At 39.0% G+C, this 72,089-nt stretch overlaps 1 long non-coding RNA gene across 1 annotated transcript; it reads right to left on the minus strand.

Annotated features, from left to right (window-relative positions):
* Positions 1-12,200: 12,200 nt before the first annotated feature.
* On the minus strand, positions 12,201-38,376 carry LOC104685468. The gene is made up of 3 exons (XR_751127.4): positions 36,178-38,376; positions 18,211-18,336; positions 12,201-13,400 (listed from the first exon to the last, which is right to left on the minus strand). It is a non-coding gene; the product is annotated as an uncharacterized LOC104685468 (long non-coding RNA).
* Positions 38,377-72,089: the final 33,713 nt, after the last annotated feature.

Here is a 72,089-nt window from a genome sequence, read left to right on the forward strand (position 1 = left end):
AAGAACATTGATCATCAAACTTGCTGATTAAACAAAGATAGGTCATCATGGAAGTAGAAGAAGACAAGGAGTGATGGATAACTCTGCAATAGTAAAAAAGCATAATAAAATATAAGAGACTAATAACAATTTTTGCCACTGGCCCATCAGCTGGATGCAGCAAAGGAAAGGCAGGGTAGTGATATACTGACTGATCACAGAAGTATGAACCATCAGATGATGATGCATCTCCATCATCTGCAATCTAAAGGCAGATTTATATCTAGGCCTGATGTCCACCTTCCCTCCTGTCCCCCACAGGCCCTGCCAGCTGCAAACCCACTGCAGCAGCCCAGTGCAAGAGCATGGGGAGACCGCACAGGTACTGCACCGTGTTACTCGGCACTCTTCAGAGACAGAAAGAGATATGGGATATGAATTCTCTCATCTGAGCTAAAACTGAAACCAAGGCTTCATTCCCTTGGCAAGTCCCACTTCTGTAAGGCTACTGCCCATAGAGGGTGAGGAGGGCAAAGTGTCTGAAAAGCATCTTTATAGGTCTCAGGCATCTGCTCTCAGGCACGAACTATGACCTGTTCGTAGCAGCATGACCTGAAGAGATGATCAGCCCATCCATCCTATGTTTTGTTGCATTTGGCCTTTCACATTATCTTGGGTGCTGCATGACATGAATGTACAGAAGCAGTGTCTGTGCTGAACAGTGCCTGAGGCAGTACACCCTCCCAGCATCTACCTCACTGGGACTGTGATATGGTGTGGTGGTTTGGTCCAAAATACTCATTACTATTTACCCTCTGTGAGATAAGAATTAGGAGAAAGCAAAGCAGGCACAAAACTTGAAAGAACATAAAGAAGTTTATTAACAGACCTAAAAGAAGGGAAAAAAGAAAAAAAAATAAAATCATACTACACCTTCAGAACACTTCTCCTCCCCACACCTTTCCCCCTTCTCCCACTGTAAAAAGACAACCCTTGAGACGTTCAGCCTGTTTACCACTTCCATAGTAACCTTGTTCAGTTCACTTAGGGAGAGGAGTCTCTCTTGCTCATGCTATGGAGACATCTCCACAAGAGGTTCTCTCAGGGCTTCAGTATCACGAGACAGACGCCTGGGCTGGTTCTGTTCGCATGTGAGTCCCTTCCCCTGACTTGCAGCTTTTCCCACAACTGCTTTCGAGAGTCCAATCTTAAGCTACTGGGGTACCATTTTAAGGTTGAGCTGTTCAGAAACAAAGGTTCTCTTTGCCCATCTCTGGGAGCATTTTCATCTCTAAGAATAGAGGCCCTCCCCTTTTCCTGGGAGACAAGGGTCCTCATCATCTTCATCTCTAGGACTATCTCTGGGAGCATCTCTAGGAACAGAGGTCTTCTCGTTCTGATTGGAGCAAGAGTCCTCATCACTTCATCTCTCCCTTTCAAACTTGTCATCAAATTACAGCTGCTTCAGCATTTGCTTATTCCAGCACAGGTACTTTTGCTCACAAGTACAAGTTGAATGCTCCACCGCCCCCATGCTTTCATGAAATTACAATGGGTACTCTGATATATCATAGTCCATCACCACCATAGTTTTACAACAGAATTTCAGCTTTAAGCATCTCCTCTTTCTCTTCCCTCAGGATTTCAGCTCTTCTTTCTTTACTTAATGTCTGCAGCACTTACAGCACTAAATGTCACCTAATGTCACCCAGGTCTTGCAGCTGGAATTTTGCTTATCGCTGTTGGTCACATGATCTTTGCCGGACAGCAGGGCAGCTTCAGCTGAATCTTCGGCCACACTGGAGGCAGGGGGGCTGCGCCGTCTGCACGTAGCAGGGCTGGGGGGAGCCACAGGTGGAACAGGGCCCATTGGCTCCAGGATGGCTGCGTCCCTGCCTGGGCCCGGCAGGCCCCGCTGGGCCCCGCACAGGCCCAGCCCAGTTACCTGTCCCCCGGCCGGAAGCAAGAGACAGAGCAGGGTTTGTCCATTCTTAAATGTGGACCACAGAGGTGGTCAAAATTCTAAGTGGCTTAAAAAGTTGCCAATATTCAAACTAGCCAGTTGGTAGGTTCTGTTAGGTCATAGAGGAAGCTGTCAGAACCTCTTTGCAAGAAAATCACTTCTGGGACTATGCTTGCTAACCCATGACATATGGGCATCCAATTAATCAACAGGAATCATTGAGTCCAGGAAGAACTATCACTTCAAGCTCAATTCTATCAATGGCAGACCTAAGCTGGCAGTATACAGACATATTCAGAGGACTTCCTCTGCCATATTATCCACAATACCTTTAATATCCAATTTATACCAGTCTACAGAATAACTTCCTCATTACCACAGATAACAGAGATTGATGATATTGCTCAAAGGACATCAAAAAGGTTTTGAACTTATTAAGTAGTTGAAAAGAATGAGCATGGCAGAATTTGAGACACCTGATGCTGGGATATTACATGTTTCTATAGTATTGCATAGCTTTCTTTACCAAATGTAGGAGACCTTATTTATTCCTGTTTTACCATGTACCAGAAGAAGAAAATACATCCTTTGGCGAGTATGATGATTTTTATTTCACTGATGAACTGATAGCTGAGTTGTAGTTTTAATACCAAAATAATTTAAAAAATCTATAATTTCTATTTTATCTGAAGTGGGAAATATAGAGCTCATTTTTCATTTGCTAATCTAACTCTGCTGCTGTCACTGTACAGAAACGGCATGTGTTCAAAAAAATAAGTGAGCGTCCATTAAAAGTCTCTGCAAAGGAGATGCAAAAAGTGTAATTCAGATTGCTGTAAACCACCGAGATTGCTTTTCAAGAGGAAACTTCTTGTTCAAGGCTTTGCTTTCAACCACAGTTTTTTTAAAGGGATGGGATTCTTCAGTAGCTAGAGAACCCTGGCCCTTCTATCCAAAAATGTGTGTTCAGGAGTGACAGCCTCCAGAGACAAAGACACATAAAACCCAAACGGTCATACTTCAAGCTGTCTTAGAAAGACACACCAACTACTATTCACAGGGATTCACACCCATGGTTTGGTAATAAAAATAATGGACCTCTATGAAAGTTTGCCAGATCATTTTGCATGCATACTGAGCGAGGAGTGAAAAGAAAGCTCCCACCTAAGTAACTCATTTTGAAGCATTACTCCAGCACATGTAAAACTTACATGGATTTTTTTTTCTCTTTTGTCTTGATGTAGAGTGAAGGGAAAAAAGGAGATTGACAAAACTTGGAACATTTTTCAGAAATCTTTCATTTCAATAAAACAAAATCTTTACCTTAGGATACACTTTATGTTCTTGTGGCCCAGAGCATTCCCTCCTGAATGGTCTGTGGACATTTAAATACCACAAGTTCCACGGAGTCCCACATCCACGTCCCCATGCTATCAGACCATCCCTAACTGAACTCTTTGAACATCTAATATGTAATTGAAAACTAAACAGGACTGACAAGATTTGAATTTCCATGTGTTAAGAACAGAGATACTTCAGAGGCATGTTCCTCTATGGAAATATTACTCTAATTATCTCACAGTGAGGTGGAAAACTAGACCAATTTTTAAATGTGCATTTTATTCCATTTCACCACCAGTGGTACAGGAGATAATTAGAATAGGCTAGATTTTTCACCAGATAAACAGTAGCCATCTTTACTGATGAGATGCCAGTTTTAGGTAGTGGGATTTTTACTCACTTTCGAAATACACTGTTTACTTTGACAGTTTTAGATGTCACTCAAAATCCTAGACTGGGAGTGGCAGTGGAATTTTAATTCATTTTTGAGGTATGTCACAGCTACCTTTATCAGAGAAAATGAAAGTCAGAATCACATGGTTTTGTTTAGAAACAGAGGTCTGCTTAACTTTAGGTTTTAGAAGGCAGAATAAATTTCACTGACACCATTTAGTCTGTTTTTAAACCATAATAGGGTTTCACTGAAACCATTTTACCATCATAACCTTACATTGTAATGGCTTCATAATGGCGCTGTCAAAAAGGTCCTTATAGACTTGCTCTGAAATAGTTTTCCCATAATAACTTCATATCTCTGACTTCATTGTAATGATTTCATCGTGAGGTCATGGACTAGCAATGAATCCCTTTTGCCATTGAAATCTTAGAGTTCCTCATTACAGCCTCAGTCACCACAGCATTGTGATGGGGCTCCACTGGATAACAATGAAACCGTTTCCTTATGATACATTAGGCTCAAATAATATTACCACCCTAATGATATAGTCAGGGGTTAGGAAAGAGTGAGCCACCCCCTTGCTCTTTTCAGTGTTTCAGTTCGGTGTTTGATGCTGGGGGCTGAAGGTGTGTGGTTTGGCTTCTGAACTGCCACCCCTTCTCTCATAATTGTCAATGGTGGCTACACGCCTTGCAAGAATGGCCAATTCTAAAAGAACAAAAACAGTAAAAGAGCCTTTTACTGCTTCTGGGCCCCAATTCAGGAAACGCTTAAGTCCATTCCTCTTTAGCAACAGGTCTAAGTATGTGATTAATTTTAAACCTGGATTCAAATCTCCTTAACTCCAGCGTGATCTAAATACATGGGCAGGTGCTTTCTTGTGTCAAGTCAGACTTGTGAACGTTGTCTGCAGCACTGAGCTCATGTTCTCACATGCTCAACCTAGCTGCTGCAAGAAAAATGCTGAAAAGTGATGCAGGTTCTGAGCTCCTGCTCAGGGTCAGTGGAACTATCAAGCCCTATAGAAGTGGATTTACAGGGAGTGCCCTGCGACAGCCTCAGCTGTCCTATCAAATCCACAGCCCTCCAAACCCACAACTCTACACTTCTACAGAAACTTGTACCTACTCTGTTTATTCAGCTTTCTTTGGTAGAATGAATACTCGTGATAAAACTTCTTTAATCATGCTGACCTAATGAAGCAAACTAGTTCCCCTAGACTCTCACCACAGGCTATCTTCTGCCAGACTCCTAAAATCCTTGCTGTCATTTTCCCTTCCTTGTGGACTTGGAAAAGTATGTTCTCAACAGACTTGCACTTTAGGCTACTGAAACCTTGAGTCACAATTGTTCTGCAATTGTCCCATCACAAGTTCCGCACTGACTGATGTTCCTTGTGCTGTCACTGCTGTTGCTCTAAAATCCTCCTACCTTCACATCACTTGCTGATGCTGACTACCCTTAAAAGATTAGAAAAACCAATTCCCAAGTCAAAACACAAGCTATTGATTTTATTTGCTACCTCACAGAATATGAAAGGAGCCGAGGAGTGCTGCTGCATGTGAAAGCTCCTTAGAGCTAAGAAGGAAAATTGGAACAATATAATTTTCTTAACACCTCAGCTTCTCGAAAACAGGTAACAGGGAAGTCAAGCAAGGAAGGCAAGCATGGCTCAGCCATTCTTGCCATTGCCTCTTTCAGTGTGACACAGATGGTGTTATTAATGGAACCTATAATGGTAAATATAGGCTAGATGTTTTTTCTTTTATTGTTGAAGCTATTTCAAATGTTATTTTTCTAGGTTTATGTGTGGATATGCAAATATGTCCAGAATAACTCTGTAAACCCATGGATGCCTTTACAACTTGCATCCACCAAGAGAGTGAAAGTCTGTAAAACAGCAGGTGAAGAGTGAACTCTTTAGTTAGTTGCAAACTGAAAAATAAAACAGACTCGGATCAACTTCAACTGGGTATTTTTCAATTATTTAACCAAGGCAGGAAGCAAATATTTCATTCAACATGGAATATCCTTTTGAAATCAAAATAAATTGCTTTGTTTTCAGACACCTGCTAAACAACTCCAAAATTTATTGAGGGGCAACCTTTAAAAACCCTGTGTTCATATTCTCTATTTATTTACCCAATGGCTCAGCAGTCACCGAATGAGAAAGACTTGTTTTGGTACCTTCCACCACCTCTAAAGAAAATGTCGTCTACTCAGTTTCACTACATCCAGTCAGGTTTTCCCCATGTCAATGTCAAATCTTTTTCCATTTTTCTTTACTTCAAACCTTTTCCCAACACATTTCTAAAAAAAGATGGAATGGATATCTTACCACAAACTTTTTCCCAACACATTTCTAAAAAAAAGATGGAATGGATATCTTACCAAATATCCTTATTGTCCCTTTCGCAAGCTGCAAACTACCTGGAAAAAACCAATTAATTCATTTACCAAAGACAGTGAGTCACATGTCTCTTCCAGAATAAAAGAAGAAGCAAGAAAACTAATATTTATCTTACAGTTTACTATGATCTACTGGCCCACTTATAAAAAGACTATTTTAAATAAATTGTCTATAAATCCATAAAATAAACAAAGTCTGTTTTCCTGAGCTCCAGTCAATTAATCTGAAAATAATCCCTTAAAGATTTTATTTAGAGCTGAGTACTTTCTTCAGAAAAACATACACAGTGATGCAGACAAATGACTTTCAGTTACAAAGGTGTAGCTGCACATTTTTAATTGACCATAGAGTCTTAATACTGATTCTATAGTCAAAAAACTTTACTCTACCCTCATATTCATTAACAATAGCCAATATTCAATTCTCATCATCACCATGTGAAAATGGCCTTCCTGGGCCAGCCATTTACTTAATAGAAGTTCTTATCAAACCCTGTTACATTTGGCTGCATAGCTTTAACTACATACATTTTAAATCTTTCCCAGTATGATTTAGAGTGCGTGGCACATATATACAAGTCAAGATGGCTAGTACAGAAAATGCTATGAGAAACCCCTAAAAATTTGGATAAATGAAGTCTGAAGTCCAAAATCCTTCTGATCTAAGTGAAATGCACTCTCTCTTCTAACTGTATGATGTTGTATTGACTCAAGTGTTAGCATTCTTCACCTCTGCCATTTTTATGGTTCAAAATATTTTTAAACAACAACAAGAATATAGCCCCAGCTGAAAAAAAGCTTAGAAAACTGTGGGTCAAAATAATGGAAGATGCCCAAAATCTGGAAGAGGTAAAACATATTCAAAAAGGGGAACCACAAATTCTGTAATACTTGCACATGTAGAAAGAATATAAAGTACTCCTAGACAACCACATCACCCCAAGATTATTACACAAATGACCTTATGAATAAAGTATGTGTAGTGAGACTTCATACCTGCCTTTTCTACACACTCCATGGTATTAGGAAAATTGTTGGGGGGAGCAGTGGGACAGAGAGGAGAAAAGACCTGTAGGCCAGAGTATGGGAACAACTAGATAAAGAAGAGTAAGATAAGCAAGACATGTTTAAGCAAGCTGCATTTTTGCTGCAGGTTTAGGAAATTCCAGTGCCTTCCTTGGAGTGTCTGCTGGGAGTATTATGGTGTGTAATTTTGCTTGAGTGTTTGCTATCTCTGAGCAAAGCAGGCAAGACTTATGAACATCTCCAGGTTACTAATTTCTCAACCAGCAGAAGCTGCCACTGGGAAGTGCCCTTTGATACCACCAAGCACAGCTCTGAAAAAGCACATTCCTGAAACAGAAAATATTGGAGATTGTGTCAGTAGCTGACATTATAGTCCTGGAGGAATGATAAACCAAAGCTCTGCTTCAATTTGAGCTAAGCTACGAGTGAATCCAATATAAAGAATCCAATATAAACAGGCATATCAAATATGCTTTAGCAGCCTAGAAGCACAAACTTCTCAGGTTTTCTGGGATGGCATATATCTTAAATCATGTAGTGCTTTAAAAAAATCTTGACTAAATAGACTTACTAGAGGTTTATATTGCAGGTTAGATTTGTTGGGTTTGTTTTGGTTTTTTACTTGCATTTTTTGATGTTTTTTAAACATAGAGCAAAGAAAGAACTGTTTTCTTAAGTATAAAACCAAATATATTTTATGTTCTTCCTCCCTTCTGCCCATGTATGCATACTTCAACACACTAAGTTTAGTCCTATGCTGTAAAATTGAATGAATTGAGTCAAAAGTCATACCATAATGAATTAGAAGGACAAAAAGGCACATACATGCACAGTCACCTGTAATTCTGCACCTTTTACTGAGAAAAGTATCACCGTGAGGAACAGACGCTGCAAACCAAACCCGCCATGTCTCCCTTAAAGCTTAAATTCGAAAAAATTCACATCTAAGCAGCTCCAGTTCTAGTAGCTTCTTCCTTTCCATGATGTTTCCCTTTTCTCACCACTCATTTCAGCACCCACTGGGGTAAGATGTAGTGGACATGAGCAGAAGTTGCAAGGACAAAGTATGCTGTGTATGAGATAATAAAAATATGTTGTCTCTTATCTTTTCCACAGCAACCAATCCGTAAGCTTCCCTTTAAAGACACTCAGTGACTACCTCTGCTCTGCTCAAAAAGATGGCTCAATGCGTTCCTGCTTGGTGGCCAGACATGGTGCTATCTCACACATCTGAGAAGAAGCAATTTAAGGCATACACTCCTCTCTCGTATTTCAGGAAGTAAAAAAAAAGCTGGAGAGAAAAAAGAAGGGAAAAATCTAGTCAGGCTGAAATTGCAGATCAGATCCCTTACCTTTACTATGTACACCACTCAGAATGCAAATTGCTGCTAGTAAAAGAGTGATTGCCAAAAAACCCACCCTGCCATAATATCTCAAGACTAAATATACATATTAGACAGAGTTGCCAAATCTCCAGTGACATGTGGCCTTTGCAATTTCTGTGAATTCCTGGAAGGTAAGTGTTAATTACAGTATGTGGACAAAAACTAATGACTTGTTTTGGAGTTAATGTCCCATTCAAAAAGGATTACTGTTGTTATCAACCACATCAGGCAATTAATGGCATCCATAATGCTTAAAAATTAACAGTGGCAGCATAGCTGAGTGACTGTTTTGAAAAACTGGTCATTCCTTGGAGATTAATGAGCAATTTTCTGTCAGAGAGCAGGATGCACTCTGGTAGAAAACTGACAAAAGAGGCACCATCCTCAGGGGATTATTTTTAACAATCCATTTTGCTGCGCATATTTAAAAGAAAATTTGGTAGATATCGCTGCCATTCCAGAAGTATATTCTCATTTATTTTTCCCCTTAAACATTATAAGCCAATATATGACAAGTTACACTGAACTGGATATCTAGAATCTAAAATGAATAATTACAGGGGAAGAACCAACAAGGTGTAAAATACTGCATAAGGATTTTTTCCCAATTGCTTTCATTTAGGTTTGTTAGACAAATAAATATCAGCATTGTAGGCAATTAGATTTCACTGAAATCAGTCACAATCAATTAATGTGAACTGTTTTACTATTTTTGCTTAAGTGTGTCTAAGCAGGTACTCTGTTTTAAAGTAAAAAGTTTCAGAAGAGTGTGGTTAAATGAATTTAATTAGAATATAATGAGTGTGATTCTTACTAGAAAGTGAAACTGTGGTTTTAAAACATATATCCATATATTCTTTTGGAAAGAATTGCCCTACTTTAAAACTTCCTTTTTTTTTTAAACCCAAAACTTAGCCAAGATTCTAGCTTGTTTCTCCACTTATCAATTTGGTCATTGACTTGTACCCTCACAGATTACAACTGATCAGGTATGTAGTACCCAACATAAACTCAGCCCAAAGTATAGAATGGGCCAGCAGGTCCCATCTATCCAGGCTCACACTATTTCCCATGAAAAAACTGGCTATGACCCACAGTTTGTGGGCTTGCAGTTCAGGTCCAGGCCTGAGTTGCTTTTTTTCCCCTGAGGGTTGCTGATGCTCCTACCTTACTTCTCTCACAGAGCCTCATCGAGTTAATCATTTATAGCTCTCCAGTCCACTTCTAATAAAATTATACATAACCACCAAGGGCATGCTCTCTGGGCCTGGAAGAGACTGGCATATATAATCAGTTTATGGGTAGGAGGGAAAAAAGTTGCAAAGTGAAAATATTGCCGATTGATTTGTTTTGCATGGAAGTCTTCCATGACAAACTAAGCTCTTCTTCCAGAGGCTGCAGAATTGTTACAGCTGTTTATGATGTACCCCTGAGCAGATCTCATCCTGTCAGTGAGCCCAGATGACAGAGAAACAGTAAAACTTGCTTCTAGAGAAAGGGAAGCAAAGGTGGAAAAAGTGAAACAAAGAAATCAGGAGCCATTGATTCCCTCAGAGAAAATTTTGCAATGGTCTAGGCTTTCCTGAGAATCATCAGGCAGGTGAAAAAAAAAGGAAAGCATAAGGGAACTAGGCACGTTTTAACAAAGATATTCAGGGCCACCTGGGTAAATTACTTTCCCTTTCAAGGACCTTTCTGAAAACAAGCAGGTTTTCTGTCTCATTTGGGGTTTGCACAGTGCAGTTCCTAAGAGTAACCCAGTGCAGGGTCCCTGACGGTGTGTTTCTGTACAGTCTCCCTCCACCCCTCATCTTGGCTGCTGTGGCTTTAGCTGCAAGGCTTGGCAGTGGTCCACGGCTTTGTCCCAATGTTCTGGCGGCTGCTCTCCCAGCATATGGTCTATTCAGTTTTTCCCCAGCTGTTACTCAGCCAGGGAGACCACCCCAGCTCTCTCCCAGTTACAGACTTCTGTTCAGAAACAGGGAATCAATTTTCTCCTTATTAAAGGGGCACGAGGAGCAGAGGGGAAGTGAGCAGGTATTCACATGAACCTCGTGCATCCTAAGCTGAGTGCTGACACAGGGGCTTGCTGTCACTGAATAGTCAGCCAAGCCTTCAGAGGGCAATTCAGACTCTTTGGTGTGGAGTAGTGTTTAGGAGTATGTGGCAACCGACCTCCTTACCTCCCTACTATTTTTCCAACTCATTTATCCTTCACATGCTTCCTGGAGGCTCAATGACTCTTCTGGAGTTTTCATTCCTTTTCGATTAAATTACATGGTGCCTATGCCAAAATGTGTGCTCCTGGTAGGACTTAAAGGGACCTTCTGTGTCTTTCAGTAGTGGGCAAGGTCAAATGAACAAAAATAAAGAATTAACTCACCTCTCCTTAAATTGTAGGGGTGTGATTTGACTAACCAGTGAAGGTGTAGTGGTTTGGTCCAAAATACTCATTACTGTTTACCCTCTGCGAGATAAGAAATAGGAGAAATGCAAAGCAGGCACAAAACTTGAAAGAATATAAAGAAGTTTATTAACAGACCTAAAAGGAGAAAGAAAAAAAAAAATCATACCACACCTTCAGAACACTTCTCCTCCCCACACCTTCCTCTCTTCTCCCACTGACAATGTAAAAAGACAACCCTTGAGATGTTCAGTCTGTTTACCACTTCCATAATAACCTTGTTCAGTCCATTTAGGAAGAGGAGTCTCTCTTGCCCATGCTATGAAAACATTATCACAACGAGACAGCTGCCCAGGTTGGTTCCCTGCTCACATGTGAGTCCCTTCCCCGACTTGCAGCTTTTCCCACAACTGCTTTTGAGGGTCCACTCTTGAAGTTTTTTGGGGTACAATTTTAAGGTTGAGCCGTTCAGAAACAAAAGTTCTCTTCACCCATCTCTGGCATTTCATCTCTAAGAACAGAGGCCCTTCTCCTTCCCTGGGAGCAAAGGGTCTTCCTCATCTTCATCTTTAGGACTATCTCTGGGAGCATCTCTAGGAACTGAGGTTTTCTCCTTTCCCATTTGGAGCAAAAGTCCTCATTGCTTCCATCTCTCCCTGTTCAAACTTCTCATGAAATTACAGCTGTGTCAGCATCTGCCTATCTCAGCACAGGTGCTTTTGCTCACAAGTTGAACGCTACACCCCCCATATCTTCATGAAATTACAACGGGTACTCTGATATATCATAGCTTTACAACAGAATTTCAGCTTTAAGCATCCCCTCTTTCTCTTCCCTCAGGTTTTCAGCTCTTCATAGCACTGAAAGGGTTAATCTCACCCAGGCCTTGCAGCTGGAATGTCGCTTATTGCTGTTGCCCACATGATCCTTTGCCGGACAGCGGTGCAGCTTCAGCTGAATCTTGGCTGCAGCAGAGAGGGGGAGCTGAGCTGCTCCAGCTGCCCACAGCCCTGCTGTGGGGGAGGGGGGGGTTCCGTGGGTGGAACAGGGCCCATCGGCTCCAGGATGGCCGTGGCCCGGCCTGGCCCGGCCCGAGCAGGACCTGGGCCGGGCCCGCTGGCCCCCACACGGGGCCTGCAGCCACCTGTCCCAGCACCGGAAACGAGAGAGAGATTGGGGGGGGAGTTTGTCTATTCTTAAGTGTGGATCACAGAGGTGGTCACAACTTTAAGTGGCTTAAAGAATTGTCCATATTCAAACTGGCCAGCTGATAGGTTCTGTTAGGTCATAGAGGAAGCTGTAAACACCCCTTTGCAAGAACATCACTTCTGGGACTATGCTTGCTAACCCATGACAAGGTAAAGCCATGCAGAAATAGTGCTGCAAACTTTGACCTTACTTAAGAGTTGCTTTAAGTACTCTGCAAATAAGGACCTATGAACTAAAACATGTAAGACCATTTGACATGTGGAAAGGCACATTGAAAGACTCTCACTAGCCCACACCTCAGAAAGCCAATGAAATAAAACTACAAGGAAGAAAAGATGGGATGTGAGTTGAAGAAGGAGAAGGTTGGTGCACCAGGGAAATCAGATCAGTTCTGTAGTAAAGTTTATTTTTACAAACTCCCATTAAGAACTCAGTTATCTACATTAAAGAGAGATATTTCGTGGCTTGCTAACTTGGCGGCTTGCCACCAAATGACCAAGACTAGTCACTACTGGAGTTATTGGAACCTTCTTTCAACCAAGAAACTTATTGTTTGCTTTCAGTTTCTTCTAAACAAAATAAACAAAATATTATCAAGCACAAATTGCCAAAAAAAAAAAGGAAAATTTTCACATGAATAGGGTGCTGAACTAAGGAAGAGAAATTGCAGGCAACAGAACTCTCAGCCACATAGCCAGAAAACAGAAGGATCTAAAGTACGAAAAACATCAAGAGACATTTTCATTTATCACAGTGTCCATGATTTTTTAATTGTCTGGGACAGTGTTGTGAACATAACAGCATAAGAGGAATGCAAAGGAAATGGATCACAAGCTTCACAACGAGTTCAGATGTAGCCGGAGTAAACTTGTACTTCCAATCTTAATTTTTTCACATGTGTAAATCTGTCTTGGGTTGTACATGGCAGAGGTTGTGTGGGACTCAAAGGGAAAGCCCCTAGTATCTCCCTGCAATTCCATCTGAGGTGACCCAGCATACAACAGCACAACAGTTTTTTTAGCACTTACTATATTGGTTACTACCTGGGAAATATTCCCACTCTTACTGCTGTTGCTTCAGTAACAGCCACAGTCACAAAGACAGTGGCAGTCATTTATTGGTTTTTGACTTCAACTCTGCTGCTTCTTTCTCCCATAGATTCATCTCCAGTAGGTCCTCAGCATCCTGCTCAGCACAACTTCCAGGTCATCAGGTCATGTTGGGTCTGTTTCTTTTTTCTTCCTCCTTCTGCTGTGGGATTCACCAGCGGTGACCCCAGACCTTCATCTGAAAGAGAGAGCAACCTCAAAGTTTGTGGATGAAGGTTCATGGAACACTAAAGAAAGACTGCACACTCTTGGTGGATGGTCAGTTGCCAGATTTGCCCATTGCTGTGGTTTTCAGAATTTATACCAACCACTGTTTCTTTTGTCCTGAACTAAACTGAAGCCCCTTTAGCATCCACATATATTTGTGTGCTCTCACTAAATGTATGGATTAGCATAACACTTGGCTTTGATTTGAGAGTGCACAGAGATAAAACAAGAATATCAGGATAAGAAAATAGGACACTGAAGTTGAAGTGACAGTGAATGAAACAGTAACTGTAGACTTGAGTGCATGCACTGAAAGGACACTTAGTTCTAGTTTTCATTATTACAAGACAGCAAGACCACAAGAGCAGTGACCAATAGAAAGTCAGTGGGGAGGAAAGAAATCTCCTTGGAGTAGTGGATTAATTTGTACTGCAAGAACCATGCCAAGGTCACGATTCAATAGATAAGGGGTTGCTAATAAAGAGCATGCTGGCCTTTTTGGAGGTGTCTTGTAGCCCATAGCAGAATGAATGCACAGTGACAAATTTTGCCCACATCCCTGCTTTGTGAATTAGGAATCATGGCCTCCTGTACAAGATGGTCTAAAGGACAACTCAAAACATTTTGATATTAAATACTCTGTGGGAGTAAATCACATCAATTACTTTAATCAAAAAGTCTTTTCTTTCCCCCTGTCCTCCTCATCACTCTTTTTTTTTCTTCCCTCCTCTGCCTTATTTGCTGCTTATCTCCTTCTGGATTTTCTGCTTGAGAACTCAGGCTTCCTACCCAGCTTTCTAAATTAGATGGCATAGATAAGATACTTCAAGATGTGCTTATGTGTGCCTAGCACTCAGACCAATTTTGTCTTTCCTTCAGAGGTGGAAATACTCATTCACATCCTCTACCTCTGAATATGACCATGACTGACTTAACAGTGTTCTGGTCAGCAATCACCAACCTCAAACAGATTTTTTTCTTTTTAAATTTCTGGGCTGAGACAGATTCTGCTGGTCAGATATGAGACAGAGCATCTGAAATGAGGATTTAAATGGTAACCATACACAAACACATACGCATGCAGTCTCTGGTGCAGGAGGAAGGAAAAAGGTGAGAAATTCTCAGATATAAAATAGAATTGGGGAAACAAAATGAGTTTCACTCACATGTTCACTGCAAAGTAGATAGGCTAGAACTGTTCTTAAAGCACAGCACAGACTTTATCCTGTAGCTGTGTCTGAGCAAATGTGTCAATTTTCTGTGGACAGGCAGGCAAGGTTTTAAGGGGATGTGAATATCAGGGTGGGATTCTGGGTAAACCTCAGATAAGTATGTGGATTTCACCTACTATGAAGGCATATCCATAGGCACCACTGATATTTCTCCCCTCCTGTACTTTGGTATGGCTCCGTTTCTTTTCAAACGCAATTAAATCTAACCACCTACCTACTAGTGGACCAGGACTGTGGAAGTTTCACTGAAATTAGTCAAGACTCCAGTAATTCCACTAGTCTTAGTGGATCTTTCTGCAGCAGCAGGTGTTTGCTAGCAAGAGAAGGGATTTCATAATCTGAACTCTACTTGCTGAAAATCAATCTGCTGCCAGGATTATTAGAATCCCTGCACTGGGGATACAGCACATCGGACCCTAGAAAACCTACTTCAGTTACAGAAACTACAAATATACAAGTTCACAGGATTTATGTGAACCAACACAGGCGTTCCTTTGGCCGCTTTCCCACCAGACCATTGCATTAGATAGCAGCACAAAACTTTCAAACTTGTGTATCTACAGTTTGGGGGCATATTTCCCAATTTCTCTTCACAATCTATTCACATATCTCTAACTGTCTCATTGTACTACCCAGAAATCCCAAAAGAAAATATAGACAAATCACATGTGATTCTACTCCACATCCAGAGGAATCCACCACATCTGTGAATCCTGCAGTTTTACTGAAGTATTAAATATCTGGTAGGAATGCACGTTCAAGCAACACTGGCTTGTTTTCATTCTCTACTTACAAATGCAGTTTGCCATGGCCAGCCGATTTTCTGAGGCTCGCTGCTAGAGATATTCTAGGTTGGGAATCTTTGACATACACCCTTGTTTTACTGTGCACCATATAATATGCTACTAAATCAGTTCCTTCCCCTAGCCACTCCAGTCCCTTGGGCTTTAACCCCACTCATTGACAGCCACCTTGCTCATGCTCCTCTGGAGAGACTTCACTTAACAGATTGCTTCTTGATTTTATCAGAATGAGTATAAATATGGGCTATCTCAACCCAGCAGCCTAGCTCTTCCTTAAAGTACTGAATTATTTCTGTTGCCCGCTGTATCAGCAGACTGAGATAGCAGCCCTGAGAAAATAAGTCCATCTTGGTATGACTCATTTCCACGAACTCTTGGTTCCTTTTATTTTGAATTAAATTAAAATACAGTGATTGATACTGGCATACTGGAAAAAATCAATATTTGACCCAAATACCTTTAACAGTAACATGTTCAAGTGTTACAGTGGTTTCCTCTGGAGAGCATAGATTAGATTTTATATTCATTCAGTCCAGAAATGACAATATTAATGGAATAGAAATGTTAAGAGTTGAACCCACAAATTACAGGTAGATCAGAAAAAAAGTGTGTCTTTGTTTTGTGTCAGACATTAGAGTCTGAGAGTACGTAACCACAAACCAACAAGCATGGAGTTCAGTACAACTAACAAGCACTAATTGGTTTTCCAAGTCAACCAGGAGAAGATACAGAAGTACTTCTTGGGCTAAACAAGTAAATTATCATAGAGAGAACCCTCTCTAACTGCCACATCATGTTGACAACACAAAAGGAAATCACATCACAAGACAGGGAGGATGGAAGTACAGAGGACCACTAGTGTGAAAAAGAGACAGAAACAAATCCATCCTTCAATAAAGCTCTACAAAATTTCTCCACCCCCTTTGCCTTGGTCTTCACGCTGTGCTGTTCTGTCTTTGTTAGTAGTTGTCTTCTTTCTGGTGTCCTTCTTATTTCTTCTCTCCTTCCCCTTTTTTCTTTTTTTTGTCACTGCCAAAGCACATAGCCTAACAAATTCCACGTGTGTGAATATGGAGTTTGAAATATACATTATTCTTCTATTTTTCTGCATGTTCAGAAAAGGGGTTTGAGTTTGGAACTTGGTGTTTTGAGTGTTGAGCCCAAATGGAAAGTGCTCACATAGCATGTGATATATCCTCTTCAAGGAGACCTGGAACACCTGCCGTGAGTGTAGCTCAGCATTCACATGTGTGCTGCTATTCTGAATGAAAGAGAGCACAGAAGACCCACATGCATGTTTGAAACCTTATGGTAGCAAAAAAAGTGTAAAAATCTCTAAAGTTCTAATGCAATAATATTGCAAGTACAACTTGCATGATTTCCGTGCAATGACAACTTTTTGGATATTCCTATATTGCTCTTATATTTGCAACGACAGACAATATAATTGCCTCTTTAGGAATTTCTCAGCAAAAACATATTAATAGCACCAGTCTGGCTCAAAAGTACAAGGTCATTCAAATTCTTTCCAAATATATCCTTCACTAAGGGCAACCACCACTACTAGAAGCAACCCCTTAGGTTGCTAAAACACTTCATCCCTTATGGTATGTCAGAGCCACAGACATTTGAGGAGGAAAAAAAGCCCAAAAAGACAGCCTTATTATATTTACTTGCACGAAAATCACAAGTCTTTCCTTTATGCTTCTGACAGAAATGTTTCGATTCAATTAAAGGAATTGCATTTAGTATCTGCATATTTATCAGCTGCTGTCTGTTGTCCTAGCATATAAAGGCAGAAGACAGAATATGTTTTTACATCCATATCAAATAACATGAGAGAGCTGGAACACATGCTATGAGTGTAGCTTAGCACAAAAATGAGTTAAGCTAGGCACAGATCTCTTTGAACACCCTAAATGAACACTTGACAAAATGGAAAAGGTACAGTGTTTTCACTGACAAGAAAGGGGTTTTACAAAAAAAAAGATTCAATTTTATAACCTACATTATTAGAGTTAACAAAGGGAAAGACAAGATATTGGAATTCCTCTCAGTTTGTGGACTTGTTTATTTAGGGATTTGTATTGAAAGTATTAAATTCAACAAGACGGGTATGATCTTTTTAGTCTACTGTATTTTATATCTCAAAAATATGAGCACATGAAATAAAGATATGATCAAGCCTGATACATAATCTCTTAGGCAGAGCTTGTGTGGGATGACACCTAGGTTTTCTTTTCAATACCAAGGACAGAGCAGTTAAAGAAAGACAAGGGCAGCCTAAAATAGCCAAGTTAGAAGTTAGAAGCATTCTAAAGTTCTACTATTAACAGCTATCAGTGAAGCCCACTGAAAATCATCTCCTGTCAGCGCCAGACGTGGCAAGAGTCTGTTACTGCCATCTGCATGCTGTTTCCTGACTGTGACACTGCTCATATTGCCTGTTTTGGATAAAACAATTCCACACAAACTGTGCTTTTTTACAGACTTTTGAAGAACCCCACATGATATTACATTGTTTTATTACAAAGAATTATAAAGAATTTCATATTATGAAAAATTTAGCACTTTTCTTCCCGCCAATAGGCACCTCTTCTATCAATTCAGAGGGCTGCGGGGGTGAATCAGATTCCTACTCACATCATTCACAGCAGAACACAAAATCTGTGTAATGAGTGGGAAAATGGGGTTCAAAGAAAGCAAAAGAATTTTGCATGCATTACCTTGAAGAGCTAAGTTTTACCTTTACTTCTGCTACGGAGTTTTTGTGTTACACTGTCAGTGTACAATTACAGAGGCCGCTTAAATCAGACTTCTCCTAGATCATTTCATGCTCTTCATTTTATGGCCTCCACATGGTCCATGAAATCTGTTTTAGAAATAAGTTAAGTACTTAGGGTTACTCCCAATAGCCCAGGGAATCTTTGCTACTAGAACACACAAACTATGAAAACAAACAGTGAAATTATACTATGAATGCAAATTATGAAAAAACACATCCTATCTTGTTTTAAGCAAGCTTGGGAACTGACAATAGTCCTTCTTTACTTTAGTTCTCCCATCAGTTGAACAGGAAAGTGACATCCTTTAACCCAGGAACACACTGAAATTATGTTAATGAGCAGATAAGAAGCACTAGGACACTAGGCAAGACTACCATAGCAAGTATTTCTACCCTGATATGGTCAGTATTTCTACATTCAGAATTAGGTTTGAATCTTAGGGACAAAAGGGAGGGTCATGTCTCAAACAAAGAAGACTAAAGTAAATATCAAATTAATACTCTTTTTGTGGGTACCAACCATTCAGAGCGGTGAATTAGGCAGTGACTGTGACATAAATTATATGAGATCTTGTAATTAAAGACACTTTTGCTTTACATGCAGTGCAAGGGGTTGTATTAAGATTACAAAGACTTCTAGCATTTTCCATTATTTATGGTTTTGATTTTGCATCCTTGAAATTCTCCAAATGAAATCTTCCAAAATGCAAAAAGCTTGTTTTATTCCACCTTTATAATTTATTTCTGAATCCAAGAGAATCAACTTTCTTCCACTGATGGGGATTCCAACCCTTCACAGGAAGTCTTTATGCTCTTCTATCTCAAAGTTAGTTGAGAATACTTTGATATTCTTTATCACATGCTCATCACGTTTTGGTCATGGAACTGAAACACCTTTGAGTCAACAGGTATAAATAAATTCCATCATAACATGAATAATGCCAACCAAATCGGGCTTTTTTAGTCTATTAAACAAGTAACATATACTAATGACAATGGAGGTACACCAGTGTAATTTTGTGGAAAGTGACACCTATAATCTATATTTCCAAAAGCAATCCAGTGCTTCTCATTGAAATAATTTTACAGGGATTTTACACCTGAATAACTTGGAAAAATTGATGGTTTTAAATTTTTGATTTTATTTTGCACTTGATCTTTGAATGAGTAACTCAGACTGTTAGTAAGACCATGTTTGAGAGGTAACATAATATTTTCTGGATCTGTGAGATCAACACGTGGTCAAATACCTTTTCATATCGGTCACCAATTTCCTTTCTGTTTAACATAAAATTTCTGGAAGGCCAGAGGGGAGAGAAAAGCCAATTGTCTTGAAAGTAAATGCAAAATACTTTTAGAGGACAGAGGGAATTAATTGCCTACACCATGTGGCAGTCAGGTTACCTCCGGAAGGACAATATTTCATAGATTGACAAGAAATAAAAATAATATCTGTTGTAAAATTATCTACCCATTACTCTTACTGGTTCTTTGCCAGGCTAACCCTTTCAACAAAAGTGGTCTAATACATTCAGAAATATTTCAAAATTCAAGTTTCTTCTGCACCTCTTTGCTATCTGTTAATGTTTGGTTATTTTAGCCTTGGCTCACATCAGTAGTTGAGGGTCTTCCATCTATTCACAGTGTCCCAAGAGAAAAAAATATTTCCATTTTATAGACCAGACGACAAAATATATTGAGAAGACTAGAAGGGCAAAGGAGTTAGGTGCCCTATCACTCTTGGAAAGTCATAGGCCAAAGTTTGGCATTAGGCTCCTAAACATGCATGGAAAGAGCCTGGGATGCAACACTGGGATTTGTTGGGCCTATGTCCTAGTCAGGAGTCACTTCAAGCTAGCTGATGCTGCAGAGTTTTGGTAGGCCCAAATGAAGGAATGTTATTCTTTCTCTCTCTGACTGCATGTCACGGTTCCTTTACCTCCTCCTGGAGTAAAATCAGCCTTTACTCAAAAATTCACTTGGAGGACAGTTGTACAGCAGCTCCTGCCTCCCTTAATCCAGTGTCAGTGGCTATAGCACTCTGCTCACTGTGAGAACACGGTTTCAGTTCCTTTCTCTAATTGCAAGGAACTTGAAATTCCCAGGTGAATCATTTTGCTATGAGGTTGCATACTGTGGTGATATATGATGTTTTCAGCACTGTCTGTTGAAACTGCAACATTTTGCCAAAATACAGAAGGAAATTATAAGCACGAGCATGGCTGGTTAGGTGCCATGGTGGTTCGGTGGTTGGGAGGAAAAGCTATGAACTATTTTCTGCTCCTCTGAATATTTAATACATAAGACTTAAACATTCATTGAATTCAGATAATATTTACTTAAGCCATTAGTCAATATTTTCCTCATTAAGAATGGCAGGATTTGACCCATTCCACAGTCAATCCAGTAGCACCAGGTAAATAACATAGTTTTTAACTCACATTTTTCATACAGAAGATTTCCTTAAGCAAATGGAATTAAATTTCCAAATGCAGTACACATAATATTTGGATGTAATATTAGCTCCATCAGGAAGAAAAAATCCTGAAAGTTAACAAAAATTGATTGATGCTCCCTGACTGGAAGTGTCTGTAATTTTTTGCATGATAGCAATATGGAATGTGTTAACTCCATGAACACCAGTCTCCTTTAAAACTGCTGTTGCTATTCTAACCACATTATCAGCCTCACACATGTTTACCTCAGGGATATTTAGCTAGCCATAATTGACTTTTGCACAAAAAGAAAGCTGCAGGCAAGGTTTAATCCGTTTGGGCTTGCCTTCTCAGTAAAATAAACAAGTATCTAGGAGAATTGTAACTAGATCAAGTATAGAATCAGAGCATGAGGTGAATCTGTTCAGTCTTTTTCAATTTTATAATTCTTTAAATTTTCACAATTAAGATATCTGGAAAATAACAACATCTTTGCATGTAAGATGTTACAAATAAACAGAGAATTCAGCAACTCCACTTCCAATAACAGCATTTCTCTAATGGTTATTTAACCATGTCAGATTCCTTCATGGAGGTGGAGTTTAAAAAAGCCTGTTGTACTAATATCACACTAAACTTCAGCTGATAAGGTTAATGCCAGGCAGCAGTGATTGCACATAAACTTTAGGTGAGATTAATCTTGCTTAATATGGTAGGTGGTGTCATGGTATAACCCCAGCTGTCGGCTCAGACCCACACAGCCTCTCACTCCCCTCCCAGGAGGATGGGGGAGAGACTCAGAAGGGTAAAAGTGAGAAAAAGCATGAGTTGAGATAAAGAGAGTTCAGTAGGTAAAGAAAAGCTGTGCATATAAGCAAAGAAAAGCAAGAAATTAATTCATAACTTCCCATGGGCTGGCAGGTGTTCAGCCTGGAAAGCAGGGCCCAATCACACATAACACTGACTTGGGAAGACAAATTCCATCACTCTGAGTGTCCTCCCCTTTCTTCTCTTTCCCCCAGCTCTATATGCTGAACATGACACTTGTATGGTGTGGGATATTTCTTGGGTCAGCTGGGGTCGTCTGTCTTATCTGGGTCCACTCCCAACCCCTTGTGCACCCCCAGCCCCCTCTCTGGTGGGGTGGGGTGAGAAGCAGAAAAGCTCCAGAGTCTGTGTACGTGCTGCTCATCAGTAACAAAATCATCCCTGAATTATCAACACTGTTTTAGTCACAAACCCAAAACACAGGCACATACCAGCTACTATGAAGAAAACTCTGACCCAGTCAAAACCAGCACAGGTGACTAAGACTGGTGTTCAGTAGGTCCTTTAACCTGGTGCTACCAGGGAAAGAAAGCAGGCCTGCACTGCTTTTACTTACATGCCCTATTCCCAGTCCTGCACATATTTGTCTCTTGTGCTGATACCAACATTTGTACAAATATATGGTAAATTGTTCAGGGAGCTGATCTGGCTGAAAACCAGCCATTTTCACACAAGCTTAGTTTTAGCTCAGATCCACTCACCACATGGTGCATCTGACACTTTGTGATGAGCACATGAGGAGGGGGGAAGACTCCAATACTGTTTCTTCTGACAGCAGGGCAAGCTTAAACTGATAATTCATTTTTGTCTTCAAATAGATGGAAGGAAGCATATTCTAGAGTTGCATCTTTTCTTTGCTGACAACAAAAGAAGCTCAGAAAACTAGCTTGAGCTTAAATTTCTAATTGCAGACAGCTGAAGTGAGAGAGATCTCATCCATGAACAAAGCAGTCCATACTATGGTAAAAATTCAAAACAAAATATTGTTTTAGGTTCTAACTCTGTACGTCAGGTCAACCATCTCAAGTGTAGGTAAAGGCAATCAGTGCTAGGCTATGCGATAGATGAGAAGGTAGGTCACTCGGGATAAAATTGTTGCTTCATAAAATAAGCAGCAAACTTCTTGTTGATGTAGAGCACATAAGAATTTTATCCTACAGTCCTATGTTTTAATCTGTTTTTATCCATTGCTTAGCTCTTAACAAATAAATTAATACATATCTCCCTTCTCTATCTGTAAAATGGTCATTGATAGGACTGTATTTGTAAAATGCTTTCTAACAATATGTATGAAGGAATTATTTAAGTGTTAAGTACATTTTTATCTACTGACAAGTCATCTGCTCTACTAGCAGAACAATTACAGAAAATGTTCTATATATTTATATGCAGACAAATCTAGATTTAAGTGAAAAGATTGAAGGGGGGGAAATGAGTGATTTCCCGAATTTATTCTTTCATATATGAAATTCTGTATAAAAGTTTTTGTAAACTGTTCTCTGACCTATATCACAATTTATATTCCCCACAGGAAAAAGAAAAAAACCCAGCTGCTTAACTTTTAACTTCCATCACTAGTCAAGTAACTGTGGTCCAACTCAATGTGTATGTGGAATGTGTATGTGGAAATAAGAAGCAGGTTTTAACCAGAGAATGGTACTCTACACTCAGAGTGATAGAAAGAGGTTTGATTTTCTAAATATAGCAATTTGGGGTGTTTCTAGCAGATACAATAACTTTAAGCATGTGTGTGTGTCTAGGGGAGGTGTTGTAATGAGTCAGGCATGATATTATTGTTTTAATCAAAAATCAGCAATCATGGTATGAAAGCCTATAAATATATTATACATATCTATAGATAGATATAGATACCTATCTATAGATATAACTATAGATAGATATAGATAGATAGATAGATAGAGATATTAATAGCCTATAGATACTTCAGCCTTTTCCTATTTTCTTGGTTTTCCCTGAAAATCTATGAAAATATCATTGAGAAAAAGATCTTTGAACTGGGTGCCTGAAAGTATTACTGTAGGTTTGCAGAATGTAGTACAGCTTTGCTTTATTGTTAGTACATTACACTTACAGTGCTAGAGCAACCAAGTAGTATTGGGAGAGGGGGAAAAATGCCAGTCTCATGAAAAGTCCCTGACAGAACTCTGCCTTCCTTCAAGGAATTCAAACATAACTCAAAAGATGACAGGAAAGGGTAACAAACATTTGAACACTTAAGGCTGGAGATGACTAAAACTAAGAGGGAAGCAATAAGGGCAATAACAACTGCACTGTGGTTCAGAAATAGAAACCTTTTCTAAAGGATGTAGTGAAGTATGAGAAATCCAGAAAGTCAAGTTGTAGCAAAAGAAGTCAAAAAACAGTATCATATGAGTATAGAAATCTGTAAGAATGTCAGCTTTAATAAAATGTACACCTTCAATACATAGTTGCAGCTGAAAGTGCAAAAAAGTACAAAGCTGAGTCTGGTTACATGTTAGAAGAAAATCCAAGTTATTCTTACTGATTGTATTCTGTAGTGATGACAATCACAATAACAATATTTGATGAATAAAAATAGGACTATTCTCATGAAATGTATATCCACACACATCTTAATTTCTTTTATCAAAGTAAATAGAGGATCATAAAATGGTTAAGGTTGGAAGGGACCTCTGGGGGTCATGCGGTTCATGAAGGATCACCTAGAGCTGTTTGCCCTTGACCATGTTTAGACAGCTTTTGAGTACCTCTTAGGCTGGAACAGGGAATTTAATACCACAACTCCAGAACTGTCTCTACAGATACTTTTGATTGTCATTCCATAGAAGGATGTGAAAGACTTCCAAAATTTCCTCAAAATCCTCTTATAAACCTTAGAAAAATCTGGGGTTTATTAAACCACTATGTTAGATGGTGTTGGGACAGGTTCTTTCATTAAGGGTGCAGCAACCCCTCCTGCAGACTGTGAGTCTGAGAATAGAATGCTGTAGGACATATTTAAGAAATGTGAATATATCTCAGTTTAAACTCCTGTATAAAAATTAGACTAGGTGTATCGAAACTAGAGAGATTGAAAGCACAGGTTGCACCTGCATTGAAAGAAATCCATCATAGAAAATAAAAAGAGCTAAATATACTGCATTAAAGATAAAGATTGATTATTATTCCTCATCAATTTTTAATACATCAAGATTTTTCTCATATACTTATGTAGTTGCAGACAACTGGAAATAATTTTTGCTCAAACCATTACTTTTGCTCAAACCATTAGATTACTCCTATTTTGGAGTATTATATGCCATCACCAGTCTAAAATCCTAAAAAGGTTGTCACCTCTTTAATATTTTTAAAGCCTCGCAGAGTACTTGCAAAGCTGAAATTTTATTTTCATGTACATGAAAAGATAACAACCTTTTCACTGTATTTTAAATCACACGTGAAGTTGAATTACATTTTAAGAATTGTCACTTATGCATTGGTTGCATGATTTGTCATTCACTGGGCTCCTCTTATTAAGGAATGAAAAGGCAGGAAGCAGCAATTTAACTAAGTAACATGTTATGCCATGGTCTCCGGCAGGTTTAGGGGAAGTTTGTTTGATTTACTCTGGGCAGTGCGCAGGAGAAACGAGAAAATTTGCAGGATGTTCAATAACAAACTTTTACTTGCAAACTTTAGAATATTAAAGTACAATATGGTACTCTGCAAATTTTAAAATGTAGCCATTTTGGTTAGAGATGCAACAATATAAAAGTGTAAAAACAACCCTTAAGAAAATGTATAATGAAAAAGAAAGAGAAAGGATAAGACTAGAAATGTATACAGTCTCCACCCTTGGATCCACAAATAAGACTTGACTGTTGCAATTTTTTGTTGTTGGTCGAAGTGATAGTCACAGTCTTGATCTGTTGGGGTGGTGGAAACCCATGAAATACAAAGCCTGGGGGGTTAGTATTATGCTCAGGCTCAGTGGGATTGCCCAGGTACCTCTCCTAGGGTGAGGCGTTTTATGCTGGATGATGTAATACTGTGGTTCGTGGGACAGTCTGGCAGTCTTCAACACCTTCTAAGACATGACAGCTGCCTCTTACGTGTCAGCGTAGCTTGGTTGTGTCAGTTATGGCCCATCAGAAGGCATGAACTCCTTCAGGCTTATGTCCTGGTACTTGCCCTGAGGGGAATTTTCACAGCTAAGCCACTTGTGTAAGGATATTAACATGATGAAAAGCACTATCATACCCCACAGAAGCTGCCCCTTTGTTTGAGAACAATTCTACAGTGAGTAGGTCAGCAAATTAGGGCCATTTTCAATGTAAATTTCTGAACAACATCAGAAACGCATGCAAGTTGTAGCACACATTGGTGAGATGTAACAGAGTTGGGTACATATTCTACTCATCCTCCAGTGGAGTAATACAGAACAGAACAGAACAGAATCTAGAACATCATCTGGAGCAATCTACAAGCAATCTTCTTCAATACTCTACTAAAGTCAGTCTGCTGCAATGCCTGTCAGTCTATTAATAGCACTGAGACTGAGGACAGCACGGCAGCCAGTTGTTTTTGATTTCTTAAGGAAATATACTTTTTAATGAACAAATATATGAGAAAGTTACACTTTCTTCCCTCTCCAAACCTTCCCACGTCAGTTATAACATTTATATTTTGATCTCACAGAGCCTGTTTTCCAGTAGGTTGTAAAACGTCCATTGGGAACTATTCAATGTATGAATAAATAATTCTCTGTATGCTATAATGTGTCTGTTAATGGCACCACAAATATATTGATCTCAACCATCTACATATCAACATGGTTGTCTATATCAACACGTGTAAAAAACTGCAGTGGACAACAGCTGGCAAACCACTCAGGACAGCAAGGAGAAACTTGCAATGAAAGATTGCACTGGAATTTGTATAATTACAAGTTTCACAAAGAGATAAATCTCCTGTCTCTGCTTCTCTTTTAAATTTCTGCCATATAGCATGATCAAGAGGTTATGCATCTGAATCCCAGTTTTCCTGTATGCTAGCCAGAGGTTATCCATTTGTTTGTGGAGCGGCTTCTGGCTTTCCCATCCTCGTGTCCTTTATTCTACTTCCAGCTGCCCTGAATAGTGATCAATAAGTTACCAGTCTGTGCTGCAATCAGTTTCCTAACTCATTTCTGCTCCCACAAAAAAATATCTTTTTCTTATTCTTTTTAAATTTTTTATTACTCAGATCAATACAATCAGAGTTCTGCATCTGTCTTGCCTGCACTCAGCAGAGCCAGCCAGTGTGGGGACCAGCCAGTTTCTCAGTAATGTTCATGCTAAGAGAGCAATTTTTTCCCCCACACCAAGTTCCTCCTAATGACTTCCTCTGAGATGCCAGGGGTGGCCTTGCTTCCCTTCCCCACAACTCGCTGTCTCTGTCCTGCCATGTCTGCTTTATAAAATGACGCCTTCCAATTTTAGGCCCATTTCTTTCCCCACAAGCAGTGAATGCTCTGTTAATCTTTAGGAATGGACCTCCCAAGAAGGCTGTAACTTCTATTTTAAGGAAGATTACAGTCTGGGTGAATGAATTTTATGACCGCAGTTAGTACTATTTCTAATCTGCCTTTGTTATCTAAGGTTTGGTAGAAGGTCACAGAAGTTTAAATTCTGGACTACCTTGCCAGAAATCATCTGCCTAAACAGCTTTAAACTTCTGATCCTTTTACAGATCTGACCCTGCATTACTCTGCATGTGTTGTGGGTTTACAGAAGACCTCATATCCATAGCCGAATTTTCTGTTAATATTTCAAATACTAGTCAGACTTGATATAGTTCCTTCATCTTCATGTGATTAGAAAAGCTACATTTTTCATAATTCCCATACAAGAGTCTGCCTAACACATGACAACAATTGAGAAACATAATTCCAGAAATTCAAACCAAAAAGTACAATGCTTTTATTAGAGAAATTTCAAAATTATAAAACCAACTAAAAAGAATCCATGGTGCTACTACTCAAAATATTCTGGAACAAAATCCCCTTCTCCTATTCCTCTCTTCCAAAGAATCCTAATATTAAGCTTGCAAAAAACTCTCAAATTCTTCAAGTGTTAAAGGCATGTCCCAACAAACAGTAAATAAATCATCACCGATAAAATAGATTTCATTTGTGTTAAATGAATGTCAAGATTACTTCCACTGAAATGAAAGCCAGATTCAGAAATTAGATCAGGAATAGAGCATTGTTTCCCCTGGAAAAAATGTGCATTTTCAGTCTACACTAAGGAAAGGAAGAAGTAAAGTGAAAATATCTACAAATTAAAAGGAAACTTATTTGAAACAGTGATCTTAGATTTGTAGAATCACCACAGTTTCTTAAAATTGGAGTCCCAGCATCAGTTTATTCAAAGAATTATGATTTCTTTGTTTTATAGTACATTTAAAATCACTTAATCTAACAAATTCATAAAAAGACAATTTTTTAAAAGTTAATATGCCAATAACATATCAAATATATTCTGTAAGTTTTTCTTTGCTATATTCCCAGATTAAATATAAGTCTATAAAAAGTAAATAGCTCATTTAATGTTCAACTTTTCTTGTTTAAACTTGATGAGATTTGAATTATATTGTAAGGAAACTCATTGGAAACCCTGTAATTTCCTAAAAAAAATCAGTTCAATTCAATGTCTAATAAAAAGCAGAGTACTATTTCAAATTTAGGAGATAAAATGTACTGGGCATCTGAATCTAATCCAGGATTTACATGATTAAAATGGATACCCCAAAAAAACCAAGCAAAATTTATGTATATAACTTTAGGTACCAAAGTTTGAAAAATTACCTAAAAATCTATGTAAAAGTATGAAAAAATCTTCAATCAGTATGCATAAACTGTGTCTGCCTCACTTACTGACTGTGATAAAATAAAGGCACCAGGTCGGGAGAATATTTTTGCCCTGAGGTGCTCAGTACCAAACTGAAAGCCCAGGGGATAGTTTGAGGACCAGGAAGACAATTTTTTTCCATGTCAAGTGCAATTATACTGTACAGGTCTTCTCATGTATGTTGATCTAAGATTATGATTTTCAAATGAAAAGGGACAGTTACCTCCAGAGTAGGACAAGATCATTGTTTATTGCGTGTCATGGGAAGCACAGGTAAACACAATTCAAAACATTACTCTTCCAAAATCAACTAGAATCAATCTTCGAAATGATGTCACAGAAAAAAAAATTCTCATGAACAACTAGACAAAATTTCCCTGAGATTTATTTAATGAAAAGCAGCAACTATACCTTGCTTCGCAAAAGTGTATGTCACAATGCAGGTGAAACCCACATCTAATTACTCACCAGAAAATGTCACTCTCTGACATGAAACAGGGAAAATTGTTTCATAAATCAATTTTGCACTAACCTTCTAAACAAATACACACCACATGTTTGAGATGCAATTACTTTGCCTTGTACATCACAGAATAAGGTGACCTGCTATTCAATGGAAGGAGAGGTGAGAGTTGCTCTCTGTTCCCTGCACTGTACATAACAATCTATTATTAGAGAAATTATAAACATTCACAACAAATACATGGTCCTCGACTCTCATGCACAGGCTCGTCTTAAACCTCTCCATGCAGCATTTCTTCACACCAGGGCCAGTGACAAGCTCAGCACCATCCCACAGCAGCAACTGCTGTCTGTGCTGGCTTATCTGCCTCCCACTGAGCATACCACATAAATAATTTAGACCCAGCCCTTTCTGTGTGTATATGGTTAATGGGCACTTGCATCTGCTTTCCAGAAGCTTCTGGAGTAAGAAGTACTTAAGACGGAAGTCCTAATTTTTTACTATTTTAGTATTATTTTTATTACATTATCTTCTTCAAACGAGAAAATAGTTGTAAGGACAAAATAGTGCACGCTTCTAAAGAAAGAATGATGCAAACACTACTACTTATACTGTCTTAATACTGCTGCACTATTTGTCCCACTTCCTAAAACTGAGTTAGGGAGTTTACAATGAGGTACATAACTGAAAATGTCTTGCCTGGATTTCAGGGAGCAGCATGAAAAGACAGACAGAGATGGGAGGTGGTAAGTCAAGCTGGTTTTGGTTGGGAGAGAGTTAATTTTCTTCATAGTAGCCATTAAGAGTCTGTGTTTTCTATTTGTGACCAGAACAGTGTTGATAATAGAGATTTTTTATATATTGCTGAGCAGCGCTCACAGAGAGTCAGGACCTTTCTGCTCCTCACCCGACCACACCAGCAAGGGTGCTGGGGGTGCACAAGGAGTTGGGAGGGAACCTAGTCTGGACAGCTGACCCCAACTGACCCAAGGAGTATTGCACACCATACAGAGTCATGCTCAGCTATAAAGGTGGGGGAAGTAGGAGGAAAGTGAGTGGAATATTTGGATTGATGGTGTTTGTCTACTCAAGTCTCCGTTATGCACGATGGAAACCTGCTTTCCCTGGGTGGTTGAACACCTGCCCATAGGAAATGGTGAATTACTTCCCTTGTTTTGCTTCGGTTGTGAATGTCTTTTGCTTTACCTATTGAACTGTCTTTAGCTCAACCCATGAGTTTTCTCACTTTTGCCTTTATGATTCTCTCCCTCCATCCGATCAGACAAGTGACTGAGTGGCTGTGTGGGCCTGGGGCTAAATCCTGATACGAGCTAAGGGTTTACAGCAATCCCACCCTTCAGATTCAAAGGGGTCTGAAATGCCTACTTCTACACATACAGTTTAGACATATTTGTTTTCTGTGCATGTGCTCTAGTCATCAGAATTGCTTTTGCCCCTTTACTGTACTTGTTTCTTTACATCATATGGAAATCTGCTTGGCTTGCTCACCCCACATGACAGGGATGGTTTGGCTGAGGTTATTGTAAACCTGATTTTCCCTCACAGTACCAAGAGTACACAAGAGCAAATCCTTGAGCCAGCGGTGAACCCAAGCGCAGCAAGTCCAAAGCTGCCTTGGGAAGAGGCTGCTTTTTACCAACATCTTGTAGTCAATAGAAGTTAAATAAGCTGAAAGGAAGTGTTTTCTTGATGAGACAGCTATAAATCAATAAATAAGGGATTAAAGGGATATTCAAAATGAAGGTGTCAACATGGGAACACACAGACAAGTTGGTGTGAATGAAGGGAGATGGTGGGTTTACCAGAGATGATGCTATTTGCATAATACATCAGTTTATACTTTCACAAGGATAAACACAAAGATGAAAATTTATTTGCTTAAATCCAAGCTCATTAAATAGTAAATATCAAATTACTAATAGTTATCTTAGGTAATCTTTGTGGAGGAAGGATTAAATTTACAAAACTGCTTGGCTTTGCCCTGACAAATCTGACACCAACACACTAACCATTTCTTCACTTCATTACTAATTTTGGTTTTAAGTCCTGATGCTATGGTTTCTTTACTTCAGTGTTGGGGTAAATTCACCAGTGATTTAAAATATACAATTCTGCATATGACTATATTATTTACAAGTTATAATATTAATACTTTAATGCTGGTGATAAATTAATAAATACCATTGCTGGCATGAAATACATGAATTACAAGGGTTGAAATATACAGATTGCAGTCACTTCATCATCTGGTATCAAAGCAAAAAGCATTGTGCCTTTCTTCATCACATAATCCTATTCCACTTTTGTCCTTATATATAATATGTCTGCTTTTGTGGCACGTGGTATGCATTCAATTAAGTAATAGCACTCCAGATGTGGTAAGTGCCCTGCTCTGGCTTTACATTGCAGCACAATGTGTCATGTATTGGCAAACTAGACAATGATCTGATTTACAATGTGTATTACTCTAAATGTGAAAACTGCTCATAAATTGCATTTTTCGTATCTATCACTTAGTCTTCTACTGCTCATACCTGACTTAAAAAACTGTAGGAATTACCCAGTGAAAAGAACTTGAAAGTTCACAGCATCCTGCAGGAGATGAGGCATTGTAATGCACATCCTCAATTCTCTGCAGGATTCAGCAGACTGCAAATCTGTCAGAGCAGAGTCTGTGGGGAAACTGTACTTTTCAGCCATCTCTGTTGTATATAATCCACATTATATGATGCAATAAGATACAAAATTGTCAGAATAGTCCAGAGTTGTTCTCTCTTTGCTTAAAATTATATGTGCAAAGACAAGAAGACTGAAGTACAGTTTGTATGTTTTGGAGCTGAAATCATATTGTCAACATGATGCATCATAAATTTTAAACCATCAGCTGTCATGGCTGATCTTGTACAGGTGCTGAACAGTAAGCATTTGTGCTAAAATAACACCACATAATATATCAGTTCTGATAAGTGTTACTCCATGCTTTTATCTAGACATAGTAAACAGAAAAAAAGAAATAAGCATACAGCATTGTGAACACTCAGAAGTAGATACAACTTTAAATAAATGCTTGAAAATAAAACCTTAGATCCTGGACAGATGGTTTTGTCCTACAACATTTCTTCAGAAAGTACACCAGCACATCAACATCTCCAGATTTTGGGAAATGTGCATTGTGACAGAATCATCAGTCCAGCTGTAATTCAGATTTCTCTCCTTTCCCAACTTCTGCCCACAATTCCTGTCTTAAGGGCTTTTTAGGTAGGATCACTCTCACCCTATCTGGAAAACTCTCAACCAGTAAAGCCCACAGAACCGTAAGAGCTACCCTTTGGTACCATGAGAAGAAATGAGCAGCATAGGGTGGGGTGGATAGGAACTGCTTGGTCCAACCTTGCTGCAGCCAGAATGGCTGTATCTCGCCATGTCTTTACTTAAGATGTAAAATAGTTGCACCAGGTGGGGTGGAGTTGCTAGGCTGGTACCAAGTAAAGCTTTGAGACAACAAGAGTTTCAATTAAAACAACCAGCAAACCCATTACTCCATGTTGTGTGTAAATAGCGCCAACTGCCCAGTAAAATGCTGTGAGGAAATGCCCTGGTTCACTCTTCATCTGTATGGGATGTCTGACCCAGCCAAGGCACGTGACTCCTCAGAGTACTTGGTAGCTTAACCAGCACTGTTCTGGTTTGATGCTCCTTCCAGAAGTGCAGGCAACACCACGGTGCAACCTCCAGAAGCTCCCCTCATCCCTGTGCTCCCAGCTGGCCCACAGAGCAGAGACACCCAGCAGGAAACATTTCCAGCTACTGTCAGAAAAAGAACTTAAACTTGAAATAATGGGAACCAGATGACTAAACAGATCATTAGAGGTGACCAGTTTGTTGACAGGTGATACAGCAGGGGGAGATATGTTTAAAACACACACAAACTGTGACAGTGGATTGGTTTTAGTGGAGTAAACATATGTTGCATGTCAAATAATGAGACAGGAAACAATGAAGATTATACTGAAGATTTAATTAAAATAAGAATATGCTCTTTGAAAATGTATTCTTATATAATGGCAACCATGCTCCAGTTCAGAAGCTTTCAGCTTCTTTTTAACATGACTGAATAACAGACCTTCTCTTCTTTGTATTTATAACTTGAAAAAAGGAAAACTTTTAACTTGGACAATTTCACTTTTTTGGTCATTATTTGAGGGTTAGAGGTGCAGAGGCCAAAAGGTGACAACTTCCTTTACAAGGTTATTACTTGCAGCTCATGCAGAGAGGTAGTTCCAGAAATGTAAACTTCAGGGCCACATCTCACACCTGTCTCTAGGACAGCTGCTGCTGCTCCCTCCCACAGAAAGTTGCCTTCCCATTAGTACAGTAAATGATTTATACTACAACAGTAATACAAAATTACAACCCAAGAAAAACTAGCACCAAAAGAAAATCTCTACTTCTAACTCTTTTTAAATGTTTAACAGTGAAGTCAGTGCTTGTCAAAATTGCTGTAATCACAGTCCTTTTATACACAGGTCAGGCAGCCTGCAGGACTGGAGAATACAGGAGTTTCCACACTCACTGTGACCAGGTGTAATGAATGGCCTCAAGAGTGGTTGTTTATCAGGCTGATCAGGACAAGTGTTTATATTTGCTGCACTGAGAACCTTTGCATTGTTGTAGATTAAAGAACTACAAACTTTTTCATCATTTAAGAACTAACTTCTGATTTAAAGAAAAGCACTGATTATTTGGCTGTTCTTATAATGGGACCAAGGTTTAGTCTTAACTGACTGGTGTCCATAACAGGAAAACTGAAGGATGGTGACCAAGGCCAAGTGGGTGATTTCTTACTTTCATTTAGTCCCTAGAAATGTGTTGGTGCTATCACAAGAGTGAAGAACGCAGATTAGTATTTGTAGATCCCCTTCAATCCCATTGCAGATGAAGCTGTGTCAGCTGTACAGGTTGCTGACTCCAGCCCCATCTGCTATCCCCACTGCTGCAGCCCACCAGCTCCTCCAGCCTGCTAGCAGAAAGGTTTGTGTGGCCATGTTTCCACCATCCCTTGCAGAACCAGCCAGGTTAGCCAATACTGATTGTTTCAAATCTCAGGGTTATTTGGCTCATTTTAACTGAGATGGGTTTGGATGCAATTACAGCAGCAAGTCATCAGCAGTGACGTGGCAGAAGCAGCCCTCATGTCAGCAAAGGGAGGGTTACAGGGAGCTGGGGCTGCCTGGAGGCATCACCTCCTCAACTGGCCCCAGAGCACCTGGAAAGGGTGCACAGACACCAGGTGAGTCTCACTGGGGGAGCCCACTTCAAACTAATTACTTCACAGGCAATCAAACAATCATCAGCTGATAACCACTTTTGGATATCATGGATCTGACTGATTCACACAAGAGACCAGAGCTGAAACTCTCTGTAGTCAATAATCAAAGCTCTGAGCCAGCTAATTCCCTTCTGTTAACACTGCCTACGCATGCACAAACACATGCACATGTTTTCTCTCTCTTTTCCCTTTGTCTGCCACCTTGAGCTGTAGCTGCAAATCCGAGGCAGGGCAGGGTGAGCACTCTATATTCTCTGCAATTACCCTGACATGCAGTTAGACCCACCTCCAGGTATTAGGGCCTGGAACATCACTGATAGCACCAAAACAAAAAGGTCGATGCTATATTTTTACAACCCAGGCAAGACAAAAGCGCCTCTACAGTAAAAAAAATCTTTACAGTATATAGCATCAATGAGCATAAGATATATTGGTAGGCTTATTCTTTTAAGATGCAACCACAGGGGCTCTTGTGTATGTTTGCAAAGCAGACTGCTTAGCATAAAAAGATTTTGCTCTGTTTGTGCAAGAAGAAATGGGCCATTCTTTACTTTCCTATGGCATTACAATTTCCAACCCTCATTGTCTATCACTTTCTGGGTGGTAAATTACTGTTTCTTTAGCAAAGGTTCAGATCCACAGGACTTAGCAACTCCCTTTTAAACTTTCAACGGTGTATTTAGAATAAATCTTATAACAAAGTTACATAGTGTAGTACCACACAAGTAACAATGGCATTACTTCCACATGGTCAAAAGTTTTTAGGGAAAGATTTTTTATTAGAAGGATCCAAAATTCAGTCACAAAAGTGAGACGCAGCTAACAGTTCTCATAAGAAAAGAGGGGGCCTGGGGGATGACAATTGAAGTCTCAGTTTTGGACAGAATAGGTAACAAGTACAGAGCTTCAGCAGCTAGGAAAAATGCAGGCACCTCCCCAAAGAATTCAACAAGGTAATTTTGGTAAGCTCCCCAGTGAAATTAAATTGAAATATCTACATATGAGGAATCCAGGTTCAACACCTCAATAGTGGCAAAATCTTGTGTTGATTTTTTCCAGCTTCAGCTGAAGTTAATCAGAAAGCACTCAAACTTACATCCCAAGTCTCTTGTCCTGCAGAAATGAACTGGAATGCCAGAAAAGCCAGGAAGGCAGGACAGTGTCTTTTCAGTCATACTAACAAGGCTAGCCCTACACTGGTTTAAACCCAACGAAAATCAGCTTGTATGATGGTTGGAGTTGTCTGTGGTAGAAAGGAACACAACGATCCATGAGGTCACTCTCAACATCATCTTATCTGTGCTAGCCTAAATTTACTTACTTTGAGTCTCTGACTCATATAAGCATGTTGCTATAGCTTTTTCAGGATGAAGGGCAACAGGTTTGATTCTGCTTAATTAAAAGTAACCAGCAGATTTACATAGACTTGTACAGGAATAAGATAGCCCTAAGTTACTAAATCGAACAGGCATTACAATACTTGCAAAAGAGACGGAAAAAAAAGTTAATTTTTTAAGGAAACAGCTAAAATAGCTATAAAAATAGACAAAAATTTACCAGTAGGCTTTGTTAAATAGAAAGCCTTTCTTTGTTTAAGTATGGATGCATCAATTTCCAGCAACTTTTCCAAAAGCATTTAAGTGACTTGGGAACTTCAGATCATTACATGTTTTTGGAAAACATCATATTCTAAATCATATTGCATAAAAATCTGTGAAAGTTTCAAGGGATGGACAGACAGATGTCCAAATTGGTTTCTTTTTTGTATTCCTTGCTTGTAGCTTCTCCCTCTGTTAGCTGCCTTTTTTAATCTCACTTTTTTGGGAAATAAAAAAAAAAAAAAAAAAAAAGAAAGGAAAAAAGCAGTACTCAGACACGCAGCCTGGTTCAAAGCTCTGGTGGGTAGCAGGGAAATACTTTAGAGATCAGGTGAAATGAATTCAAGATGAGTGAAAATGGTCTTTGGTTCTGCTCTACTACCTTTTACTGAAGATTCACTGCAGAGACGTGAATCATCTCCATCCATGCTGTGCTTTGCTTCTTGCAGGCATTTTTCACAGGTCCCTCCTGCTTCTTTTGTCTCCCAGTGTCAGACACGGTGATTTACCATTGGTCACTGTGGCATTAAGGGCTTACTACCAGTTAGAACAAGTGTGGAGGAAAAGGAACCTGCTGCAAAATAAATAAATAACATGATGGCAGACACCTTGTAATAAGGAATAACAATTAGGTAATGAAGACAGGGAAAAATGGGGAAGCACAGATTCTGTTCACTTGGCTTACAGCAAAAACCAATATTTTTTACTTTAGATCAACTAAAATCTCTGCTTAAAGTAAACTGAGAATACAATTAGATTCAGGCAACTGGGCTCTTTGTCTTTTTAGAAAGAAATCTCCTTCCCAGCCAGAATGAACAATAGAAATGTAGAAATAGGGTAAAAAAATACTTTTAATGAACACATTAATAATCAAACAGATGTAATTGTACAAGACACTAATGGAAACCATTGTTCACAGAAGAAGACAAATATCAACATGATAGAATGCTGGTTTTATAAGGTATATGAAACTTCAGCTCTCTTCTCCAAGTTATCCCCTCAAAAAATAAATAAAGATCATGTATTAAATATAACAGTGATTCTATTTAGAAAATCTAAATCGCTGGTTTTTAGAGCATTCAAAAAACCTAGGAGCAGTACCTGCAGTCTTAAATTTTATGTCTTCCTTCAAGGACTGTAAATAGTTCTGGTGTTTATGATAAAAGAGATAGCAGGAAAAAAAAAGAAGAATATATAGGAGAAATATGCATATTTTACCTGAAAAGGAGTTTTGTCTTCTTCATTTATGTATAATAGTCCAGAGATCCTATATATGTTATTAAAATTTAATGCTAATAGTATGCTAAGAAAAGCACGTACTGCTGTTACTACATACGCTACAGTACAGAAGAGAACAAAATCACATTTTAAAATCTCCCCATTTTTTCCCCAACACTTTTTATTAATGTTTAAACTCTTAGATGTGTCTCTGAGGTCTTTTAAACTCTCAAAAAAGTCTTCAGCCAAATCCAGACTACACAAGGGCCGGAGCACTGAGTAAATTTAAAAAAAAATTCAAAAACTAAACTGAACTAAATATAGAAAATGATTTCTGAGACTTTTTAAAGTTCTGTTGGACAATAAAACTAAAACTACAGATGATACCAGGTTCCATTCCAACAAATACCATATTAATGGACTTTGTGATAGTGTTTAAAACATTTTCTGATTTTTCAGAGAAGCATATAAGAACCAAGGGCCAGTGCTCCTTTATCATTAGTAAGAGGGCTGTTATTTTTGGGGCAACTCATTGTGCCTGGGATAGTTTTGGAGTGTATTTCCCAAAAGATATTCCCCAAACTGTTATTCCAAGTGAAGAAATGTTGGATGTATGAAAGCAGCATTGTTTCCTTAGAGCTTTTATCACTTACGGTTTGGACCCAAGGATTTAGTTTATTCTATCCCTAAATTAGGGCATGTCATGGGTTGACACTGGCCAGCTGCCAGGCACCCATGAAAGCTGCTCACTCACTCCCCTCTGCAGCTAGACAGAGGAGAGAAAATTTAATGAAGGGTTCATAAGTTGAGATAAGGATCAAGAGAGATCACTTATCAAATACCATCACAGGCAAAACAGGCTCAATTTAGAGATATAAAATGAATTTATTACTAACAAAATCAAAGCAGGATAATGAGAAGTAAAATAAGCCCTTAAAAACACCTTCTCCGCATCCCTCCCTCCTTCCAGCTCTACCTCCTACCCCAGTGGTGCTAGGAGACAGGGAATGGGATTATGGTCAGTTCATCACCTGTGGCTTCTCCCAATGCTCCAGGAGAGGAGTCCTTCCCCTGCTGCACCATGGAGTTCCTCCCATGGGAGATAGTTCTCAGTGAACTTCTCCAATGTGAGTCCATCCCATGAGCAACACCACCCCCCAAATGCTGCAGCATGGGTCACTCTTTCATGGGGTGCAGTCCTCCAAGGACAGGCTGCTCCAGCATGGGAACAGGGCCCCTCTCTCCACAGGTCTCCCACGGGGTCACAGCCTCTTTCCAGGAATCCACCTGCTCTGGAGTGGGCACCTCCCCCACGGGCTGCGGGTGGATCTCTGCATCCCCTGTGGATCCATGGTCTGCAGGGGCACAGCTGCCTCACCATGGGCTGCACCACAGCCTGCAGAGGAATTTCAGCTCCAGTGCCTGGAGCACCTCCTGCCCCTCCTTCTGCACTGACCTTGGTGTCTGCAGAGTTGTTCTGCTCATGTGTTCTCACTCCACTCTTCTCTGGCTGCAAATACGGCTGTGCAACAACCTTTGTTTTGATTTGTTCTCAACTATGTTATCACAGAGGCGTTACCACCATTTCTGAGTGACCCAGCCTTGGCCAGCAGCGGGTCTATCTTTGGAGCTACCAGGGACTGGCTCTGCCAGATGTCGTGGAAGCTTCCAGAAGTTTCTCTCAGAAGCCACCTCTGTGGCCTCCTCCACACTACTAAAAACAGGCCATGCAAACCCAATACAGGAGGAAAAAAACCCCCCACTTTTCGTTATATAATTCCAAAGGATCTCTGAGAAGGGACGTTGCACTGAAAGCCAGTAACTTTTCTTGTTGTTAGACCAATCCTTGGCACAGTCTAGGCATAGGCATGATCAGTCAGCCAGAAATTTTTGAGGCAGCCTCTCTGTTTCAGAGCATGAGACACTTCTTCTTTTTCTTTTTAATCATCATGGACACAAGCTGCTACATGCAGATGCTCTTATGACCAAAGAGCAGTCCTGGGAACTTCCCTTCTAGTAGTACAAGCATGGCCAGAGGCTCCCACACACCACAGCCAAGCCTTTCCTTTGAGACATCCCTCCTGGGAAGAGATTGTGCTGTTCCTCCCAATAACTGCTCACTTCTTTTTTTCCTGTGGACTACAGGAACTACTGCTGAAGGCTGCCACTTCAGGTTCTGCTGTGGAGACAGATCTGAGCCTATTGTTCAGCCATGGAATATATTGCTCTTATTTTAGATAATTTTCAAATTATTTCCTAACAGCAGGAAAAGCAGAGGATGGAGACTGCAACACGTGACACGTGTATATCCACTTTCGATCCCCAGGACCCCCTTTGCAAATGAGATTTTGTACTTTATAGAGTTTTGTTTTCCCAGTAGTAAACTATTTAAATGGATAACCACATTTAAGCTACTCCTGGGGAAGAGCCAATTTAAGAAAAACCATCCAGGAATTCACTGCAAATGAGATGCTGCCTCTCCAAAGACTTTGCTCCTTGCCACCATGGTGACAGGCTTGGGATTGGCTTCTAACAGAGAATACCAGAAAGTTGGGAATTTGCCCATTATAACTTAAATTAAGAGGGTTGGAACTATATAGACAAAAAGTGATCTTCCCCCCAGTATCCCCCCGGAAAGCCCCCCCCAGCCAACCCTATGTATCTTTCCTGGCAAATAAAAAACAGTAACCACATTACAAATACTGACTACAGCAAGGTAGTGAAAGTTACCAGAGTCTTTCCTTATAAAATGAAACCATGTGATTAAGGTGTAGTTCTTTGGGGCAGTTACCTACTATAAGGGATTCTTATGGATTCTGTATTGCACTTCAGACACAGAAAGGTGGCTGATGCCCCAAGCCTGTCAGTATTTCAGAGGCATTTGGACAATGCCCTTAACTACGTTTAACTGTCAGTCAGCCCTGGAGCTGCCAGCCAGTTGGACTAAATGATCTTTGTACATCCCTTCCAACTGAAATATCCTATCCTACATCTAACTTTCTTTAATTCTTTTATAATTTTTATTAGACAAGCTATTGCAATGCTGTTATTATAATTATATATGTATTTATATCCCAGCTGAAGTCAGCAGTAAAACTGCTATTGATTCATTATCTGGAATTCTGGGATATCAGCTTTAAGATGTGGTTTGCATCCACAGTTGCATCTATTCACAGGTGTTCTATAGGTATCAAAAATTATAAGTCTACTGCATAACAAAAATTAAGCCTAGTGTTCACACAGAATTTTTTAAGGACACAACCTTGTCTGGTCAGGATCGGTCTATTTAGGTGCTTGAATTGTTACAATGCAGAGGAAATTGCTGGTCAACAGAATCCAAAAACAGTTCCAAGGAGTAACTTGGCTTTTTGTCTTGCGAGAACAAATGAAAATGCTCATGGAGCAGTACCTAGAAACAATCAACTTGTACTGATGGGCAGAAGAGTTTATCTCAGTGGTCAAGCACACCCACAGTTGCAAAACATGTCTAGCCTGGAAAATGAACTCATGTATAAATATCTCTTGGGAACTCACAGAAAACTCTCTGCTACATGATGGGTTTTGTGACCTCTGTAGATCTTGCCCATCCACTCCAGCTTCCTCTTACTCAGTGCACACAGGCACTTGTTACCCAAGAAATGAGAGTGCTCTACTCAATGGTGAGGTGCCTCAAATTAGCCCAATGGCTTAACTTTCTGTTCTGGTTGTTCTAAATCCAAAAATCACCCACAATGAATATGTTTATTTTTGATGGATTCAGTAGTCATTACTACTGCATTCATCAATTGGACGCATTTCAAGGGCACTGAAGTATATTAATTGAAACAAGTTAAATCAGCAGTCATTGCTGGAATTATTCATTTTCACTTTCTTTCTTGAACTAGTTGGCCTTAATGACTTTGATTAAATCACTTGAACAGTATTTCATTGGTATTTCTAATTTATGCCACTATTCTGCTAACATCCATCCATAAATGATCAGGGCTAATATCCATCTGTGGACATTTGAGAAACACTCCTTTATTCTTTATTGTTTGCTCTTCAAAGAGTGAAGGTGCTTCTACAATGGTTTGCTAACTTTGGAAGCTTGCCAGCCTTACTACAATTTTCAGCGCTGTTCATGTGAAGAAGAGATGAGTATAGTGAATAAAGGTATGTCAAACTGGCTACAGGTCTATGCAGGAGGTCCACAGAGATTAAAGAAACTTGTAGGTCAGTTGTAAGTAGTTCAAAGAGTCCTTCATTTCCTCACTTTTGAGATTTTGCTTACAGCTCCCTTATCTTCCAAGCTGAAATACCATTTGGTACAAGCAGAACTTCAAAAGTAGAGCTCCTATTTGGCTCCTAGAAATAACAGCTTTCCTTTCTTCGGCAACTACTGACCTGCTGGCCCTAGTGTCAGGAAGAAATATTAATTATATTCCCACTTTTAATCACATCAAGGGAGAGGTCAAATCTTAAATAGCACCATAAACAGCTTTACACAAATCAAAGCCTCCCTCTTTTAGAACCTGTTAAAAACTTTAAGTAACAAATTCACAAAATCTATTTTGTTTTATTGTGCTGGGAACTTGGGAATTTTGCTATATCACTGCATGTTATTTGAAAATCAAAAGAACACAATTTACATCTAGAGTAGAGTGCTTGTCTACTGGTATATTATGACAGTTAGCTAAGGATTCACCAGCCTGGCCAAAGTCAAAAGCCATCCTTGGAATTTAAGAACCTTTTTGAAGTTGCCATTTGTCTGACCTTTCTTGTCTTCTTAATGTCACGCGAGCCAGTGAACTGGAGAGTAAAGTTCAGCTAAATCCAAAACTGTGCTAAGAGCACTACACCTGCACTTCCTTCAATTTGCTTTTCTTCTTGTTGAGCACGACGAATTCATAGAGCCCTCTGCAGTTTACTGATGCAAAGCACTCCGTTGGATTCTCTTCCAAATTCAAATGACAGTATTCTTCTCTAGATCTTGATAACACTTTTAAGAAATCATGAAATGTCCACCCTTCTGGTTTCTCTGAAATAAAGGTGAAACTAATTCAGGAATACACTTTCAGCTCTCTATGCTAAAGCCATTCAGGGTCTCCTGCCAATCACTGAGAAGATAACTTATTTCAAGACTTCCCACATCACATATATTATAATCACAGCTTATTCCTTGTCAGATATGGTAATTGCAGGCACAGAAGTGCAGATAGTGGCTGGTAGAAACAACCATTCTGTATGTATGAATCTGGTAGGATACAAACCAGCCTGAGTACAGAAACTGTCAGCCTAGTTGTCAGCATTAAGTTATGCCCAGTAAACCTTGTATTGCAAACACTGCTTTTTTCCCACTGGTTATGTCTTCTGAAGTATCCTTTAAAGGATAAAGCCAATATGATTAAGGCTAGAGAAATTAGATACTCAGCTAGTGTTTCACTGGGACATGACAACCAGATACTGGATTAAACTACACAAAACCCTAAAATTTAGTTCTCAATCTACAGTATTTTTGCTGATATTCTTCTGATTCAGACATTTTAGGAGGACTGCAGTTTGTTTGTTGTTTATTTTTTCCTTTTACAGGCAGGTTCGTAGATGTGATACATGGAAAATGTGATCAAACTTACTGACTACACCATAGGAATCTGCTCTTCTGACAAGTGAGCCCAGGCTAAAGTTTACAGTCACCAAAGCTTCAGAAGGCTTTACTCAATGCTCATAGGGCATGTTTTAAAACAATGGTCAACACTTAGTACTTCCTTTGCATGTTTCCTTCCCTGCATAAGTAAGTCATAAATGCTGCCCGATACACAAGTGTGCTAAACTTTTAATCTTGCAACTCTGCTTTTATTCAAGCTTGTTCAGCTCATGGTCCACCAAGACCCTTAGGTCTCTTGGCCAGAGCTGTTCCCCACCCTGTGCTGGAGTTGTTCTTCCTTTCCAGGTACATACAGGGCTTTGCTTTTGTCCTGATTGAGCTTCAAAAGGTTCCCATCTATAAGATCAACGAAAGTTTCACAAAAAACCCTAACTCAGGTAGACCAGTACACATTTTCTTTATTCCTTCCTTCTGGTTAAGCTCTTGCTAATGTTGCATGCTCTTTCATTTTTCATAATTAATTTAAATTATAAATTCTTAATTCGGTTAAATTCTGAAAAAAACCCTTTAAAATGAGACTCGAGGAGCTGTTAGTCCAAAGCTGTATTTCAAACAAAACCATTTCCTTATTTACAAACTTGTTCACAGCTATGGTGACCTTATGCTAAAATTCCTATTTAAAGGGGGAAGAATAAGTACGAGCCAATTACCTGAACACAAAAAAAAGCAATACCAAAAATACTGTGGCTCTTACTGGAGATATTTAAATTATTTCATTATAAGAAAAACAAACATTCAGAAACTTTCCCCTTTACTTCTCAGTTTTGTTGCAGCAATTTAAATAAGTTAAAACAGTAGACAAATGATCACCAAAAGGTTGCATCATAAAATTATGTTTTCACATGTTTGGGGCTTTCATAAAACCATTTGAAGTTTCACTGTTTTATTTCTGCTTCATGTTGCTTTTATCTGTCCATACTTGGGTATTTGGACTTGAAACTGAATTCTTCTATGGTGTTGGAGAAGACAGGGCATGGGGAGATTCAGTCAAGAGCATTGGTCAGACATTTTTTTCCAGTTAAAGAAGTTCTTTTAGACAGGACCCACAATACAGTGAAATATTAATGTGAGCACAAGACTGTTCTGATTTTTAAGTGAAAGACCCACATGCCATCCTCTCCTACTCTCAAATTAGCTTAACTCCCATCCCTCAAAAAAGAACCCAAATCAAAAAACCACACTTATCCATAAAAATGTAACCATTTTAATGAGAGTTAGTAAAATGTTCCATCTCCAACATAATCTGCTGATATATCCCCAATACATCACATGGGTTTGCAAATCCTCAGAATGAACAAAAATAGAAGCCCATGTCTCAGCCTAGGTGGGAATTGTAACCTATAGTATACTGGACAGAAGTAAAGAGGATTCCTCCCATTGGAAAGGCGGTATCTGTCACCTGCAGAAGGTGTACACTCTACCTGTTTTCAGGAGAGAATTCAAGGTTCAGAATAACAGAAGTCCATACTGGGTTTACGTTTCCCAGTAATTGCAGTTCTGGGCCATTATCAGACATCTCAAGTACAGGTCACAGAGCAGAGAGACCTTGTTTCTCTGTGTGCTCCTTGCTGACTCCAGCCAACAAGGAGAAGCTGTCCAAAGGCAGAATTGCACAGAAGTTGGTGGATTTAGTGGTATTGTCGTTGACCCAAAAACCAAGTTGTAGACAATTCAGATTGGATGCTCAGAATCAGCAAACTCCAATGACAACAATTTCTCTATATTCTCTTTACAGAAAGATAAGAGTACCAACCTCTCGCATGTGAAAAGACATTAATTCTTATTTGAAAGACACGTGAAACAACAGTGATGAACACCACTGGAGAGACCCAATGGAATTAATAATTCTCTCTCCGTAACAAGACTTGGCTAGCAATGAGTGAGACATAAGAGCATCTTACAGGAAAAGTTTTCATTAGCTACCTCATATGCATTCAGGACTGGGGGTGCTCACAGACTGGGAAAAAAATGGCCATGCCTGTGTAATTAAACACTCTCATCAGGATGGACATACACACAGGAGCCAAGTTAGAACTGCACACGCAACCTTAAGTATGACTTTTCCTGACTTTGAAATTAAAAATGCAGACCTATATTAAGAGAATATCATTAAGATTGCAACGTCATTTGGCAGTGGTATTATGAAAAACAGGCACTATCATACAAAGTGAACTTAACCTTAGCAGAAAAGAGAATCATAAGACAACACATTTGGGTCATTGTATTTTTTGTAATCATAAATCTAGATGAAGCAACAGAAAATACCAAAATTTAATTAAAATTGTTAATTATAACAAAGAAAACATTTTGCAAAAACCAGCAACATCTATATATCTGCTTTTTCAGTTAGTTGTTGCTTTTCGAACTATGTTTTCATTGTTTATCTATTCCACTTAGATGTAGTATGTCTGGTCTCCTAGCTAATCCACTCTTGTTTCCTGCATTATGAACCTATGCTTTTGGTGAAAGGCAGAGTCAACGCATCGATTTTTTTGAAACCTTAGTGAAATAAAAACATACTGTTTGATGCATCAGATTCATTTCCCAAACCTGACTTAGATTATTCACTGAATATAACTGTTCATTCTGTACAATATAGTTTTAGTATTGATTGAAAATCCTATACACATGTTAGGGAAAACATAAATCCCCTCCATGCCATTCTTGCCCTGGAACAGCTAAGAATGGAGGGATGTTTTTGAAACACCCCTAACCACCCCCAATTCAGCCATCAAAGGCACCTGTGAAGGGTCATAACTACACTCCCTCATACTTAACGATATCTGAAACAATGGAAAAAAACAAATCTTCCCATCTAGTTTTGGAAGAATCTGAAGGAGGATGTGAACCTGAACTGATGGCTTCAGGAACATACAGCCATGGCAAGATGGTCTGAGCAGAAGCTGTCACCATGAAAACAGTCTGCAAATAGAAAGCCTAAGACATTCCTCACATTGCAGCAATTGAAGCATAGAAGAAAACATGGAGATTAACAAGGGAGTATCTGAAAAAAGCAGAAAGCACACAAGCAAAGGAGGGTCAGAAAATCAGACTCAGATAGGAAACATCTATGTATTCTCTGCAAAGAGGACTAAAATGATAACTGTACATGAGATAAGCCTTCTGGGAACAGGCCGAGGCAATAGGCATAATTATGCCGAGGCATAATTTCAGACTATGTAAGAAAACATCTGAATTTACAATTCATAACTATTTCCTTGTTTCAGTGTGAATTATATATGCACATGAATTTTATGAAGGATTGGGAAAACTTATGCACTTCTAGATGGACAAGAGCTTATCTAGGAACATGTATAAAAATTAAGGGCATTTTTCTTATCTGGTGCAGTTGTCTGCTACTGCTAGGCCTATAAACAGCTCTAGAGATTCATTTAAATTAGGTGAAAAGTTGGATTTTTAAAATATAATATTATTATATATTGTAATATCATTGTAGCAAGAATCCATTCTGAGGAATTATCTGAAGCATACTAAAATCATAAAAAATGTCTCCAAAGGATTCACTGAACAACAGGCATTTTCCTCAGTTTCTGCTGCTAGCATGTCCAGAGAAAAAGTGCAGAACGTGCTCAGTATAGTCCTCAGATAAGAATCCAGTCAAACTATAATTTTTCCCAAGATAATGTGATTCTGTGCAAAACATGCCCCCCTCTCTGGCTGCTCCTGTATCCTCTGAGGAATAGGATGAAAATACATCTCAAGTTGAATGGTTGAATTTGTGTACTTTTATAATAATTTTTTCAGATTAATTAAGCTTTTTATTTTGTTATATTTCCCTTCCTCTGTGAATTAATTAGGAGCAAATTAAAATTTTTATGTTTTCCTATAAATCACAAATCAAACATATCATCTGATTTTGAGCAAGTTCAAAAATTCACTTACTGGGGTTTTTTTCTCTGTTATCTGAATGGTTAAACATAGTAGGATAATTTTACATTTGAAAGAGATAACCCCCCCCAACTATCTCCACAAATACTAACTTACATGTCTTTAAATGTACAAAAATTTAAATGTATGAAAAATTCTGCCAGCAAAGCTTTTCACAAAAGAATGTCCAAAGTAGATGGAGGCACACAAACAAGGAATGCAAGTAAATATCTGAAGGCATTTTCATGCTGTTCGCCCACATTTCCTTATTTACAAGGGAAGGAGCCATTGTGTCAGCCACTTATGGCAACCAAGCATAATTTGTCACAGATGTCCTGGTAAGTTTTGATACAATGTGAAATCAGTCAAGCTTCAATCAGGTCTTGGTCACTAGTCTGGTCTTGGGGACACTACTCTAAGGCAGCCTTTAGAGACCTGCAGTTTTTATTGGCTTCATATCTCACCAACTAAGTATTTCATCCAGTCTTTTGCACCACCTAGCTATCCTTGCTCATTATCTAACTAGGTGTGTTAACCAGCATTTCTTATATGAATTAAAAACATGTTATTCTGACACTGCGCTTACGGTCTCCTAGCAACAGAACTTCTTCTTAATAAGGCACTTGTTATTTTCAGGGGTCTATCATGAATACTTTAAATAGCCTTAGTTTTCTGTATAGATTCCCTAACTTGATCAATTCTTTTCTTCATAAGTTTGATAATCTATGAAAATGTTTTATAATTACCATAATAGCACAATAACTTGATCTCTAAAATACAAATATCTCTGTACTAATGTTTCATTTCAACACTGCACTTAAATTAAGTGGAAGTTATTTCTCACATTACCAGGGATTTCTGTTTAGCCACTTTATCCTCATGAGTACAGGTTCTCATAAGCATCTCAGTAAATTATTACAGTAGATCACAAATAAGCATATCATAAAAAGAGAGAAGAGATTCATGTTGTACTAGTTCTTTTCAAATAAAAACAGTGTTCTTTCTGGCTTTGATCAAGACATAAAAAGTGGATGTTTAAAGGTAAGTGACAGTAGAAAAGAAAGGAAAGCAAAAATCTGAGAAAATAATGGGAAAAGCCCAATTGAAATTACTTAGCATTTTATTTTAAATTCATCAGATATCTAGATTGCAAGTCTAAGGTAGCAGAACATGATATAATTTGTATCTGATGGACTATTTAATTCTTGTAAACTTCTTTTGTTCTTATCAATCTTATAAAATTATACCTTCTCAGGGTAATTCTGGAATTCATGCAGAAATAAGTGCAATGCAATTTTACTTGTAAAGACAAATCATTCATTTGTGAGAAATGATTTTGAAAAAATATAATGAAGGTATTTATTACGTCAATAATTTTAAAAATTGGTCAAGGTGTTCTAATGTTCATATTTTGGTGACAGCGCAGACATCAGTGCAATTGTCACCTGCCAAAGACTGAATACACATCTTAAAGTTATGTATTTCACTAATGTACCAAGTTGCAACATCAATTTGCAAGCTGTCTGACTGACAGTTTATCTTCTCAGATGGACCTAAGGTACATCAATATGCAGAATGAGTCATCTGAAGAGAATAAAAAGCAGCTGGAAGACAGAACTGAGCTACTGTCCAGCTCCAAATACACTGACCTACCACAAGGTCACGAAAGCCTGCTTGGGGAGAGGAGGCTACAGAGCAGCTAAACAGGCAGGACATTCACAGGCAGGACAGTTTTCTTCCTTCCAGTACTGAAAAAGGTGATAAAAAGGGGCTCCTCTAGCAGCAGCTTCCTTTGGTAGCCTCTAATACCTTACTAACCCATGTTCCACTGATCCTGGAAGACCTTAGGATGTTGGAGGGGGATATCTGGAAAGGTGTGTGATAAATGTCCCTTTTTTCTCAAGAACAAGGAATTTGCTAAATCTGTAAGGCTAGCTGTTGGTGACCTAAAATGTCACCAGGGGACTGAGAGGGAGCATTTGGGCAGAGAAGTAGTGAAAAGTCTACTGTAATAGAGGCAGTTTCATGCTTCAGCAGTTGGCCCCATCATTGTCAAACCTCACCCTCCAAAGTCATAAACTTGACTGGGTAGCCAGAAAGGTTTTTCATTCAACAGAATAATTACGGCACAAACACTGTGCTATGTAAGCTAGTCTCACAACACGAATCCACTCCACTGAACTTTTCAAAGAACATATGAACTGAAAATGAACAGTATTTGCCTAGCAACAATTAATACCTTCAACAAATTGAAGATATTCATATTTAGAGGAAAAAATCCCAATGTACTGGAAATATAACTGAAACCCAGTGGAATGGATTGTAATATTAAGACAACGGAATTCAAGTTTACCAGAGACATGGTACATCACTGCAGCTACGTGTGCCTTTCAGCAGATAATGTGGAATTTAAGAACTACAGCACATAAACCCAAACATGGGATACTGCAGGTCATCCACTCCTTTCGAGTAGCAGCTATCACCAGAACAACCAGTAAAATCTTTCTTTAATGGCTGCCCATATTGTGCAAGATTGGATAAAAATATTCTTATATTGAATGTCATTCTGGTAAACAGTTTACACTCAGATTTTTAAAAAAGCACATAATTTTTTAGTGAGCATATGCAGCAGCCACAGAAGTAATGCAATACTGAGTTCCACTGACAAAGGAGTTAAAAACTGACTTTAAAAGTTAGTGGCTGGTTTGAAAAACTGTTATTATGTTGTGTTTATTTCCTTCAAGCAGCATGTGGTACAGAAAATACTAAAGAATACAGCAAGAACTTGTAAAAGGTAATGTTTCAGTCATGACTATGATCATGATATTTAAATAACAATTATTATTATTATTATTAAAATTGCTTTGAAAGGACTGATGAAAGCCACAAATATATAAATAATGAGAAAGATAATGACAGTAGAATCTGCTATTTTCTAAAGGATACAGGGCTTTCCAAAATGTTGTTAATTATTGACAAATCTCTTGGAAAAATAAGGTGATTTGTACATGATTACAAAAATGTAAAAATTGGTTTCATTGTTAGAAGTCTGTAAAAAGTAAAAAAAAAAAAAAGTGGGAAGGTGGTGCTGATACGGCTACTAAGATACTTAAATAGATAATTCAAAAATAGACAGTATCAACAAAAAAAAAATAGATGTTAAAAAATAAAACTTACAGTCAACAAGTTCCATGGTAACTAAGTCTTCGCAATTGAATCACTAACCTTTTCTGACAGGATATGAGTTTAGATATTAATAACATTTCTATTGATAAAATGCTTAAGATTAAAAAAAATAAAGTTACTTAGTACTACATGACATCTTGATTTTCAAATCTTACTGTTTTAAGAATGACAGTATACAGAAGTAGCAATATCCAACGTGAACTGAGGGTATCAAAAACTCCTTTACCGGCACATCTGAAAATAAAGTGACTGGGAAAACATTGATTAATTGGACAACTAAAGGGTGAGGCTCCTCAAAGATCTTTTTGGGTCTAATTCTCATCAATATTTTTAATCAATGATTTGAGGATATTTTTGATGAATGAGAATAGAAAATCTTTGGCAGTTAAATACAATAGTTGACAGAGATTCATGGAGTGGTAAGTAGTGAGGGAGCTGCTTACTGCTACAAACAATCTGAATCACTTGCTTAAATGAACACAATTCATGAAAATGCTTTAAATAGATCCCAACACACACACAAAATTGCTCTGTGAAGAAACAACACAGGTTACAGTTAATGGGTGGGATTTTCTCAGTTCACTCCTTTTACTGAGGAGAAGAGAAAAAGGATCTGGTTTTACAGGGTGGGTTTTTTTCCTCATTTTAAAAACCAAGCTGCTTGCAAGGAGATTACATTTAGACAGACAAGAACAAAACCACCCTCAGTGACTTAAATCTGAAGGGAGAGGAAGAATAACTTAGTAGTCCCTGTTCCACAGTGCAGTTTCCTGAGCTTCCCATTTTCCTTGAGTCTGGTGATGTTCTGGTGTCTTAGGGTGACTTTATGATGTGTATCCCCTATCACCGCTCTATGCCCAGACATGATTCCTGTGCCTTTCTGTGTCTTTAAAACTGGGTGAGAGAGAAGGAAAAAAGCCAGATGAACTTTTCAAAGCAGTTTATGCTCCAAGGTCACACTACTCCTCTGCGTGCTTCTGCGGTGGCAGGAGCAGAGGAAGCACCCTTTGCTGCTTTTCACTCAGCTTTCGGCTCTGTTTCTCCAGAGAGAGACGGAGACTTAAACTTTTTTTTTGCTGGGACTTTGGCCTCCTCTTCTGGAACTGTTCAGAACACCTAGAACTCACTGGGAGAGCTTTCCACCGAGGCCCGGAGGGGCCTACACTGAACCCAGGTCCAGAGAAGAGAAAGAGAGAGAGACCACACCCACAGAAATGACCGAAATCTTCCCAGGTTTCTTTCCACAGCAAGAGGTTTTATTCTTTAGCATTATTCTTTTCCAATTGTGCATTGTGTCTGTTAAATAAATAGTTTTCCCCTTTCACTTTCCTCCAAGGAAAACTCTTTCTTTTACCCCAGACCCAGTGGGGGAGGGACGGCTGTAACCTGCCCTCTATCAGAGGACATTCATTTTGGGACATCTGGATACCTTTTTCTTGGAGGGGGAAGAGAAGGTAAATGGGGATTTTTCTCCTAAAACTTTGGCTACCTATTCCTGTGTTTTTGTCAGCCACAGAGGAGCCAGGAGATGTTCAGCTGAGAACACAGCTCTGCACAGACATCCCGTTCAATGACTCGTGCTCCAACCAGCCAGTGCTCAGCCTGAGACACAAGTTCAGAGCAGTTCAAGGTGAGTGCTCAAGAGCCCACCACCACTGAAAGCACGTCACAGCAAAGGCAGGACGATCAATGTGTGGAGGCCCAACACAAAAGCTCAGTCATAGAATCATAGAACTGTCCTGGTTTGGAAGGGACATTAAAATCGTACAGTTCCAACGCCCCTGCCATTGGCAGGGATGCTCAGTGTCAAAGGCAACCCCCCACCCCGCAGTGCACTAGGCCCAGACACCCAAAGTACCAAGTGACTGGGAAAGAATATACTTAAAATTTCACTTTATTGTATTGTCTAGTTAATTGCAAAGACATAAAAGAGTCATCTTGTGCATGCTGTCATCAGTACTGCTCTTACAAATGCATATGCAAAACAGAGAAGTTTGTGCCGAGAGACTTGAAAAAGTGGTTTTCTACATATTTTAATGAGAAATTCACATTCTAAGTCAGTTTACAAGGTCCCTAAATTTGGCAAACATAAAAGTAGTAGTATTAACTGAAATAATATTTGGCAACTTCTGTAAGCTGTCAACAGTTTGAAATCTTCAAAAGAGTAAGAAATAGACAGAAACCATACAACATAACCAAGTTCACAAATAAAATTACTGGAAGACTGTTGCTGCCTGCTCTGAGGTCGCCCTTCCCCCTCCTTGGTCAAACAAGCCAGGACTTGTCCCTGCCATGTGCTCTGAACTCCTTTGTTCCAGGCGTGGGCAAAACCAAATGTAACTCAGACTCTTTAGCAGTGTCTGATTGGCCGCTCACCCCGGGTCTGCCCCCAGTCCTCCCCTTTCTCCTTCTCCGAATAAAAGAAAGGGCCCGAGAGGGGGCCCACCCTCTTTGGCTTTGCAAATCTTTCTGCAAACATCTGTGTGTCTCTGTGTCTTATTGAAAGCAGGACTATAGTTTAAGCTGAGAGCTATATTTCTCCCTCTTTGCTTCTGCTGATGGTATTAGATTTGCAGCTACTATTCGCCGCTTTTAGAGCCACTGAAATGCTGGATTGCCTGTGCTACCTCTCTAGGCTGCCCAAGGCTTTCTAAGGCATTGAACTACGAGCCTAGGCGGTAAAAAGCCATGAGTATTCCACAGAAGACATGTGTACAATATGGGTGGATAGGGCTTAAACATCTAAGCAAGTGCCTGACCACGCTCATTTATTTACTTTGCACAGCACAGCAACACCCAGGTGAACTAACCCTGGTCCAAAAGTGTCAGTGCAGCACTTCTCTTCAGCTAATAAACCTACTCTGGCAGAGCTCAGTAGCTCAGGTGCAGAGCCCACTTCCACGCCTATTTCACTTCCATCCTTGGGACTATCTCAGACGTTACCTGGGGTGTCTCTGCACTGCAGGAGATTTAATGACTTGATCAAGAGGTGTTGTGACTTTCACTATTAAGCACCGGCTGTGAAGGAGAAGGATGTGCTTCTAGTTTCAACCTAAAGCCTAGATCTGCTTTCCTGTCTTTTTGTGAGCATTGCAAGAAAAAGCAGAGCTGTGCCACACCCACGTAAATAACATAATCCACTGGGAAACAAAACACATGCACTGATGGAAGCAGCCATGATTAGCTGCATCTGAAATACTCTTCCTTTTGAATTAATGACAATGTCCAGTTTCATTCCTGTATTTTTCTTGATTTGTCAAAAAACAAACAAACAAACAAAAAAACCCCAACACTGCAGATGTGAGAAGGTGGAGGCAATGTGGAAAAATCTAGTAATTAGTTCATTACCAAAAACAAAATCAGTCAAATAAGTATGTTATACTACAAATTTCACTACTCTGGATGAGAATCAGTGCAGAAATACTCATATCCTTGAGCCTGTGGAAGCTTTCTTCACCAACAACAGTGGGACCAAGGTTTAACTCAGAACATCTGTTAATCACAAGGACAGAGTAAGATTTATCGCGTCCTTAATTTCTCACTTTTTAAGACTTTGGGATTAGTTTTCGGGGAAGACACTCAATTTAGGGGACTGTTACTTAGCAACCATAATCTGTTTTAAAACAAAGCTGTAGCCTGTGGGGGTTTTTTTTTTCAGCAAGGAAATAATAGATCTCTGTCCTTACGTGCTTCTTACCAAATTAATAGCTAGAGCAAACACCTAGACTGAACATCAGAGGAAGGCTGCAAGCAAGCTACTTGTCAAAGAAGCATCCTTACATAGTTTGACCCTTTCCTCATTTTTGCAATCATGGCAAAGAAAGTCTCGGTTCTTAAGAAAAAAAAAACCCACAAAATTATTTGGAAAATATTTCCTTCAGACACTGGCTGCTGGATGATACAGAGCAGTCACGCCCATGGGTGTGGGGAAAATTATGCTTTTGAAAAAAAAAAAGGGAAAAATAGATACCTGATGGGCTTTGTTGTCTGCAATAAAAACACAGAACATAGCAAGAAAAGCCAGGGGACATGTAGTACCTAATCCTCAAAATCAAATAGCAGACCAGAATAACTTTCTTACTCTACCATCTAAGACTCAAGCAGGGACCCCACAAACCTGCTGAGCATACTGGAGCTAAGCCAGCCCCAGTTGTACACTCTGAAAGATTTTGGTGTTCCTAATCATCATACATAGCATCCTGAGCTATCCAAAGGCTTTGAGAAAAGGACAAGGCAACAACATATGGCCTAAACAGACTGTTCGTGTCTTCTCCTAAACAAGGAACAGCTTCACCTTAGACTGACTTTGTAATTACAGGCTATGGAGAACAGTTAGGCACTTGAAAACAGTCAGCACAACAAATGGCAGAGACAGGGAAGGACTCAGAAATGCTGAATGCAGAGTCCTCAATGGTAAGCTGTGAATTCTGGTTCCAGTGTCTGAGACAATCCTGCTCCACTCACACCACTTGCTATGGGAATCTTAAAACGCAACCTGGAAGCAGAAGAATCCTTTGCACTACCCCTTCCTTTGCAGATGAAACAATGATAAAAGTTCCTCCAGAGCTGAGCTTTTAGCAATTTGAGGACAAGATTCTGAAAAAAACCTCCCCAGAGTGATAAATTTAAATAACTGCAAAGTAAGCAAAGTGTGTTAACATACCAGCTTCCTCCAGCAGCACGAACAGAATCTGAACAGTTTTTCCAAAGCAATTATTGAGTAGCTAGGGAAAAACTGCAATGCCACCTCAAATAACTCACGTCTATATGACTCAGTTCAGGAATATTAATAAAATCCACACATCCAGAGCCTGAACTGATTAGAGTTTAGGAGATACTGGATTCTGAGCAATAACTTCCCAAATTTACCATAACTATTCTGTACCTAGTGTCATTCATGCGGGGCAAAAATAACTTGTCAACTCTTGACAAACCCCTAAATCTTAGAAATACGCTATTTTAAACTGTGAATTTGTTTTGGCTTTCTTAACTAGTCTTGAGCACAAAAACTTAAGGATAAGAATGTCCTTGTATCACTCTTAGACTAGAAATTGTAGTTGATGTATGATTTCTTTTAAAAGTATGAATATTAACATACATGTATTTGATGTGCATCAAAAATAAACATAATGATTATTTGCAAATATGCCAAAATCCAAACTGATCTTGTAATTAGTGGAAAAAAATTATATACACTGACCAATCTACAGGACTACAACTAGCAACAAGTATGACAAGTAATTTGCATTTCTTGCCAGAAAGCCAATACCCTCTTTTACCTCCTCTAAATCAGAACTGGCTTTACATCAAGTGCTAGAGCTTAGGAGAGCTAAAATATGTTTTCCTCTGTCTTATCCTTGTGTTTCACTGTGAAGGGCTTATTTCTCCCAGGAACACAGTAACAGCTGCTGGTTCTTTCCTCCATGATTTCACATGGCACATTTCTCACTGCAGCTCTCAGCAATTTATTCTTATTGCTTTACTGCTTTAAGTTTTTTTCCACAAGTTCAGTGTTGTATACATAAAAATTACATATGAGGAGTGAAGGAAAAATCCCTTTAATTCAGCAGATTGTATGAAATGCCTCCGCCTGAAGATGCTAAAGCCATGGCTGGGTTTTGGGTGCAGGGAGAGCATTTATTTATTTTGGTTCTTAAAGGTGCAATATGTGCTAGACATTGTTCATGCGGAGACTAGTGATTTTGAAACTGCCATTCAGTTTTCTACCTCCATCAGATCAGGTCAAGAATCTTGGAGAATTTACCTCAATGAGACAGGAAAGAGGTCACCTCACGGGGGAAAGAAAGCCCTTAAGAAAGATTGCTACAGAACCACACTGCTGTGTCAGAGCACGCTGCTGCTAACAGAGGCCGTGAGCCAGGGTTTGCTTACATTAGTATGGCTAAAAACCAAGGGGATAAAATTCAACCACTGACACAGCGCCCTAATTTAACTTTCACGAGTTTCTAACTGTAAAAAACATCAAGTGTTCACGTTTTTACATTCTAAAATTAAAATTACATCAATTAATTACAGCTTCGACTTTGAAGACTCTGAGCTATCGCAGCCAAAGACAAGAAAGGAACCCCCAGGAGGCCACTCAACCCTTACTTGTTCATTCAGAACGTGAACACTAAATCTCATTGATCTTCTGATCACTACAAATTATTGGTAAGCTCTGCATTAAACCAGGCTGTTGTAAATTGGAGTTGACAGTATTATCACTGGAAGAAATGCATGAACTCTGTGTTTGCCAAAGTGTGACCTCCTGGACTAGTGGTGTAGCACTGCACGGACTGAGATTTTTAATCCAGCTATCACTCTCACACAAATTATTTCAATCACACAGAATTAACTTTTGCTTAATAACATTTTTCCACACTAAACATGCACTGTGACTTAAAAATTAAATCCAAAAGGATATCAGTGAAACATTCCCATCTTCAGGTGTAGGCTCACAAGACTCACCTCCATCAGGACATTAATGACCTTCCAGATAGCCTCCTTCCATGAAAACATCCTCTACAGACATTCTCACACTAGCTTGCATGCCAGCAGGATAAAATTTTGGAAGAAAAAACCCAGAAATTAAACGTGAGTGTTAAAACCAGAGAAGAGACCCTATTTACAAAGTGAGTGACAAGAATTTTTATATTACAGGAAGCAAAGAGATTACAGAACATAACTGACAACTGATTTGGGAAGCTTGTATGGTTTGCCAACCAACTGTATATGAACATCTTTCTCTGGTTTTGTCATTTTGTTGGGGTTTTTTTGTATACTTGAAGATGACACATACTGTTCCTTAGTCAGGGCACTTTGTCACCACCTCAGTGGTAAAGAATTACTTAAAAAAAACCAAGAAACAAAGGAGACAGAAAGAAAGAGTTACTTAATCCTTGAAAGTCTTTTGTTGATATGGACCAAGGGTGACATTCAACGTGAGGAAAATTACATGGGTAAAATTATAAACAAGGAAAATTGCTTTGGTAAACAAAGCTTTTATGGAAAAGCAGAAACTGGCATACCATGCCTGAAAGGCAGGCATGTACCTGGGAAGAAACTGAGGACACATAGAGGAGTTTCAGTTGTAGAAATTTGCCATTTTTGTACATTATTTTTCTCTTAAAACAGCTAATAGGAATGATTTGGTGTATTTACATACAAACATATTCACTTGATTAGTGATGTGCTTATGTTACATTATCTTATAATCAAAATAGTTCACTTGAACTTGAAAAGCCAGAAGAAATACTCTTGACAAGTAACCTGAAGATCTATGTACAGATGAACTGAAGAATATTGCCTTTGGTTTGTAATTAAGGGATAGAGCCAGTAAGTGCCTTTGGAGTTTGAAAGATTGACACCACAGTCCTGAGTTATTTTAGGCACCTGTGTTACACAGTAGAGTTGGGAACCTCACTCTGGGCACACCTCTCTCCCTTCTTGAAGGATACCCTGAGCAGAGCCTATCAGTCATCCCAAATGATACCCAGTGGTACCTGTGCAAAAATTATTCCTCTCTTCGGGTCACAAACAGAGCAGTCAGAAAACAGGGCATGACTCTGCAAGCACAGAGTAGGGGGCAAGGTCTTATCTTCTGGCTCCTGCTGCTTTGGGTTAGAATAAAAATCCACCTGGTTTAATAATCTATTTCCTGCTATGTTCCATAGGCCATAATTTGAGGAGAATATATGAAATGGGATGAGAATAAACTGACACTTCCCGGCCATATAGTGTTGATTGTCCCAAGTTAGAAGGGAAAGGGCTTTCTAAGTCAAAGGCTGCAACCACAGCAACTTTTAACAGCCAAAGTACTCTCCATGAATTCATTAATTCAATTATTTTGGCTCTCAGACCATAATATATGACCAAGTTTCACAATTTCATCTGTGCACAGTAACACTTTTTTAAATTTGGTTGGCTCTCAATTCTTCAAGTGTGAGTAGTGGAGAGTAACCATTTCCTCCCTTCCATGTTTTTTTTTAGGATCCTCTTGAGCGCAGTAGTGTCTCCTTAACTCTTGATCCTCTCTATTACCCTTCCCTAGTTTATGTAACAACTCTGTTGAAGCAGGGAGACCAAAGCTGACTGCAGAATTCCAGATATGATGCACTGCAGATTTATACAGTGAAACAATAAAGTTTTTTGTTTTGCTCTTCATTCACAGATGAGTATTTCCTAACATTTGTCTTTTTAAGCTTCTTTTTAACCTTTTCTGAGCAGTAAGCTCAGTTCTTGGTGCGAAGGGGGAAGCCAAAAATTCCCTTTTCTGTACTCTTTTCCACACCCCTCCCCTCCCTTTATTTTCAGAAAACAGTGCTAGAACAAAAGAAAAACCAAAAGGTTGAATACTCTCTTCATCCTCAAATTCAAAAACTCACTACTCAAATAATAGCCCACACAGGCAGGAAAGCAAGTAATTCTGATAGTTTCTCTTTGTCAAACTAAGGAGTGATTTATAGTGATAGTCAGATATTATCTGATAGAGTACTTTTCTGTAGTAAAATGAATACTCAACATTCAATTTTCTGAGGAAAAAAACCCATGGGGAGGTGACCCAGCTCCTACTTCTGCAGCTACTCTACACCTCATTCAACAAAAGATCCAAGGACAAGATACAGCTTCCATCACATTTCCAGTGACACCAGGTGTAAAAACTTCAGAAAATACCCAGTTTAGATACTTCCCAAACTAATTTAAAAATAATAATTAAAAAAAAAAAAAAACAACCCCTCCTCCCCATTGAAGTTTTGCACATCAGTCTCAGGGTTTTGGTTACAAGGACAAGTTTTTTAGAAACACCAAGATTACATCAGGCAGCTTGACTGATCCCTTTATGATGCTAAAGGGGAAAGACAAGCCCAAACTAGACTCATGCATCTACAGTCAAGAAGCCACTTGGAGCAAAACAACAACAACTTTATTGACCCATTCTGGACAATGCTGCATATATATATATATTCTCCCTTACAGGTCAGTAGATGGCACTCTCTATATTTACTATCTACGTGTTTTGTACACTTGTCAAAGAAATGCTGCTTCTCCTGGAACTGCGGTAGTAGATCACAGGTCCTTAGACAGCTTCCTTTAGAAGGGAGCTCTGTGCTTTACCTACTCCTTAGTGCAGATTTCAGTTTTCCCATGGCACACAATCTGGTCAAGTTTGTTGATTAGGACCTGTAAACCCATGGAAACATGAATTGCACATATGGTCTGTACTTTATGCAGTTAAAGGACAATCCATTCTCCCATCTGCAGTGTAATGGGCCTCAAAATTGGCCCTTTCTACAAAGGCCAAAAATGGTTCAGCATTAACAAAGCACCTGCACACGACAGCAAAATGAGGTCTATGTTAAAACAGAGCCCTCTTCATTTACCTGGTCAGGTCACTATCCATTTAGAGTCATAATAACTTCATTTAATTGTTTGTCTTTCATATTTGTAAAGCCAGCAGAGCCATGGGAAGGCAGACCTAACGCCTCTTCTGTGCATATCATGTACATAAAGATCCTTCAAACTGAAACAACTAGATAAAGTCTTATTTACAAAAAGAATAATAAACTAGTTTGAGGTAAAAGCTAACAGTTCCACGAGACACATTACAACCCAGAAGAGAAAGCATATCTAGGGCTGACTGCTCACAAGGGCACCTGGAGAAGGCAGGCAGGTCTGGATTCCCTGTGCATCACCACCCTGCTGTGCAGAGCACTACTTTCATCTGGTCAGGACTGCAAAGCACCACACCACTGAAGGAGTCTCACATGGGGGCACTTGGTTTCTATAAAAGCCCACTTCACACAGCAAGCTAAGAGTCATGAACACTGAGCAAGTCTAAACCCTTGTTTATCCTCACAGATCAGATGAGATCAGAAACAAAGATGAGAAGAAAATACATGTTTCTTTTTTGCTGTGCACTATTATAGCAAGCACCACCGCATCAACCCAATGGTATGAACATGTAACACCAATATAGTCCTTTAATACTTCCTTTTTTGAAAATGCTTCTAAACTACAATAACATATTAAATTTGATAAATACAATTACTACCAGCATTTAATTGGTTCTTGATTACAATCAATTACATTTCTGAAACAATCAAGCATCCTACAATTAAAAGTAATTGATTCATTAGCACACCCCTACTAGACAATTACACAAATGCATTATTTATGTAATTAGATACATTTACAGTTCATTATTCCACTTTTTATTCTATTGTTGCAAAGCTACACATGTAGAGTCTTACTTTATAACTCTCCTTGCTTTCTATTGACATGGAGATTGCACTTATTTTATTTACCCAATTTCAACTTAGAAATCAAAACCTGAAAGAGACTCAATCCCTACAAAAACAGTGATTAAAACTCATTCATTTGTCATATGGGTGAAAAGCAAAGGTAAGAAAATATTTTCTAGGGGAAAACTTCCTACTTGAGTTGAAAAAAAGCAGCTGTAAATTTTTAGAGGTTTCAATAATGGAAATTATCATTTCTATGTGCCAAGGCTCTTATATGAGAATTTGAGGGTGAGCAGGAAAGAGAAGCTAGTAAAAAATTACCGTGATTAGAGCTGCTTCCAAGACCAAAACTAACTAATGGCACATACTTACTCTATTATGGCATGAAAAACAGTTCAGAATTTGACAGTTATAACCATGAATTAAGGATCTGATTTTCAGATGTTCTAGTTCTCTACATATTTTACAAACATACTTATGGCTACAATTGTCCAAGCTTGCTAAGAAAATGTAATAAAATCCACAAACCAAACTCCACCAAAACACCACAGCCACACTTGGTCAGACAAAGAAGAAAGGACAGATTTGTGAGAACTGGAAGGGGCATCTCTGACCTGAGAAACAGAAGAGAAGAGAAAGGTATACTGGAAGCTCACTGAGCAAGACATGGTGGCCTGTCTGCTAACTGATGGTACTGCAATAATTGCAGAGAGAAAAGAAGTGAATATAGAGAAATGAAAATACCTTTCCCCTGAAGAAGACTTAATAAAAAAAGTCTGCCAGACCCATTCCCATGGGGCTCTGAAGCAATGGCTATTAAGACCTCCCTTCTGATCCCTCTGGTCTAAATGTGGGGTGACTGCCACAAAATTTCAACCCCAACATTGCTGGAACAGTGACCAAATGAAAAACCCAAGCAACAAAAGTCTGCAAATTTCTATGCTTAAATTGCAACAACCCTCATTTTTCAACAGCATTACATTTTACTTTCACTTACTTCATACAAATGTTTGTAATATTTATCATTACATGATCATTAATAATTGCTTGTCATGCACACATTGGCATTAAAAAAAAAGAAATATTAGAAGAGTGACTTATTATCTAACTTGCTGGTTTCACTTTTCGCAATGAAAGCTATGTAATAAAGCTGCTAGGGTTAATGGAGAAAAAGTTATTTTTTGGTAGAGCTCCCAGGCAAACCTCTTCTCTCATCTTCCATAGTCCTGGTGCATTCCTCAAGTGAGCTCACTAAGCTTCCACTCTCATTTGCTGGACAAGTGACAGAGCAGAAGGATATGATATTCAATAATTGCTCATACTTGCACACTTTAAATGTTAGATTCTGGGAATGGCAGGGAGTAAGTGATCGTTGCTCCATCCATAGAAACAGTTAAAGATATAGCACCCTTGTGGTTACCTCAGATGCCATCACAAATACTTCTTTCTATTTTTTAAGATACTCTGATGATGCTAAATCTTCACTCATTCCTTCAAGCCTGGATGAATAATCTAGAAAACTTTGGTTTCCTGTGTGTTTCTTGTTTTGTTCCATAAGCCAGTCAGCCACAGTCAGAAGCAGACACTTGGAGAAAAAAAAAGCAGCAGAACTCAAGATAAAGAGGAGAAATCAATAAATTACCATCATAGTTCTTCAGCAGCCTTGGTGCTGAAAGATATGCCCCTACTTAGTCTGACAGTCAACCATGAAAAGTATCATGGCAAAGAGGATCCCACCAGCTGTATTTTTGTATAACAATAACAGATGCCCTCTCAGATCCTATGAAATGGAAAAGCTACTTGAAAAAAAATCTTGAAATGAAAAAGAACAGGCCAGCTACATGCAGCAGAATCTGACCCTGTATTACACCTCTATCAGGCACTGCAACTTCAAAACAATTGAAGTCAGAAAGGCAATCAAGAAAACCCTCAGGCACAACAGAAGCTTTCATGGAGAATCAGCTATGTTATAAAGCAATCACTGACCAACTAAAAAATCCCCAAACAAATATTTTTAAATGATCATACATTCATCCCTGAGCTTTCTGCATCATATTTGACCGAAACGGACAGATGTTGCATTGGATTTATGTTTATATGTGTCCATCTTTTTTGATTGATTTGTCTCCTCACTCTTCACAAGTTAAAAGCTTCTCTCATGCTTTTTTCCTCTATGGTTTCTCCATGGTTACTGAAGCAAAGGAAGAAACTATCTACCTCACTGCAACCTTGATTTAATTCTGATGTTTAGCCTGAGTAGGAATTTCTAAGCCCCACTGTGGTTCAGTTACACAGCTCCAATGAAATCAAAATACACTAGTCTAGCTTGCAGTCCAATATTATTCCTCATTGCATCTGGCTTCACTTACAAAACACTTCAAACTTCATCTGCAAAGAAGCACGGCTGCCTTCAAAGTCATTAAGTCTTAAAAATCAGAGAAAAGTTCTTCCAAGCGTGTTTATTTGATCCAAAACATTAACATGCTGACAGCTGTTGAGCTGCTTCATTTAGCTGTCACAACAGACCATGGAGCACCATAGTGAAATGGACACTTCTGTGTCTGACATCTGCCACTCTTCCATTAACTGCTGCTTCACCACAAACATTTTACCGAATAATTGATTTGGCGAGGTGTATGCAACAGAGTGTCTTTTTTTTATGCATTAAAACATCTGGGTTTTTGCACTGAAAGGTTCTGCTGAAAGTAATAAAGTCCAAATAGAAGATTTTTAAACTGCCATTTTTTGGCTATGACATGAGAAGGATTCCCACAGAGAGGTAACATGCCTCATCTACTTAGGAAAGCATACCTTCTGTAACAGAAGTTGAAAAGCCTTGCTAAAAATATTAACAATGTAAGCTTTAATAGAAATGAAAATTCTTAGGAAAGCTTCATCTCTACAGGGCTGTTCTTAAATCTAAAGTATCTGCAACTCAGTGGGAAACACAGGTCATATGAAAGCAATTTATAATGTTCCACAGCAGAGGCAGAATAGAGTAGCTTTAATATCAAGGGGGGAAAAAAAATCATCACAGTAGACACCTTTCCAAAGTTTAATCCTGAGAAATATAAAGTGCTCAGGACTCTTAGAAGAGTCTGTAATGTTTGAGAATCAACAGTTCTCAAAATCAGAATGAAAATCAGGAATTTTCCTACTATCAAAAAACCTAATGTCTGGGTTTGGAATTGACTGAAGTTAATACAACAAAGTCTCCTTGAACCAAATTTGCCAAAATTGCAAGGTGAGCCATGGAATGCCATGGAGTTACCTACAATACCTGTAAACCGTAAGACCATATAGGAAGAAACAGCCTTTCACTTTCACCTGGAGATGACAAAAGAATGGTTCTGTGTATTTTCTCATCACATATTTGTATCCCCAGATTTAGCTGAGTATCTGAAACTAAAGCATTGCCTTTTAAAGACTAAAATGGCATAGGTTGAAGGATACATTCAAAATTTAAGTTCTCTGTTATTTGCCATCTGTCTTGTCCAATGGACACATATGAAATACTGCTCTTGGCTTTATCCAAATTCCTGACATTGGTCTCCAATATAATGACCTTCCTTGGAAACAGAAACTAAATAGAAAACTTACACTCTGCACCTTTATACATTTTACAGAACTGCTTAAATCCAAAATGAAATTAAAAACAAATGAAAAGAAAGTAAAACATATTGGCTGGAAGTGCCTTTGGAGCCCAGCCCTCAAACACTGCTATATGATACCCCAAAGGTGTAGCACCTGATTAGGCTACTGGAATTATATCCTTTGGGAGTGTGCAATGAGCTCAGATGGTAATTCCAAAATGGAAACTCTGAAGAAGCTGATTTACTGTCATGGGATGGGAAGAAAAAAGATGAAAAAATAATGAAGACTGGGATTGCTGACTTGTACATCCCACACATGACAACTTTTCTGGCTTGCTTTAGAGATGTTCTACATGCCACTGGACCTAAACAATCTCATCTACCTTTAAAGTCAGATCTGCTCTGGGCAGGTTAGGCTAGATGATCTCTAGAGCTTTCTTCTGGGGAGCATATTGTAACAGGTACCAAAGACTGAGGCCTCCAAACAGGAAAGTAGTTCTTGTTCCCAGTATTCCTACAAAAAACTAAGACACAAGTCTTATCAAAGTGCTGCTTTAGATCTAGAGTCATGCACCATTTAAAATAATTTATGAGAAATAGGCATAAAAATACTGGATGCAATGCATATAGACAGGTGGGACTATTCCTTGATTATTAACAGCTTCCCATTACAGTAAGAATCTTTTCATCTCTTTTTAATGGGCTGAGATCATTGCCTAAATTTCCTCTACAAACAAGTACTTTCACAGCGCAATTCATCAACATCCTGTGATAGATGGGATGACTGTCCAGCTGGCCCTTCCTCGCCAGCGACTACAGAAGGCAGAGATAACTAACTTCAGTCCAGAAGTCTGGCTTCTAGACAGACCAAACTCAATGACAGAAATCCCATAAGTTACTGGCCAGGGAGGAGCCAGGGAGGAATCACTGGAATAAGGTCTCCATCCCTCTCCTTTACACAGATCTGAAGGCGGCAGAGAAACATAAGCCCCACCCAAGAGCCATAACTATTCATTATTTAGAGGTAGAAGAAAGAAACATGGCTGCTGTGGGTTTAACTCATGAAGTGTTAACAATGAGTACATTACAAGGCCAAACTATTCATAGGTACAACATGTGCATCTTTCTTATCTGCCCTGAAAATAATCTTCAGGGTCAAATTCACCAAAGATTCTAATAGAGGCACCCCCACGTGGACCTTTAATATCTCCTTAGACTATTAGTCCTCGTTCTACTTAATTTCCGTTTTCTTCAGAAGAATTACATCAGAGATATGCTAGTTGCATTATGTTTATCAATTATATTAGCACTGAATTGTTTTATCCCAACAATTTAATGGAAAACTGAATTACAGTGGCTTAGAATAGACTTTGAAAATGTTCCTAAGCAATTTATAGATTGAAGCGCCAGGAAAAAAAAATTAGTTAGTCTTGTTTCTTAATTTACTTTTGTGCTTTTAAAAAACAACAAAGGCAGTGTAGGTGTTGCACAGATTTCTGCATCTACCAACACAAATGAAGAACCTCTTATTTCGGTGATGTTACAGCATCTGCTTTACTACAGTCCTGTTAACACTGGTTACACCGGTTACTGCCACACAAGGACAGATCTAGCCCCAAGGTAAAAGCAGTATGCCAGGCTACCTGATGTTAAAAGGACATTTTAGCTTTCTCAGCCCCTCCCTGCCCATAAATCCAGGCCCATTTAAATGAAGAAAAACCACTATTTCATGTGCATTGATGAAAACTACTCAACAGTCATCACCGAAATAATTTGAGGTTTATACTGGCACACATCAGAGTAGAAACTGCTCCAATGTTTTTCAAAGATCGACAGAGCTGGTGTTCTGCATTCACACATTTTAAAGGCTGTTCTTAAAGTGGGGATTTTCATCAGCTGCACAGCTCTGCAAGCTAGCATAATTTCTTGTTATACTGCCACAGGCTAAATTCAAAATCCTAGCTTAACACTGATGGCAAACTACAATTAGTACTGTTACTACCCTGGAAAAAAAAAAATCAGGAAATCCATCATTTTAATGGCCACATAAAATTTTATCAGGGAAATGTTCAACTTTTGTGACTTCTGTTCACCTCTGCTAATTTCCTATTTTGGATTTCATATGAACTGCTATATTTTATAAAAGGAAAAAAAGAAGCCAGAAAAACAAATTTGTGTAAAATTTTACCTTGGGACAAAACTTTTATAATTTCCAATTCCTCTACATATTCATGGAAATATCAACCCAAATATACAGACTGTCATTCCAGACAACAAACAATGTTCATCTAATTGAATATTTTGTTCTGGACATGAGCTGGCATCAGACATTCAGAGAACAACAGAACAAATCTATACCCTATAAATATATGTTTTAGTTGAGAATTTATCAGAATTTAAAGAATTTACCCAGTGAAAATGTTCCCAGTATTTGTACAAAAAGGTAATACACTTCTGACCCCTGTTTCAATATCCTCCTGCAATGAGTTACATTACTGAAATAAATATATTACAAGAAATTAAATCACAGCAGTAGAATATTTTACCTTCTTTTTCTAAATTTGCTCCAGATTACCTTGAGTACTCTCTAAATTCCTGGTAATTTACCAAATAATCTTCATCACAACAGTGAAGCCAAAGTATTTTCAAAAAGAAGAGTTTGCACAGTAAAAGCCTTTTAAGTGTTGCTTGAGAGTTCTCGTAGTAATTAAGGTAAAGTTCCTTATCACATTATCCAGTTCTAGGTGTAAATATGTTCTTTTATTCTTCGAAGTTCTCCTCCAAGATCATACATGAACATTTAGAAGATAATAGCCTAATTATACATCATTTTAAGTAGAAGTCTTCTATGTTCTTCACTGATACAGTCAGATCTTCTTTCCCAAATTCTTCTTGAAAATACACACAGGTGGGGTTCAGTATAACTCGCTACGTGTTTGGAGGAGGAGAAGATGGGAAATTCATTAGTTTGCAACTAACACTAACTTATTAATAGTTTCCATAGTGTGATGTGTTTGAGCAATAAATGGAAGAATGCCTAGAGGGAATATAAGGAGCAGTCATTAAATGTTATAATAGACAGAGGAGCAGTGACCACTCTAGCCATCTGTTTGTTCTGTGTCTACCTGCAGCTGTGAGCCACGCTCAGGTAGGAATATCAATACCCTCCCCATAGTCCTGAGCTCTACTTGAAAGAAGAGACATCTATATTTGTGCTCCAGTAAAGGCTGGGAAGGAGACATTTGATTTGATGATACCTTCGGTATAAAGCAGGAAGGAGAGCTCAAAAATAAGTCAGGGATGTATTTGTAATAAGGAGGATGCCAAAGGACACAAAGGCCACTATAACAAATCACTTGAACAGCTATACAGAACAGCGCCCAGCCACAAAGATTAACCCAACAATTCACAGGGAAGAAGCTGGTTGCTACCATTATGTGAAGGCCAGACAATGTTACAACCAGAAGCCATGAGTTTAAGAGCAAGTACTCTATCCTACAGAAAGTTGGGACTGAACCCCATGGACATCTGACCTTTCATCCTTGAAATCAGGCATTAATGCCTTTCTCAATGCACAAAAAAAAAAGTAAAATAGAGTTGACAGCATGAGAAAGAACTAATAACTGAGGACAAAAATTCTGCCCATTTCCATGTAAAAGGACAGAAGTGTTGTAAGAGATTAGTCTTGCTAAAATCATGACTTCCTTATTGACCTCAAACACAGGAAAGGAGCTTACCAACTAGGTCAGATCACTAAAGAAGAGCATAAAAGAATGGCACAAGCAGCTGGAGCACAAGCAAAGAGGTCAAGACACAGAACATGACAATAAGAAACAAAGGAACCCTATGATAACAGCTGAGCAGAGATCAGGTCAGGCAAACTTCTGAAGCTGATCTGCCAATAGTCTGCCCTTAAAGTGAGTGCTTCAAAACACCAAAGAACTTAGAGTATCTAAACATGAAGTAGAAAAGTTGTTTTTTTTTTTTGAGGAAAGTCTCAGACTGGTCAAATAAGATAGATACAAAAAAGCTTTGAAAATGAAGTTCCATTCTCCCTACCACATCTTTACATTATTCCTCTTCAGTCTTGTTCTAATCCAGCAGCCACTTTGCCCTTCCTAAGTGTATGAATACTCCAGCCTCCTTCTGAACCCTGTGCCTATCACCTGCCTGTCTCGTAAGCTTCTCTCTCTCCTCATTTGACCTGTTTCAAAACCAAGACGCCACAGCCTACCTTCCAGAAACATGTCCCTCCTAAGCGTGCTCTTAGGAAAGGACCAATATCCCTCTCCAGAAATTTCCATGTAATTCCTAGTTCAAGCAACCCCAAGAACTATGCAAGCTGTTAAACGCAGATTATCTAGGCAGTAAGCTGTGAACACATAAATCAGGTTCTACAACTAGAAAGACTACATTAACCAACTGTTGAGAGAGAATGCAGAGAAGATGCAGAGAGAGCCAGAGAGCTCTTCTTGCATTAGTCTATATGAACAAGATCTATTGGTATCTAGCTGAATTAATAGCAACATCAGTCAGAGGTCAAATGAGAACACAGATTACAAATTATATTTTTCAAATTTAATTGGCCTGACAAGTATCAGTGAAGATACATAAAAAAAATAGTTGAGCTGACATGAGAACTGATAGCAGCTCTGTGATGTCTCATGCCCGTGCTTAGAACAGCAGGAAAGAGAAGCTGAGAAATCACAGACAAGTCAAACTGAACCTCACATTCAAGAACATTTCTGGATGAAACAATTGTGTGCAGCTATATGGTAACACAGACATAAGTGGCAATCAATATGAATTTGTTAAGAACAAACTGACAAAACAATCCAATTTCTTCCTGTGTTGTGGCTAAAAGGTCTTTTTAGAAGAAGAAGAGTGATTGTCATTCATCTTGACTTCAGTAAGTCACAATGAAATCTGAACACAGAAATTAGATAACTGTACCCGCAGAGGACCAATGTTTCACTGTCAAATAGAAAGATGTACTGTATGGTGCTTCAGAGGGTCTGTCCAGGGTCTAGTCTTTTTTTCAGCATTTCTCTTAACAATCTAGATGATAGATAGAAGAAAACATTTCTGACAGTAATAGGGATTGCAAGTATGTTGGAGGACTGGTGAAAGATTCAAATAGGTTTTAACAAGCTGAAGAAACAGTGTTTACTCAAGATAAGATAAAAAAAAGCTAGTTAGTAAAAGTTCTGTTATTAACTAAAAGAAGTGGGGGGGCGACACCTGGGGGCTATTTCTGAACTGTGAATCACAATCGTAACACTGCACAATGATTTTGGATATTTAAGAAATGCACAAACATGAGATGTTCAAAAGAAGATTAACAAGAACTATCAGATGTAGAAAACCTAAGGCACAAAAGAGGAAAAAACAGGAAGAAAATAATCTCTTCTCCATACCAGTGATGGATAGAACAAGCAATAATGGCCTTAAATACCAACCAGAAAGATAGATTTTAGGAAAATCACTCAGTTGAGAATAATAATGAAATACTGGAATAGATTGTCAAGGGTAGGTACGGGTTTTCCATCACTGATGATCTACAAAACAGAACTGACAATCTGATTTTGCCTGGGACACAAGGATGGCTTCTCCAAGTCTCTTCCAAGGCAGTTTTCCAAAACAATAAATGACTATCTCCTCTCTTAAGGACATCCTATCACACATGTGAATTTCCTTTGTATAAACACAATTTATTGTACAACAGACACTGATGCAACATTTCTTGTTCTAAATGAGTTTACAGATGTGGTAGTCCGAAATATGAGAAAGCACTGTCGGCATCTTTGAAAGCATAAGTAGGGGAAAAAAACCCCAACCCTAAAAATAAAACAAACCAGGAGACGCATTTCAGTTTTGATCTTTTAGCAAAATTAAACTTATTTCCCATCCATTTTTCCCTTTCTAATAATATGTTTTCTAGTAAGGGTTTGGTTCTAACTGCTAAGTGTGATCTCCAACACAATTCGAAGTTTCCAACCATAAGATGGGATGATTAATAGACTTTACCCCAGAATTTTCCCTGATGATGACATGTTGCTATGGAAGTCAACCTCCAGAGCAAAACTGGAAGGAAGAAGTATTGTATCATTAATCACATCGCTAATACAGCCCTAATAAACTGAGGTTCATGTCCTCTGGATGCTGATGGAATCAGATAAACCTGCTCTGACCAATGTTTTAATCAACTGCAATGTTTGCTGAAGGCCATAGTAGTATAGTTTATAAATATATAGGTGCTTTATTCACTTTACAAGTGAAAACACAAAATAAGAACTGAACAGACTCAATAGAAAAACTGCTAACTTCAATCCTTGGAATGTATCTGTAGCGGGTTGAGTTCGAAACCAGGCAGAAACACCAATTAAATGTAGTGGTTTTGATTCAAAATATTCATTATTTATTTATTTTTCTTCTGTGAGATAAGAATTAGGAGAAAAGCAAAGCAGGCACAAACCTTAAACAGTTGCAGTACAATGAAAGAGCTTTATTACTAACAGAATTAAAAGTAAAGAGAAAACAACAAAACAAAATTAAAGTAAATTCCCACCCCCCCCCCCTTCCCAGCACTTCTCTCCTTTTACCCAGCTCACACAGGGGATAACAGAACATGGGATGTTAGTCAGTGCTGCAGTTCTTGAAAAGTCTCTCTCTTATGCTTAAGGAAAAAAGGGTTTTCCTTCAGTTGCACGTGGTTCCCAAACTGCCACCAATAGCAGACCCGCCCGGAAACAAACAGTCTGCTGTGTGTAGAACATCTCTCCCATGAAAAATTTCACAGTTCTTTCATACTACAAAACATGGGCCATCACATGGGGTTATTAATCTTTTTAAGGATAAGTTATTTTGGCCTGCACACAGAGGCTTTTCTTCGCCACAAGTCTCCAACAGCCTCTTACTACTTCTATATAGCCTGGCATAGGCACTCTTCACAAACTTCATAGGCACACGAGGATACTCCATCCCCCCATGTTCTTCAAATGGATTAAAGAGACAAACAGTTTGTGGTATTACAGTTTCTTACCACGGCATGCAAGAAGGTTTCTTTTAAGCTGCGCGCCAGAATCGCGGCACCGCCCTCTTTTCTCCCGCCGCCATGCTCAGCTCCGTCCCACGGGACTCACTTTCTCTCTCTCTGACTCTGACGCCGCCATGTTGAAGAGTGTTCTTGTTCGGGCTTTACGGTGGGGAAAGCCTCGCTCCCTCTGTGCTGCTGGCTGTGTGGTGTCCTCTTCAGTTCAGCACGAAGTGTGCTGGCTGCAGACAGGAGGCTCTGCCGGCTCCCGCTGGCTCCGCCGGCTCCGCATGGAGAGGAGAGGGACCCGCCTGTCCCCAGAAGCCGCGCTGGATGGGTTTAGCTGTGAGCAGTCCATGGCTGGTTTTAGCTGTGAGCAGTCCATGGCTGGTTTTAGCTGCCTGCGGCTCTGGGACAGTCCCCCTGCAGCGACCCAGGGTCCGTACCGTGGTGCTGGGAAAGGGGCAGTGGCCCCAGCCTGGCCCAGCGGGGCCGGGAGGCTCGGAGCGCCCCCACCTTCCAGCAAGCGAGCTCCGACCAAAGGGGAAATCCCGCCTTTCTGTGTGGTTTAAATATGTAAATTGTGAGAAGCGTAATTGGTCTTAAAGACTGTCCATCAACTCAGGGTCAACCCAACACAGTATCAAAGACAAAGTAATTTGGAGACAATGATGAGATGCTCCAGCAAAGCTTCCTTACTTCATTAAATGTTCTGAAATTATTTCCAAGTATCAGGGAGATACAATACCATTCCCTGTTAAGCCTCAAGACTTCTGTCACAGAATATTTGTGGTATATATCCAATTAAATTTGTGGCATAAATAATATATATATATACACATACACACACACACACATATATATATGTTGAAGCTCAGTACACCATTCTGCATTGTACCCATGCTGAGTACATCACAAGCAACCAATACCATGGCAGTTCAAAATAATGCAAGATAAGAATAGAAAGGAAGAGGGAAAATGAATTACAGAGAAGGCATAACAGATGGAGTCTCCAGACACAGATCCTCAAAACAATTACACTCAATTATTCATCCACCACCAAAAGCACCTGCTGAACAGCAGAAGAATCCTAAGGTAAAAGAATTGCTATTACTTATAATTGCTTACATTGCTTATAACGTATCAAACTAGAACATGCCCTGTCACAAACACACTTACTCTCATACTGGCTTTTCCCTCCCATGACTGGTCTGAGTACCAAGCCTCATTCTGAAAACTGTGTCATTAGATACCAAGTTTTTTGCCTTATGTTTTGCTGATGACAACTGAATTTTTTCAGGTTGTTCTCCATTTTGGTTTAAAAAATAGGACAACTGGATTTTTTTTCCATAGTCTAAGTCATATATAAAATTATTATTATAAAGTCTCTTGTCAAAGGCAAAATTATATAATCTCTTGCCAAAGTCACAATCATGAAATCTCTTATTCAACTTATTTAAATAGAGAAGCGGTTATAACATGCCTTTGTTC

The sequence above is a fragment of the Corvus cornix genome, chromosome 3 (assembly GCF_000738735.6).
Source record: "Corvus cornix cornix isolate S_Up_H32 chromosome 3, ASM73873v5, whole genome shotgun sequence".
Classification (NCBI taxonomy): Eukaryota; Metazoa; Chordata; class Aves; order Passeriformes; family Corvidae; genus Corvus; species Corvus cornix.